At 37.9% G+C, this 72,089-nt stretch overlaps 2 long non-coding RNA genes across 2 annotated transcripts; one reads left to right on the top strand and one right to left on the bottom strand.

The window, feature by feature from the left end:
• Window positions 1-38,180: 38,180 nt before the first annotated feature.
• Window positions 38,181-47,100, top strand: LOC136840920 (uncharacterized). The gene is made up of 4 exons (XR_010853784.1): window positions 38,181-38,480; window positions 38,708-38,819; window positions 46,469-46,568; window positions 46,969-47,100. It is a non-coding gene; the product is annotated as an uncharacterized lncRNA (long non-coding RNA).
• Window positions 47,101-48,791: 1,691 nt separating this feature from the next.
• Window positions 48,792-58,763, bottom strand: LOC136840921 (uncharacterized). Its single transcript, XR_010853785.1, has 3 exons — window positions 58,621-58,763; window positions 56,827-56,920; window positions 48,792-49,191 (listed from the first exon to the last, which is right to left on the bottom strand). It is a non-coding gene; the product is annotated as an uncharacterized lncRNA (long non-coding RNA).
• Between the last annotated feature and the right edge of the window lie 13,326 nt (window positions 58,764-72,089).

The raw sequence follows: 72,089 nt of genomic DNA, 5'->3' as shown, positions 1-72,089 counted from the left end.
TTGTTTGATGGCATCGTTGAGGGTAGTAACCCCACGGCCCGAACCATTTTGGCACGGGCACGCTCGGACTTTTAGGCCCAGTCTGCCCAGGTTTGATTATTTCCTTCACTAGCCCGCGCCAGCGCCTCCTCCAGCGTTCAGGGGTTATCTCGCACGCCTTGGCAATAGTCTGGGTACGACCTCCCAATTTTTCCTGCTCCTCCGGCGGAGGGCCCTGTAGGCAATCAGGGCCTTCCTCCAAGGAACTTGCCCAACACCAGGGAGAGTTTACAGGCTGCACTCAGGGGCAGGCCTTAAAACTGTCTCGGCGCTGTCGAGCCACACTACGGCTCGGCCTCCGTCCACTTTTGGCATGCAGGCGAGAGCCTGGCTGAAGGCACTCATTCCCTGGGGGGCAGGTGGATTAACTAAGGCCACTACTGCAATTCTCTCTCTCTCTCTCTCTCTCTTCTCTTTGCAGCATTGCGAGTTCATGGGCACGCTGCTTGTCCCTTTCTTCCCTCTCGGCTTCTTCTCGTTTCTCCTGGGCCAGTCTTTCTGCTGCGTTCCTGTCTCCTGGGCTCCTTCCTTTCTCCTGAGCCAGCCTGTCTCTGCGTCTTCCTGTCTCTCTCCTGAGTTCCTGCCTCCTCTGCCTCTGCTTGAGCGGCTTCTTCTCGTCTCTCCTGAGCCTGTCTTTCTGCTTCTACTTGTCTCTCCTGAGCCTGTCTTTCTGCCTGTATGGCGTCCATCCCTCCCTGTACCCAGTCTCTTAGTTCTCTCCCGGAAAGGCCGAGTTCCTTCCCTGAGGACATGAAGAACTTGAAATCCTCGCTCTGCTGAGACCGTATCGACATTTTGCAGGGGGAGAGGACGCTGATAGTAACACACAGAATTAATTTCCAGAGCTGTGGGAATCTTGGACACTTTTTCAAAGGACGTATGATTGGTCTCCCGATTTTACCGACGCGTTGAAGCGGGCTGATTGGGGACGATGAATTAGCAATGATTGGTCTCCCGATTTACCGACGAAGCGGCTGATTGGGGACGATGAATTAGCGATGATTGGTCTCCCTATTTACCGACGAAGCGGGCTGATTGGGGACGATGAATTAGCAATGATTGGTCTCCCCGGTTTACCGACAAAGCGGGCTGATTGGGGACGATGAATTAGCAATGATTGATCTCCCTGGTTTACCGGCAGCGTGGGCTGATTGGGGACGATGAATTAGCAATGATTGGTCTCCTAGATTTACCGACGAAGTGGGCTGATTGGGGACGATGAATTAGCAATGATTGGTCTCCTATTTATCGACGGAGCGGGCTGATTGGGGACGATGAATTAGCAATGATTGGTAATCCTGATTTTACCGACGGAGCGGGCTGATTGGGGACGATGAATTAGCGATGATTGGTCTCCCTGATTTACCGACGGAGCGGGCTGATTGGGGACGATGAATTAGCAATGATTGGTCTCCGGTTTACCGACGAAGCGGGCTGATTGGGGACGATGAATTAGCAATGATTGGTCTCCCGATTTACCGACGAAGCGGGCTGATTGGGACGATGAGTTGATGATTGGTCTCCGATTTATGTGACGTGCGGGCTGATTGGGGACGATGAATTAGCGATGATTAGTCTCCTGATTTACGATGAAGCGGGCTGATTGGGGACGATGAATTAGCGATGATTGGTCTCCCGATTTACCGACGGAGCGGGCTGATTGGGGACGATGAATTAGCGATGATTGGTCTCCTGATTTACCGACGAAGCGGGCTGATTGGGGACGATGAATTAGCGATGATTGGTCTCTGATTTACCGACAAAACGGGCTGATTGGGGACGGTCGCGTTAGCAATGATTGGTCTCTGATTTACCGACGAAAACTTGATTGGGGACTGATGGGGACGATAAGTTAGCAATGATTGGTCTCCGATTTACCGACGAAGCGGGCTGATTGGGGACGATGAATTAGCAATGATTGGTCTCCTATTTACCGACGAAGCGGGCTGATTGGGGACGATAAGTTAAATGATTGGTCTCCCAAGGTAACGACAAACGGGCTTACTTGGGGACTAGATTGGGATATATATTTAGGTCTCCTGAATTACCGACGAAACGGGCTCATTTGGGGACTGAAGGGAAAATGAATTGGTCTCACCAACTGACCGACGACACGGATTTATTGGGGACAAGAATAGAATATATAGGTTTCTAGGAATTTCCGCACAGACGACGTCTGATCAGCGAGGGCGCTAGTTTTACTGACTTATGGGAGAAGTGTAATTCTCAAGGAGGCAATTAGGTGGGTGGCCATCCCACATTCACAACAGATAGGCAACACACGCAGCCGTAGTAACAGCACAAAACAAAACAAAAAAAAACCAGAACAATACAGAACATATAATGCCAGACCCCAATAATGCAAAACAATTTGGTAGAGCGAAGCAAATCAAACAAACAAATGTTTTCCTAACTGGGCCATGGAATGGACGGAAAAGGTCCGCCAAATGAATGAACGACGTAAATGAATGCTTGAGAAAACGGTTGTTGACCCTTTTCGTCCTGGGCGTATATATATACGCTTTCGCTCCTATTTCTAAAACGAGAGAGAGAGAGGGTAAAATGCGTCAGCAATGCTAATCTGACTTTCGAACATGTGGTTGACGTCGAGGTCTCGCGCCTATATCTAATGATTCGGTTTCGAAATCTCGTTTCTACAGGAGGAATATGCGCACTATTCCTTTAATGATTTATCACCTGTATAACCTAATTGAATGGCATGCAAGCCGCGTGCAAAGGCTTCCAAAGCTAAGTTTTTCGGCCATTTCTCTCTCGTTTTCCTCGGACATGCGCCCCTACTATAAAAAAAATTCCTAGGACTAGTCACGTTTTCTAAAGCGTCCTACGCTAAATAAACACAGTTTTACTTACGCAGAATTTCCTTGGCCTGTTGCGCTGGTTTTTTCAAAAGGTTCGTAATCTGTCTTTGTATCCAGCTTAGCTGAGCTAATTGCTGATTTCTAAAATTGCAACACAAACAACAAAGGGAAGAGGGGGGATGCAATCATTACGAGAATCCTGGTCAGGTCGCCATTTTTATATGTTTCTGGTGCAGGTGGATCTTATGACTCCACAATTATTACTTTACTCGAAAATGGCCTTGTAAGATACCCAGGACATATAAAACACAAACAAAAAAGAAGTACACGGAGCGGAGGGCTCTTCACTAGGGAAGTGTGAAACACGTGGATATAAAAATAGTTATATTTGATAGCACAAGGTCAAAGGGAAAATTAACTGAAAACACGGTAAATTACTGCCGTGAGAAGTCCTCCTGAAGGGGGAGCTTGGGAATGCCAGGAACACGGACCAAGGATAATTCTGCACAGGCGTCTTTCTGAAACGATATTTGGACCCACGTTACACATCTAATGCTGGAATTTGGGGATTGAATTACTCGGGGTGCACTGAAGGCGCCAAGGACTCCCCGAGGCGTTACTTGTGACTCAGAGGAAAGAAGCTGTGAACACGTGGGCCTGGCTTGAACCAAGGAATATCAGGGAACACAAAGTTATAGGCCCAGAGATTAATAAATGCAAAAGGGCTAAGTAATCGTGACTAGCAACTCGTTTTGGGTACATTACCACATTTGTAGGGGCGTAGGGATGACGACGTCTTCTGCCGAGAAACACGTGTGGGAGCGTGGATAAATGGTAGCCTCCCTCTCCAAGGTATTTCTTCAAATTGTAGATTGGGGCGGAAAAGGGCGCCCTTGGGATGATGAAAGGCCGCCGTTTAATGTCAGCTCGCGCTTGGAAGACTTGCAATCCCCCTTGCAGTCTTCTAAGGCCACGTGGAATGGAACACGGGGCACACAGGGCAGTGATGGGATCCACGTGGTGGCGAGCAGAAGAGGAGGGCAGGGCAACGGCCCTGAAGACTGACTTGTTCTCGGCTTAAACTAGACCGCGTGTGGGGAGAGTTGTCCTGGCCCTGACCTTTTATTGCTTCTGGACAGGGGTAGGGGCGATGTCCTGACCCAGGTCGCACCCGGATATCATAGAAAACGATTTTCTCTCCTGTACCAAAGAAAACAGTGCAAAGCCAGTTTACTGTCCCCAAACTATTATATTTTCTCTGAGCCCCTATTACCCTGACCTTCAAAGGTTCAAACCAACCCAAAGCAGGGGAAGGAGAAGAGTTTCAGCGTATTTTTATGCTATCTTTACAATATATATATATATATATATATATATATATATATATATATATATATATATATATATATATATATATATATATATATAATATATATATATATATATGCAGAAATATCATGTATATTATGTATATATTATAATCTCTTCCCTCCAAAGCGAGAAAAGGAGCGGAGTCAAAATAAGAAAAGAAAAACAAAAGTATTACATCCCTCTCCCACTGAAAAGAGATTGCGGAATAAAAATCACCAAATACAGTTTATCTCGTAAGACGAATATGAAAAATGTCTCCTTTCAGACTGGAAGGATAACGTCCAGAATAAAATAGTGAAAATAAATCCGAAGAGAAGAAAGAAAGTAACATGAGATTTCTGAGATTTTTATTCGTCAAATTTATCTTGTGTTTCTTTCTTTTATGCCTCAGTTGTTTGATGTAAAGATGTTCCCTATTCATTTGCATTTAGGGAGGTTTGCATGTCTTTACATTTATCACCATCGCTTTTGATGTGTGATGAAATATTTCTGTGCAGTGTAGATCTGGAAAGTTGAGAGAGAGAGAGAGAGAGAGAGAGAGAGAGAGAGAGAGAGAGAATTATGAAAAAATATTGGTTGTTAACAAGATGTGTCTAGCAACACGATTTCTTCACCAGAGATGATCGTTCAGCACCATAATATAGATATTTATTTAGATTTGTGCATCTTCTCTCTCTCTCTCTCTCTCTCTCTCTCTCTCTCTCTCTCTCTCTCTCTCTCTCTCTCTCTTGGAATTTACTTTAATGTTTAAAGGCTAACGTAACCTGTTTCACAAGATTTTGATGAAGTAAGTAAGAAATAAGAATTAGGTACATTCTCAAAAAACACAATAAAGTAAGAGTGAAAGGAAGAATAAAGAAAAAAGTTGTAGGTTGCACAAATTCTACACATTCTTCCTAATAAAAGATACTGAACCTCACAAGCAGAAACAAATAAACAATGTATTGAAAAACCAGATTCAAACAAACACAGACATGGATGGACATTCTAAGCTAAAATCCTTAAAGAAGCTCCCAACCTTCCATGAGACAAATAAAAACATACATTGAAGGAATGTTTGCTATTCACAGAACATCTCCAGTATGGATATTTCCACTCAGAAAATAATTTTTTAAAAATATTTCTTCTATTCCGAGAACCTCAGTAATGAAAGCTCTTTTCGTTCAGTCATCCTGTTTTAGATAATGTTATTTTCATAATGAGAGTCCTTCAAAATATTTCGGTTTGGGGCGGGGAGAGAAAATATGAAGTTGTGTCTAACATCATCCATCATAGTCAAGAAAACTGCATAAGAAAATATGAGACTGAGAGAGAGAGAGAGAGGTTAGTTTGGAGAGAGAAGCATGAGAGAGAGAGAGAGAGGTAGAGAGGGTGCATGAGAGAGACGAAAGGTTCTTTTTAACAATTTTCCTTTCATTAAATTTTGTTTTATAATCGTTCTTCCATTTTGAATTATTTCATCAGAGAGGAAATGAATAAATGTCCCAGATCTTGGCCTAAACTCTAAATTCCATTCCATTCCATCAGAGAGAAAATGTAAATCCCTTGAGGTGAGAAAGCTCTCTTCTTTAGGTCGGTGGCTCTTTTCATCCCTGACCTGCTCTCTAGAGAGGGTGTACGTAGGTGAAAGCCCTAAGGCAGCTTTTCAGGTCACCGGAATTATCTCGCAAACAAGCAGCCAGAAACATGACCTGAATTGATCCTCATTCTGTTATCTTTTTAAACAATCCTCTACTTTTTGTTAAATAAATTTTTTTAATATGTTTTAATTCAGAAAATGCGAAGTTCTGCATCCTTCGTGTGTTCTTACTTGCATTATCGATGTATTATAGTACTTATTTCTGACGATAAAACTTGTAGTTATATTACGGGGAAATCTATTAGTTTTTGTTTTAGATGAATTTAGTTTTCATCATTAAACAAAACAGTCCGTCTTCTAACTGATGAAATTGCCATTACCCTCTACCAGGCTTTTCCTTCATTGGAAAAGTTTTTGAAGTATATAATGCTACCATTGATATAAAATAATGCTGATAAAATAATTGTGAAATACCTGCATATGCTACCATTGATATAAAAAATAATGCTGATAAAGTAATTGTGAAATACCTGCATATTCTCGTTCTCATCCAAAACGAAGAAGTAAATCATTTCATAAATTTTAAATGTACAAAAGCATATCGACATAAAGACCGCAAAAGATAATTCTTGTAAGTAAACATCAATAAAATCTGTCTCATTTCTTTAGGCAATGAGAAAATGGGCAGAAAACCTTGCTTATATCGACTTCCTCCTATTGACTTACTGAATTAAATATTCTGTCAGCTTTAAGTGGAAATGCGTGGATTTCCATGTAATCCTTAATTAGGGTTACTCCTGAAAGTAAAATATTTAGAATAGGTAAGCAAAAAACCAGGCACACTAGAAACAATGTAGACAGCGCAACCTTCAAAGATGTCGTTAAGAAAAAGCAGCTGAATATATTGGATCTTTTTATAAGACAAAAAGCTACTATCTATTTACTCATTATGCAAAACAAACCAAGACAAATGACCATCAAAACAAAGTGAAATAAATTTTAAGGTATATTGTAATAATCATTCCAAAATATTTGCCCTTACAAAGGATTAAAACACATATGCATATGTAAAAGAAGCGCAGCCAGGCCGCAGTAATGAAATGCATGTAGGAAACCATAAATGAGAATGAAAGGAAATGAGAAGAGGCCTTTATGTGCCAGCAGAGCAAAGAGCCGGCGTAAAAATATGCGCATTTATGACACGCGCCTCAACCGCAAAGCTCCATAATAAGACGTTTGTTTGCTGGAAGCGTTGCGATATTGCGGATCTTTACGTTCAAACGCAATATTGACTCGGGGGTTTAATCTAATAAGCACTTCAGCAAGCTGGGTACGTTTTCAGTGAATCTCTCTCAACTCTCTCTCTCTCTCTCTCTCTCTCAGAATAAAAATGCATCTGCATTTGTTGTAAAATGGTAACTCTATTTGTTGTAAAAAGACTAAGCTCGATACCATCTGGAATTGTTTAAGAGTATATTTTACCAATCCATTCGTAAGGATTATCCCCATGGCCCAAGTCAGTCATAAAAAGTCCAATATTATACAACATTTATTATGTTTTATCTAGTTTTCTCGTTATTATCTATAATACACTGGGAAATTCGTATAACGGTTAGTTTCGAAGAAGTATTGTTATTTTTAAGGGGCTATTATTTTCAAGTACTAGTTATTATATTATACTTTTAAAATACAGGCCATTCAAATTTTTTACAAAACCTTTTCTTCTGTTTGGTTTAAATATTATTTTAAGTGCAATTTCGTTGGCTGATTTAACTGCCATTGAAATTTTCTATTTCACTTTTATGATACTCAATTGTTTCCTTATTTAGGTAAATTCGAATTGCACCTTACATACATATTACGGTGAAATTATGACCATGATAATTCGCATGAATGCCGTTACTTCAGAACAGATTATAAGCGTGTGGCGTTTTGTCCATTTTTAAAATACATGGTATATGTAGATAATTCCCTTATGCCTCGGAAAAGGACCATATATCCGGAAATTGACCTGCAAGTCGGACTGCCCGCTAATACCAAACATGAATTTTTGCCATCCATGCTTCATACTAATTAAATGACACAACAGAGAGCTTAGATAACCCCAAAAGACGTGACATTAAGAGGGATGATGATTAGTGAAAGGAAAATTTAAAAAAAGATGACACACAACTCTTACAGAGGAAATGTAAACAGCACCGAAATATTAAATCTTGAAAATAAGAAGTCATTCAAAGATACCAGTAAATATCGGAGGTATATCAAGATAAAAGGAAAAAAAAAAGATAGCAGAAATAATGAATAACCAAAATCGAAGCATCGGAAAAACAGAAGAGGATATCGAAGATAGAATGGAAGAGAGAACGAAGGAATGAAGGCTAAAACAAAACAAGTAAAAAATGCGCCGAAGAAACTTCGGCGCAATCGAGTTTTCTGTACAGCCGCTACAGCGTATAATCAAGGCCACCGAAAATAGATCTGTCTTTCGGTGATCTAGGTATAATGCTGTTTTAGCCACGTCCCATGAAACTTTAACCACGGCCTGGTGGCGCCCTATCCTATATCGTTGCCAAAAGCACGATTATGGCTAACTTTAACCTTAAATAAAATAAAAAAACTACCTAGGCTAAAGGGCTGCAATTTGGTATATTCGATGATTGAAGGGTAAATGATTAACATACCAATTTGCAGCCCTCTAGCCTCAGTAGTTTTTAAGATCTGAGGGCGGACTGAAAAAGTGCCGACAGAAAAAATGCGGACAGGATAAAGTGGGGCCGGACAGACAAAGCCGGCACAATAGTTTTCTTTTACAGAAAAATAAAAGGACACTGAACTCTCGCCCAAAACATAACACCAAATAACAGTTACAGTAGGATAAGAGAAGATGTAACGTAGGAAAAATAAGCTCATTCTCTCTTCTGAGCTTTCCTGGATGTCAATGAAGCTTTATCTGAATCTCGTTAATGATCATAGACGCAAAATAAGAACAAGAACCAAGCAAGGAAATTGCCTTCTGTATTTTTCCCCAAATCAATACATTTTTTATCAAGATAACTGAGACAAATAGGTAAGAAGCACGTACAGTTTTCATTTGACACTGACTTTAACTGCATGCCAACATTGCTGAAAGCAATTCTCAAGTACTGGTATGCCTCCTTGATTTTCCCTTTCCTGCACCAAGACAGGAGATTGCTGCAATGCACTGCTAAGGGATTGCTTGTATATATTCCCTCAGCGTGAAGATAAAGTCCAGCGCGGAACCTTTTAATGCGTTCACGGTGCAGCCATAAATATCGTTTCGATTCGCCATAACAAAGGTGGTCTTTACTGCATGACTTGGATGCAAGAGGGTTTATATTTCTCTCGCTGAATCAGCTGATACGGAGAAAGTATGAGAGATGAAATTAAATCCTAGTATCACAGTATCAAACAAAATCAAGATACAAGATTAGATTCTGAAGATTATATTAAGTGGATACACTTAGGTATATTCCACGCTGAAAGTCAAAATATTATGTGTTATTTTACCTGAAATATTGTTAAGTCATCTTGTTTATTGTAGGGCTGTAAGGTATATTTTTTTTTAACTCTTTGCGAGGAAGAAAATGTAGGTGAGTGTTTTCCCTGCACACTGTGGAAGTTAATTTGTATATAGAAAAACATGTTTTACTGATATTTTTATGAAAGAGAGTCACTGTGAATTAGCACTATCGATTATTTAGTTTTCGTCTCGCTTTTCCTAATTATTTTTTTAGACAATTAAAGTAAAATTAACATGAGTTAAATGTAGAATTCATATATAAAAGAAATAAAAGCCCAAACGAATACCTCAGTTGGTGCTTAAAAAAAATTATAGTTTCAATTAGAACTCACAGTGAAAATGCACTTGAAACTGATTATCGACATTGTTTGTTTGGAAACCTTTCAGTGAGAAAACTCGGGGCATGAGTAAGAAAAAATAAATTGCAGTTGTTGTGTAAGGTGAAGTAAATATACTTGGTGTAACCCTTTTCTACTCATATTAATGCCTTGGCATCGCCGAATATTTCTAATGGTGACGGACACTCGTAACTCGTTTATTCATAATTATTTTCACAAAAAATGTATAAAGCAACATTCCCGAAATAGAGGGTGACCATACATATTCGGTTTAAGGAACAGTGCAGACCTCCGAGGTCTCAGCACTGAAATAATTCCTCATTTAACGTTTATATAAAACTAAGTAAAATTATGGGTCCTTTGTGAAGTGTAGACTTTTAATTTACATTTAGTTTAATGTGATATATTTCCAATATATTTTCATATGTGCATATGGGTTTATAGTGGAATAAATTGATGTAATATATGCTAAACCAAATTTAATTTGATTTATTAGGGTGATTTGAATATATATACAAAACTCAAACGAGTATATATTTTGAACGTTTATGATTTTCAGATACATTACTGAGTGATTTTGAACGTTTATGATTTTTTGATACATTACTGAATGAAATAACCCGAGAGTAGCCTAATCTTATAATAAACAAAAGTAGGAGAAAAGAAAGATGAATTATGCTGGTTATAGAAAGGCCACCTGAGAATTTGCGAGAAATCTCTTAATGGATCACTGACCACTTCTGGGAAATCTGGGTAAAGTTTGAATCTCTTAGAATAAGTAACAAAGTGCTGCCGTCATTCTCTTATGTAAATGACAATGCAATTAAAGGACATGGGGCATTCCCTCAAAAGGAGGGTTGCATTAACCAGATTTCTCTCTTTTTTGTAGGGGGGGAGGGGGTGGTTGTGGCTATAGTCTTTCAATTTAGAAATAATATATAGGTCTCATTAGAGATGATACGCACAATTCCAGACATCGTTAGTGAATAATGCAATCCAGTCCCAATACCTGTTCTTTATTCCGACCCTGAAGCTGTTCATTCAAGCGTTAATCACCCTTTAAGAATATTTTATCCTTTCTTTAATGGAATTTTAATAAAAGCTTTGAAAATACTATAGTGTTTGAGTAGGCAACATCATGCACACACACAGCCAGAATTATAATTAAAAAGCTATAATTGATGATAGAATTTCATTCTTCACGTATTAACCCGAAAATGCAAACACACCATCTAATAAAAAAACTGTATGACATTGCAGCGCCATTAATATTAGAGAGAAATCTACCGCAAAATACAGAATATTAATATCACAAGTCCAAGAGAGCAGGAAAGGCGGTCACAACTTTTTGAGCAAACTTATAACGGAGTTTTGAAACAGATTTACAAACAGGGTCATAAATACAGGAAAAATTATGATGGTAAAAATGACCGTGTTAAGTTTGGGATGATTTTGAGTAAATACCTCAAGGTAAAATCTCTCTCTCTCTCTCTCTCTCTCTCTCTCTCTCTCTCTCTCTCTCTCTCTCTCTCTCTCTCTCTCTCTCTCTCTTCCAGGTTGTTCTTCTATTAAGAATGAGCCCAAGGCGAGGGGTTTCCAAAACTGGATTGGATTTTGTATCGCTGTTGTCAAATAACGGCAAATAGAAAGAAATCAGGGAACGGAAAATTATTTGCATTGATAACGTTTTTTTTTTTGGCAAAGTACAGTAATAGAGAGAGAAAAAAAGAATGAGATCTCTGAAGTGTGTGCTGCTTAAAGTGCTCTTTACCTGCCAAGATAAAAAGTATTGTGAAACATTTTTCTGATAATAATAATAATAATAATAATAATAATAATAATAATAATAATAATAATAATAATAATAATAATAATAATAATAATATAATAATAATGAGGAATTGGGGAAAGATCACGGCGACTTTGATGTCCTTAAAGAGCTTTAACTAAAAAAGTGTGATTATGCATTCACAGATAAGGATTTTAGGAGATTTGAGACAATTTACATTATATTTTATTAGATTCTTATTTCCCAACCTGGACACACACCTCCCATATAAAGTTTGCTCATTATAAATAAACATGTGCTAAGCTAAGAATGTTTATTGGCACAGAGCTCTAAGAAAATTTAATGCTCTTGCCCTCGTTTTCTTTTGTTTAACTTTATTTTTGTTTTCTTACTTTATAGCTACTGGCAGTTGTAAATAAAAGAATAAATTTCTAAGTCTTACTTTTAACAATAGTTTATTTCAAATTTTTAGCTATAACCATAAATTAAGTACATTAGGAACACTGCATAGAAAAAATTACCAAAGTTCCTTTTGCTTTAACGAAATAGCAAGGGTTGGAATACTTTTCAAACTTTAACCAAGATTATGATGCAGAATTTTTATATATATATATATATATAAGGAATATTATATAAATATATGCTATATATATATATAATATCCACATTCACGCCACCTTCAGAGAGCCACATATACCACGTGGTCCTATCTATATGAATATATATATATTCTATATATATATATATATATATATATCCTATATATATATATATATATATATATATATATATACAATTATATAGTATATGTATGCATATATATATATATATATATATATATATATATATATATATATATATATATATTCCCATTATAGATAGATAGATAGATATTATCAGTCACACATATATGTTATGTTCAAACACACACACATTATATATATATATATATATATATATATATATTATATATATATATATATATATATATATATATATTATATATATATGTGTACAGGTTATTAATTACAATAAAAGACAATCTTATACTTTTTTGTAAATTTTCTTTATCAAAAGTCTCACAGCAGCTTTTGGAAAGGAAAAAATTTTTAACGTAGCTAACTGATCTTAGAACATGTTGACTTCAGGTCGAGTGAATTTTGTACCTTTATTAAAGCTTCTCATACTTTGTTAACAATGAAACCACTTTCGACGAGGAAGAGGTGTGAGACAATAAATGGCAAATAGCAGTAATTTAATTTAAATTTTTGTATAATTTACATAAATAAAAGCTGCATAAATTTTTCATACGTAAGAGGTATCCTCAAAGGGCAATTAACCGGGATGAATGTCGGTTTTTATGCCTTCCATGCCTAAATACATCCGCATCGAGATGGTTGGGTAACAGTCAATTTTAAATAATGGATGTCACATTGGTACGATTTTACGACTTCGGAAACTGGGGTTTGTACTGTTTTCCATTGTTTAATTTTATTGTTGTTTGACAATGGCCGGAGAAATTGTTTCCCTCTCTCTCTCTCTCTCTCTCTTCTCTCTCTCTCTCTCTCTCGATCTCTCCATATCTCATGATGCTACGTCAGTTTTTGCCTAAGAATGTGAATTGTCAAATGTGAATTGTCAATCATTGTTTCTAGTGTACATCATATATTGCGATCGTCAATTACAGGCGTCACTAGTTTGGAGTTCATTTTGTCCTGATGAAGCACTCGCCACAGTTAAGTGCAAAATTTATTTCTTGTGAAATACTTAGCTCAGGTCGCTATCATTACGGTATTAAACTATGAGGTGATTACCAAATTCTAGTTGGCATATTCTTACGTTTATTCTGAGATATTCAACCTCGCACATAGTACCGTATATTGAGTATGAGAGTTGATTATTAAAGTCTTATCCCGGATTATCTGTCTATCTCTATGTTTTTCTATCTATCTGTCTATATATGTGTGTGTGTGTGTGTCTTTTTTTTTTGCGTGCGCGTGTGTGTGTAAGAAGTATATAAGGCTATTCCCGCTCATCAGTACATGTTTCTATGTTTCTGTCGAATTCAGGTACCTTTACATTTGTATTCTTTTTAATAGTCAAGTGTTTAGCGATATATCACCCTTGACATACTTAGCACAGGTGCCAGAATTTCTTCGTTTGATCCTTCATTTGTAACTTTGAGTTTGCAGCGACAGGCGTATCCAGAAAGTTTGAAGAAATCGGAAAGTTCAGAGGCCGCTGTGGTTTTCAGAAATCTGGTAAAAAAGTGACTAGTAGAGTCTTTTAACATATTTTTTCCCATAAACAATATATGTAAACGATTAATCACTTGGCTATGATGTTAATGATGGATCTATTCCAAGTCTAGTAAATGTATCTGAATTCAACAGATATACTGTATGTACTATATATGAACGGGAATAGGCTTATATCCTTCTTCACGGTCAAGTAGTTAATGTTGCCTCTCTCTGATAAACGGGTGCAAGTTCGAATCCTGCCACGGTTGTCAGAATTTCTTCATTTGGTTCTTTATTTGGATATTAGGCTTTGTAGTGACAAGCGTATCCTCAAAAGTGTGAAGAAATCGAGAGTTTAGGAAGTCATTGTGCTTATTGCAAATATATTTATCAAAATACTTATTTTGCTTATTCTTATCTACTTTTGTAATCTTTAAGCATTTACAAACAGAAAATAGGAAATATTGCAAAGGTTCACCAAATTCCCCTTTACAGTTTTCATAAGCTTAGGTCACATAGACGTACATGGTCACCTAGAGCCATAATCACACACATCACTTATCACAAGCGTCGCAATATACTGTGTTACAAGTGGCAATTAAAGGCCTTTTAATCTATACAGTTTACGTCTCTGAAAGTAATTTGTCAGTCTAGACAACATGAGCCCTTTTATGCCTGTTATTATTGCCATGTGAAAAGAAGTCAGCATTTAAAGCTCTGTTTTTATCTTTCTTTATTTCTCACTGTCGCGAATGAGACCTGAAAGAAGATGTGTTAGCTGCAGTTCAGTTTTGTTCTTGCTACTACTAACTCAACTGTATTGTTGTAGTCACGAATCTCTCTCTCTCTCTCTCTCTCTCTCTCTCTCTCTCTTAATCACGACTCCAGACAGCCTGCAGTTCTCTCTCTCTGTTCTCTCTCTCTCTCTCTCTCTCTCTCTCTCTCTCTCTCTCTCTCTCTCTCTCTCTCTTAATCACGACGCCAGATAGCCTGCAATTTCTCTCTCTCTCTCTCTCTCTCTCTCTCTCTCTCTCTCTCTCTCTCTCTTAATCACGATGCTAGACAGCCTGCAATTCTGCAATTCTCTCTCTCTCTCTCTCTCTCTCTCTCTCTCTCTCTCTCTCAATCTTCTCTCTCTCTGAATATTACTGATACGTCTATTTAAATTTGGTTTTTCAAGCCCACCTTCCTTTCGCCCTTTTCTATTAATTTCTTATGTGTTGTCGGTCTTATGATGGAAGAACTCCCTGGCACGACGACGAAGTAAACGTTACCATGAGGAAGTATGACCAGTGTATATGTAATTGATGTTCTTACGGTTTCTTTCTGAACAGACAAATTTATCAAATATTTATGATCTCTTCAATTTTTTTTCCTGAGTGAAATCGTATTGATTTTATTACCAGGGAGGACATGGCTTTTGACTTGAAGTAGAACCTTAGGATTACTTTTCATAAGGATCACACGGGGTCACTCCTCCCACAGGTTTTTTTTTCCCCCAAGGTATTTTCCCTGCATCCATTCCGGTGGTGTATTGCGAGAATGTTTTTGCTGTCGTTACTTCTTTTCCGTATTCTTATTACCGAATTCCTTCTTTGGAGTCATACGTCTCTCACACGGTATCCATCTTTGCTAAGGAGCAGACGACTGTAAACCCCTTTGACTGTATTCAAAGTATTGCAGTACGTCAAGGTTCGAAGGCCATAGCAAGAAAGGACTTTGGCATCAAAGCATATTTCCACATTTGTGTGTTTGGTGTAAATAGAAATACGGAAATAAGGACTGCTTATTTTCGTTGAGATTTAGATATAAGACTGTGGTTCCTGTTGATTCATGCTCTTAATAGAGGCTTCACCTATGTGTTGGAATAAGTGATGAGTTGGTGTGTTCGGAAAATATCAACTCCTCGAAACTCCAGAGTACATATTAGCAAATCGCTCGCCTAAGGAAGAAACTAAAGCTAAGCCATCTGCCTATGGAACCGTCGGGATATTTTCACAGCCCTTCTGTAGCATATCATAAACAAATTTTATATCCGTAGGTGCTATGCCTATTTGGCACACCTCAATTTTAAGTTGTTCAATAAATATCCTTTGATGATTTTAGAAAACAACGTTAAGGAACGTAAAAGAAACTTTGTATGTCTGTCTATTGTAGTGGTCTGACCTCATGTAGCAACTCTAGTTACCAATGGTGTTGAATTATTATTTATAATTAGTTCTCTTCGTTTACTTCTCTCCATCCCTCCTTCCCTTTCAGTTTTGCATTTGTCTGTTCTAGCGTGCCGATTTCTACGAGCACCAGTAAACACATTCCATCGCACTCGGGGGAATTTCGAATGTCTAGCCAGTAGCAATTATCGCACGTTTCCAGTACAATTCGGCTCTATAAGGTCTCGCGATACAGCAGCACTCAAGCTGGTCACTTAAAAGCAGGAATTCAGAGAGGGAGAGGGAGCAGGAAATACGTTACAGCTAGGAATTCAGAGAGGGAGAGGGAGCAGGAAATACGTTACAGCTGTGACCAGAGAAAGAGCTTAGGCAATGAAGCTCCTAAGAAATTTGCATTTGTACACTTTTCAATATTTATAAAAAAAAAAAATACGGAAAAAATATTTTAGAAGCCGTCATACATCCGTACTAATGAAACCGTAAGAGAATAACGATAATTTAATGACACATGAAGATGTTCATATTCAGTAGGCCTAGCCTCAGGAAAATACCTGAGATAATGTTGGAATCCGAAAGCCGAAGAGCCCCTTCTTCCCAAAGTAATGGTAATTAATTAGGAATGGTTTTGCCAAGACGATTTATCTTTAGAATCTTTTGTAAGAAGTGATTCACTGAAAAAGAACGTTTCTTGTAAGAAATGTTAAACTTGGTTCGCCAGATGTGAAAGAAGACAAATGGAACTGGTGCAAAATAAACGTCATTAGATAACTGTCTTCCATTAATCACGATTTGGTTGATCAACACGAAATGGGACGGAACGCCGTTAATCAAATTCGATGAAGGCATTTTCTTTTGTCGGTTTCCTATCTAATTGATAACCTCGTTTTCCAAAAATGACAACGAAAACTCTTCATTATCAGGGAAGGGAATGACAAGGATTAGAAGGGGAAGCTTTGTTCTTTCTAAGAAAGTGGAATAGTTCTTGTAAAAGAGAAAATATTACAGATAAAGAAAGTGAACTCTTTCACTGAATGAAGTTATTATTTTCATGCTATTGGTAAATATGCATAGGAAAGAAAATATGATAGAAAAGGGGGAATATTGTTATTTTAAAGTCCACCAATGATAAGAAACAGTTCCTCTTCAGAAGGAAGGCTAAACTCTTTACAAAATCGAAGAAATTTATGAAGGGTGAAAACTCCACTTCAATAGATGGTAAACGCTTACTTAGGATGAAGTAAACTCATTTTCAAATGAAGAGTGAGTACCGATGGTAGGTAGAATCATCCCTAAAGTTAAAGGTAAATTACTTCAGAGAAGTAAGGAAACCTGCGTCAAAGAGTTAATAAGAGCCTCTCAGTCTCAGATAGATAATAATTCATTATCAGAGCGAATGCAGACTGGCAGGATGTTTATTCACTCTCACCTTTAATTTGCCAGCTTTACTGTTAGGCTTGGGCTGTGTGGTTAACAGCATGTTTTTTTTTTTATTACAGCCAGATACTCCTTAGGAGACTGAACTCACACGAGAGATCTAATTTCTGCACCGTGTGCTTGGCAATAATATGCTTTAGAATTATGAGGTAAAATAATTTATTAAATTTCAGGAACTTTAAAGGTACAGGAGGATTCTGTTACTACCCATTTCCAGAATTATGTTGATTGTGACAAAAATAGAATGTTCTTAAACATGGAATCAATACCTTTCTCTAACATAGTCATCTAAGAAGGGGAAGAGAAAACACCGCAAACTAATGATGATACATACATACATATCACACACACACATATATATATATATATATATATATATATATATATATATATATATATATATATATATATATATATATATATATATATATATATATATATATATATATATATATATATATATATATATATATATATATATATATATATATATATATATATATATATATAGTATATATATATATATATATATATATATATATATATATATATATATATATATATATATATATATATATATATATATATATATATGTGTGTGTGTGTGGGTGGGTGGGTGGTGTGTGTGTGTGTGTGTGTACATATCTGAAAAGCTTATAGGTCACAGATATTTTATGAATTACAATACGCAGTAAATGTTTGATTAATAAGCGTGGCTAAAGGCATTGGGAAGAACCCTGAGAGAATGTTTAGCTGTTGTCTGGCGCCCATCCTGATTAGAGAACTGCATATGTGTCAGGTGCGTCAGATATTCTTGAGACGTGAGTACATCCCTGCCTAGCAACAAGATTTTGTGAGTTCGTTCGCTGCAAGTGTCTAGGCTCTGGTTAACTCGTTCGTATGTGTATTTTTTGGGGGCGGAGCCCCAGGTTGTGAAGGGATTAGTTATCAAACAAATTGTCATTCGAAGATCAACACCGAATATTATTAGAAGTCTTCGGTGAAGACTCTGTGGTTCGAGACCTGTCGATTAAGACTATGAGCATTGCTATTTGGAGGTAGGAAACATTTTAGATTTCCCAAATTGTAGATTGTTCTTTTCCTTCAACATATATCTCACTTGTATCTGACCATTGTTACATTGTGTGTACTTTATAAGTAACATGGGAGGAATTCCCATACTTTTATTTTTATGCATTTGTTTAACAAGAGTTTTATTTGACTTTTTCAGATGTTTCGTTGAGTAAAAGGTTAAAATGTACTCATTGGGAATATCCTGGACTTTGACTTACTGTGACATATTGTGGAGAAAGTATTCAGGGAGAATAATCAGTTGAACATGATGGACTGTAATATGTTTGATCATTTGGTGAACATTAGTATTCCATTTTATTTCATCTCTTGCTTCTTGCAATTCAGTTATGTTAGATTTTTTGTCAAATAAATGATTTTGGGTAACACTTATTTCGCTGTAGACCTGAGAGAGAGAGAGAGAGAGAGAGAGAGAGAGAGAGAGAGAGAGAGAGAGAGAGAGTGTGTGTGTATGTACAGAGAGTAGCCTTTTGATGTGGTCACTATCAAGCTACCAATGGATGGGACTTATATGTATATGTATATATATATATATATATATATATATATATATATATATATATATATATATATATATATATATATATATATATATATATATATATATATATATATATATATATATATATATATATATAAATTTATAAATATTTACGCTGTTCGCCCTCGAACATTTAGGGATAGTAGTATCAGCCTGATCAAGACAGGGAAATTGCTTTGTCCGCATTAGGAGCGTCTTCAGTTCAAACTTTAACGTCCGTTGAAAAGGATAGGTAGCATTTAGCCATTTTTCCCCTATAGGAAAATTCCCATATCAGCCTTAAAAATAGGTGGTCCTAAAGTCCTTTTTTCCTTTCTACCTGTCTCTCGTGGCGAATGTTTTTAACAGAGCATAGACGCCTAAGGCATGACTGTAGGCCTGTTTTGACCCAGGCCGGTCAGGGAACTTCAGAGAGACTGGAGCACTGGGAGAGACCACATGTCCGAAGGGGCCTCTTCTCCCTTTCTTTGTCTATTATTATATTAGTGAAGTGAAGAAGCAATTGCGAAGACTGTTGGCGGTGTTGGTGCGCATAACGTTCGTCCTAAGGTAAAGTCGCTTTTTGTTCAAAACTTCGCCCATTCTTTTATCTTTTTCTGTATTTCGCATTTCTTTGTTTTCTTCCTTCAGCCTACCCCTTAGGGTATATGTGTTTACGAAGTCTAGATTAAGCCTAATTATTATATTGTGAGCTTCAACCCGTTATTCCAGTAAAATACCTAGGATTTAGGTAAGCAAAATCAGGTTAAATCTCGATGCTTTGTATGCCTTGCGTCCGAATGTTTGGGAGAACCGTTGCGTTTAAAATCAAATTCATCTCAAATATTCTTTGTTAAGGTTAATAACCCTTAACTGGCGACCTTTGGCTAATTAATGACTGTCTTTGAGGTTAACTTTTGGCTTCAAGTGGCAGGTTACGTGTAATCTTGGTTTGCAGGGCCGTAAAAATTACGTAAATTGAATAATACATGATCAACCAAGACCCTCACACGTAACATTGGCGACCTTATGTAGAATCTAAAGTACATTTTAGAGAAAGAATCTGGAGAAAAGGAAATTAAAATTACATTAATTCCAAAGATAAAAGTCAGATATCGAACTCCATTTCATTCTTCCAAACAAGGAACGAGGCATAATAATAAGCAGTAAAGAGAATAGTTATAATAACAAGTGTAGCGAGAATTAGCGTAGGTAGGAAAGTGTGCGACTCGAGAGCAGAGCGTCATAATTTATAACGTCTAAGACAAGGACATTACCGTGTTCGGATCGTGAATCAAGTCGTTCAAGTAACGAATTCAAAGGCCGAATCGCGGAGCCCGTTTCATGTACACAGTAATTTAGAAATCGCGTCGGCAATTCCGATCGTTATTGTTTGCATATAGCGGGAATCATTCAAAACCGTGTCAGTGAAGTAGCAACGAACTGAAATAGTAATTTTACAATAAAGGTACCGTTCAACAACGTAAATTTACGCAGGCAGGCTAGCATTTCTCTTTTCATTCTTTTATTTAATGTCCGGGTGGGAATACGATAACAAAAGACAAAGTTGTTTGGTAATTTAGTTTTCCATCCGTAACGAAAACGCTATGCATGATTGGTATATTTAAAGTAAAATCTGGATACCTGCATTTGTTGCGTTGTTTTTTGAATTTGTTTGAAAAAGAAAATACCCGCCATCTTGGATTCCTCCGCCGTGTTTTGGGTTGTTTTGAAATTATTCGAACTGTTTGTGAGAGAACGTCCATTTTGTGTTCCTTCGCCGCCCGGCGTTGTTTTTGAAATTTAGGCCTAACGGGACCCTGGCCGCCATTTGAAGACCCTTGTTATTGTCATCCGCTGTTGTGACCAGACTCTGCCCGAGCCACTCTTGGGTCATATATTTTTTTTCCTTTCGTAGCGAACCCACCTCGCAATATCTTAGCTAGAAAAAAAAAACAAAAGACAATTTAGGCAGGGAAAGATAGGCCTTAGTTAGGAGTACCATAACAAGTTCCTACGAATACCTGCTATAAAAATCATATAAAGAGAATTTAAAATTTTACGATAAACTTTTGTGACGTCGACTCCCAGGAAAGTTAAGATAATAAAGCCATCCCTAAGGAAGTCAAGACGACGCATCTATCTGATTTTATTAAGATCCATGCCATTGTGCATTTACAAGATCTTTGCTTTACATGTTCTCAAGCAGCAAGAAATTAGCTGATTGAAAATCTCTCTCTCTCTCTCTCTCTCTCTCTCTCTCTCTCTCTCTCTCTCTCTCTCTCTCTCTGTCATTCATTCAAGTAAGCATTCCTAACCTAAGTGTACGTGACCCTCTTCAAAGAAAGAACGGCCGACACTAGGCTAATTAATTCGAATACAATAAACCAAACAAAAGAAACACCTCTTTCCCACAATAGATGAGGACAAGTTAAGAGTAATTACAATACAGTGATAAACTGTCGGTCACGAGTGAGGCCTGCTATCCAGACCGAAGCAAACAGTAGTTTTCACCCTCTGAAAAAAGAAGGGGCCAGCACTGGGGCCGGTACTGGGACCAGCCACTCACGAGGATCTTTAAAGAAAAAAAAAAAAAAAAAAACCCAAATTCACTTTATTCCACAGTGCCAATAATTTGCAGCACTGTCATCACTTGAATAGCTTACTTCTCTCTCTCTCTCTCTCTCTCTCTCTCTCTCTCTCTCTCTCTCTCTCTCTCTCTCTCTTCTCTCTTTTACCTTCCTTTCTCTCTCATTCGATTGTTGCACTCTGCAGGGGGTGTAGAGTGCCTTTCCTCCCATATAGCCTAGTTGGACTCCAGTAGGGGTCCCTAGGAAACACATTGGCACCATAAGTGCCACTAAGGAAAACAAAGGGAACACAGAAGAGAAAGTTCTTCTGGGACCTAACCTGCACCAGTGCCTAGGGATACTGAGTGCCACCAGTGTGACCTGTACACGGCACACCCAAACTACAGTGCCACCTTTTGAAAGGGTGCCACGTCATTATTGAAGAGACACTTCCTCGCTGCCCAAGTACGCCCAGTCGACCCGGTTAGACGCCCTTCCCCACCAGAACCATGGCAGCAGAGCATTATAAAACCTTCCTGGGGCTGGGGACGGCGGCAGGTCTCACCGGCTCGGAACTTACCACCTGGGTTAAGGAGCAAGTGGACGACTTGGCCAAGAGGGAGAAGGAAGAAAGACTTGAGCAGAGGAAGTATGAAGCCGAGCAGAGGATGTATGAAGCCGAGCAAAGGCAATATGAAGAGGAAAGAGAAGAAAGAAGGAGACAGCATGAGTTAGCCTGCAAGGAAACTGAGTTAGCCCTAAAGGAGAAGGAGCTCGAGCTTGAGAGAGCGAAAATGGAGAATGCCGAAGCTATGGCTAGCCATCAAGCCTCCAGTCCTACACCTGCTGCATCAAACGCTCCAATTTCGAGCATCAATTCCCTAGTCCCCAAGTGGACTGAGGACGAGCCAGAAGCATGGCTGGAGGAGATCGAGGCTCTTTTCGATAACTACAGCACCACGGAGACGGAGAGAGCCTTAATACTAGCCAAGCATATGGAGGGAAAAGCCAAGGCAGCGCTTCGCTCACTGGAGAAGAGCCAGAGAGGTAACATGGCGGAAGTTCGTAGAGTCATTACCAAGGCCCTACGAGATAACCCCAGAAAAATGGAGACAACGGTTCCGAGATCTTGCCAAGGAAGTCGGCTGGTCTTGGACAGAATGGGCATGTCACAAAACCCAGTCCGGTACGCGCTGGTTCGACTCCTTGGCCTGCACGACGTTTGAGGATCTTTTCAATCGGACCATGCTAGAAGACCTTTTCCAATGTGTGCCAGGGCCCCTTGCGGTATATCTTAACGATAAACAGCCCTCCACACTTATGGAAGCTTGTCGCATGGCTGATTCGTGGGAAACTTTCAATCAGTCGCATAGCACCTCTCAGAAGCGAATCATCCCTCCAGCCTACCTCTCGAACTCCACTCGCCCGAAGAATGGACTGCCTAGCAAGACCCTGTGCAACTATTGCAAGAAGGGGAGCCACGCTGAAGCTGAGTGCCGATACAAACTCGGCACTAATAAGCAGCCTAACCCTACCAGCCAGAACTCCGCTCCCGATTCATCCGCTCAGCCCTCTCCTCCAACAGTTACTGCAGGCCACCGAGCCCATCCAAAAGGCCCGTGCAAATCCTGTGGGGCTGCCAGCCACTACAATGCTGGATCTCCGGCCTGTCCACATCATGTCCCCACCACCAAATTTGTCAACCTAATCAGCACTTCATTTTCTGCGGCTGGACCGCACCGGATCCTTTACCCCGAGAGACTGGAAACCCAGTTCATCTCGGTGGCCCCTCTTCAGAGCACTAGCCTGCCCATGACCCTTCCGGTCACAGTAGACACTGCGGCAGATATTAGCCTGATCGCCAGGGCCCAAGTGCCAGCCGGTGCTGTGGTTGACGAAGAAACGCGGTGGGAAATGAAGTGGATAGAGGGCCACACCATTACCGTTCCTACTGTCCAACTCCAGGTTATGACACCTTGGGGCACGATACCCCACCGCCTTGGCGTGGTAGGTGGAATTCGGCCCGGAGTGGTCTTCTTGTTGGGTCGGGATCTTCTCTGCGGAAGCCCGTCACCAACGCCACTCCGCAGCCGCGTTACCTCCTCCACGGAGGCCCCATCTAACACTGTCAATAATGACAAACCTCCACCTTCCGCCCACCAAAGTGGTCCGCGGAAGGGGCACAACCCAAACTATTCCAGGCCTAGCCCTCTCCAATTGCGAAGGGCTGGCCCACCAAGAGGTCTTCCCCCTCCGCGAAGAGAGATTCAGGAGGAGCAGTACCGCTGCAGGACGTGCAAGCGGGCAGACCACTCCACAAATTGGGAGGGCTGCCCAACCAAGCAACGCCCAGCGGACGCCCCGAACAAAACTCTAGGAGAGGCTACGATCTCCTGCTGGGGCAGGAATCTCTGCCGCAGCCAAACCCAAGTCGTCCGAGAGGTATTGCACCTCCGGACCCCTTGTCAGGCATGCCTGACCCTCAACTGCTGCCAGTGACACTTGCGAGCACTGAGCAGTGCCAGACTCCGTCCGCCACGGACGTTGAGCTACCAGTGGAAAAGGCCCCCATGCCGGGTCTAAATCATGAGGCGAATCCTCCTCCGGGAGATTTAGGATTCCCCATGCAGTTGATCATCGCGACTGGAGAGCCTCCAGCACCCGAAGCTTCTTCTTTGCAAAATTTGACTCAGGATGAACCCTGGAGGATCGAAATGGTACCCCTTCCTTGGAAGACCAGGAACTGGCATCCTCGGACGCAGAAGTCGAGATCGCTCTTGCTCCGGTTGTCGCAGCAGCTGGAGTAGGGAGTCCTCCCGCAGCTTTTGCAGTTGCCCCTGACTTCGCGCCCGCTAGCCCTTCTGGCCTGTCCCCGGAGTCGGTGCTTTCATCACCTGCTAGGCCAGCAACTGATAGGCCTTGGAGGAACCCGAAGAAGAAGAAGAAGGGGCGGAAGAGAGCCCAGTAGTTGCCGAGCTATACGCTCCTCCTGGCACTAGTGCCCTCTCGGCACAGTGCCCTAACATCTAAGAGTGATCCTGGCCCCTTGCCCAGAGAAGGTAGCCAGTGTGATCTCTTCCTTTTATTTGTACCTAGCCTAGGCCGCCTTAAAGTACGGTACATCAATTTAGTAGCCTTGTTCTTTCCACTTACCACCGAGCCGCAGTAATCATGTAAGTAGCCTAACTAATTTCAGTAATCTTAACTATTGTGAAACGAGCCACGATGCTCGTGACACGCATGGCCTAAGACCTCAGTGAGGCACCCATTTATCATATGAGGCAACCCTCATGAATTAACTAGTAATTATTAATTGTATTAAACATAAACCAAGTTGTGATTTAGTTAGAACATTAACTCTTATGTTGGTGCTACGGTCGGGTTAGGATAGGTTAGGCTAGGGAATATCATAGAATGTACCACTAGGCTAGGTCTAAAACACATCATGATTGTAGGAGGTAGCCTATAATAACCGTAAGCACCTTCTAGTACTGCTAGAATTAGGTAAAGTAGTGATTATAGCTCATATCCTATCTAGGGTTAGGTAGTTCTGTAGCTAGGTAGGCTAACCAGGACTAATCTGCTCAGGGGAAGAAGAGTAACCTAATAGAGGCGAACAGCTTGCTTAGTACAGACCTTCACGCCCGAAAAGGGAGTGAAGGCCCTCTTAAAGGGGGGAGCTTTTATAAATATTTACGCTGTTCGCCCTCGAACATTTAGGGATAGTAGTATCAGCCTGATCAAGACAGGGAAATTGCTTTGTCCGCATTAGGAGCGTCTTCAGTTCAAACTTTAACGTCCGTTGAAAAGGATAGGTAGCATTTAGCCATTTTTCCCCTATAGGAAAATTCCCATATCAGCCTTAAAAATAGGTGGTCCTAAAGTCCTTTTTTCCTTTCTACCTGTCTCTCGTGGCGAATGTTTTTAACAGAGCGTAGACGCCTAAGGCATGACTGTAGGCCTGTTTTGACCCAGGCCGGTCAGGGAACTACAGAGAGACTGGAGCACTGGGAGAGACCACATGTCCGACGGGGCCTCTTCTCCCTTTCTTTGTCTATTATTATATTAGTGAAGTGAAGAAGCAATTGCGAAGACTCCGTTCGGCGGTGTTGGTGCGCACAACGTTCGTCCTAAGGTAAAGTCGCTTTTTGTTCAAAACTTCGCCCATTCTTTTCCTTTTATCTTTTTTCTGTATTTCGCATTTCTTTGTTTTCTTCCTTCAGCCACCCCTTAGGGTATATGTGTTTACGAAGTCTAGATTAAGCCTAATTATTATATTGTGAGCTTCAACCCCGTTACTCCAGTAAAATACCTAGGATTTAGAGTAAGCAAAATCAGGTTAAATCTCGATGCTTTGTATGCCTCGCGTCCGAATGTTTGGGAGAACCGTTGCGTTTAAAATCAAATTCATCTCAAATATTCTTTGTTAAGGTTAATAACCCTTAACTGGCGACCTTTGGCTAATTAACGACTGTCTTTGAGGTTAACTTTTGGCTTCAAGTGGCAGGTTACGTGTAATCTTGGTTTGCAGGTCCGTAAAAATTACGTAAATTGAATAATACATGATCAACCAAGACCCTCACACGTAACAATATATATATATATATATATATATATATATATATATATATATATATATATATATATATATATATATATATATATATATATATATATATATATATATATATATATATATATATATATATATATATATATATATATATATATATATATATATATATATATATATATATATATATATATATATATATATATATATATATATATATATATATATATATATATATATATATATATATATATATATATATATATATATATATATGATAAATATATATATATATATATATATATATATATATATATATATATATATATATATATATATATATATATATATATATATATATATGTATATATATATATATATATATATATATATATATATATATATATATATATATATATATATATATATCTATGGCGTAACCATTGTTTGTCCTTCCTTGATGATGACAAAACCGATTATTGGATTCGGAACGTCGCTCAAGGGTGTCTATGAACGAGCACCTACATTAGTATTGGTGCCGAGTCAAGCGCAACTCTCAAAAAAAAAAATCTGACGTTGAAGTCATCAGATAGGGACGTTTGTGTTCATTCTGCTTCATTTTGCTTTTGCAGTTTACTCTCTTATTTCTGTTTCACTGCTCTGTAGTAATTTGACTCTACTACTGTACAAAATAAAAAAAGTACAGAATCTGCTGCATAAGGCAGTTATAGGGATACCTCATTATTCTTGCATTAGGACAACGCATTAAATGGTAATGGTAATTCCCTTGAAGCTGGGCTGAAGAGTTCGCAAGTGTACGGAAAAGGTCCACCAGTATTGTCCTTCAAGTCCAGTCCCTGGGAAGACTTGAACAGGATGACAGCTTAACTATAACAGAGATATACAGTGAGGGTCTGCTTTTAAAATGCATTGATGACAGTGGATGAATCTAATATATTTTACGTAAAGAAAACATAAAAAAATTAAAGACTATTTAAAAAAATTAATGGATCAGTGAAGGCTTAAAAATATGATATTTTAAAAGTAAAAAAAGTAATTATAAACGGAAGAACTGTCTGTGAGTCCGGGAGCAGGGGGTTAAGAGAGAAAGAAAGATAATGGCATATTCAAATATAGTACTGAACATATTAAATCACCAGAAAATAAAAATAAATCGAAGCAAGCCAATAACTATTCTCTCTCTCTCTCTCTCTCTCTCTCTCTCTCTCTCTCTCTCTCTCTCTCTCTCTCTCTCTCTCTCTCTCTCCTGGGTTACAGCATTGTGAACTTTTGTTTGTTCTTTTTAAAACTCGCGTTATTATACACAGCGATGTCCTTATCATCAGTCTGATACCCCATATTTCCAAGAAGCGTATTGGTATTTTTCTTATTTTCAAAACATGTAGAATGCCAGTATTTCAATATCATGCTTAATTGACAACGAAAGACGAGGCTTCTCAGTGCTTATTTCCGTTATTTAGGTAGACTCTCAAGTAATTGCACTATTTTGGTTCACAGTTAATACAAATGAGAATTTATGTGTGTGAATTAGATAATGCATTTAGTGACAATATCCTTAGACCACGCTTTTTCTTTTCTTTATTTATCCCTTTTATTCTATTTCTTTGCGTTTCAGCATGGGCGAGTTAGCTCCTGTTGAGGCATTTTTTTTTTTTTTTTTTGTAGTCAATCACCCAGTCATCTTTTCTATCAGTTTTATGAAAAAAGAATTTCAGAAGAAAGTAGTTTCCCCTGTTGTGAAATCCTCGAAGAGATTTGTGTATCGACCCTCCTTTTCCAACTCTCCTGGGAAATGTACAGAGTTGTCAGGACGAGGAAGTACTTTTCCGTCGAATACATGTTTCTATTCTCGACAAATCTCGTGGCCTTCTACAGGCGAATCACATTAAACTTTTTTTACCTTTGAGACATTTTATTCCTCCTTTGTTGTAACTGGATGTGGATGTTGTTGTTGTTGTTGTTTTCTTGATAGCTTTTAATTTTAGGGCATTCAGCATGCATTCTTTACTTGATGTTCAAAATCATTTTTATTTTGAGTTTTCTATTTAGAATACCCATAAATCTCCTCTCTCCGCCTAGTTGGGTGGCCAGAATGATTTTAATTAAAGAATGTGGAAAGTTTGGTGCTTTGCGCGATTCGACAAAGACGTTGCCAGATGTACACAAAATTGGTAGGTCATTCGAGGTATAATTCAATACCTCTTAGACACTCATACGAAGGCACCCACATGTACGAACGCATTAGTGCACTAGATAAAGATACTACTGCGTAATGCTATACATAGCAAAGAAAATTATTACGTTCAGCAAGAGTTTAGCTCTCTCTCTCTCTCTCTCTCTCTCTCTCTCTCTCTCTGTGTGTGTGTGTGTGTGTGTGTGCGTTACCAAGCGAACTGATAAAAAAATAACTGAATATAAAGGCAGCAATTTGATATGTATTAAAGCGACGTACTTGAGAGAAAAGACGTTAAAGTAAATTGAAGACAAATAATAAAAATAAAAAGAAAAATTTGGGAACGTGTTTATGGAGTTGCTGTACATCATGGCAGTGTCTGAAACATTTCTTTCAATGTAACACCAAAATCACGCAGCCTTCTGAGTTGAAATTTCAGTTGTCGATAAAAAAACTTTTTGGATTGGTGGGTGAGAATGGACGCCAGTAGTCAATTGATGAAAAACACTGGCACTCTTTTCACGCGTTGTGAAAAAAATAAATAAACAGGCAAATTCGTATTTAAACCATGGTAACGTTAAACAGGGCATTGCATTATCATCATATACATTACCTTGATAAACTGCTTCCCAAACGTGTTTTTCGCACTTCTTTAATGATGCTTCTCTATTTTCTGTAATGATACGCACGCACACACACACACACACACACACACACACACACATATATATATATATATATATATATATATATATATATATATATATATATATATATATATATATATATATATATATATATACATATACACATACACATGTTACATACATTTGTGTACAAATATATATATATATATATATATATATATATATATATATATATATATATATATATATATATATATATAAACCCTCCTCACGTTTCTCTAACATTAAAACGTTCTCAGTCTCCGGAGCCTGATATTGGATAAACCATGGTATTCAGGCTCTGAATACTTGAATACGGGATGATACTGACGCGAGCCTTTTTTTTTTAATGGAAGATGATTTTGAGAATTTCAGGAGCGATATTGACCTTTATATATCCCCAGGTAATTCACTTTCAGTGCTCAGGTGAATATCAGTCTCAGTTTTGGTTGGTGGGAATTTATGGAATTTATTTGTTCATTACTTAGGTGTGATATATTTTTTTGTTATTTTTGCTCAGTGAAAATGTTAGTTTATTTCATCACTTGCAGAGCTTTCAGCGGTAAATGTATGTTTCTCTTATTTCAAAATTATGACTGAAAGTTGTTGATATATTTCATAATTTTTGAAAAAAACTGGTATTAATTAATGAACTGACAATTTATTAACCTTCTCAGTCCTTTATTTCATTACATTTTTTTTTATTTTGAAGTGAAATTTCGATGATTTTTGAGGCTGAATAAAATAAGCAAAATAACGTCCTTAAATTATTATCATATTCCGGGTAGAATTCATGCAGTTCGTAACGAGCTGTTATTTGAAGGTAAGAGCTATTTACCTAGAGTACTTCGTATTTTGATATTGGTTTACCATATGGAAAATATGCCCATCGTCTGAAGACATTTTTATTAAAGTTACCTCTGAATCAATTCCCGTTTTTTCTATGTAATCATCCTTCGTCTCCTTAAAAATGCGTTCGCACGGCATATGTTGGTTTGACATCATTGCGCGAACCTCGGAAAACAAAGCAAATAATGAGGATGAATTCCAATTATCTTATTTTGCTTTTGAATTGTTCTATAGGAATGTCTATGTATATAATAATAATAATAATAATAATAATAATAATAATAATAATAATAATAATAATAATAATAATAATAAGTCCAAGCAACGAGGTTATCCACACCGAAAACCGTTTTTGGAGCTGACGGTTCTTACATTCTATTCCCACTGAAACCACATTTCATTTTTCACTGGATTATTCGCCCTCTTAGAGATGTCCTTATAATATACTTCAATTTACGCTTCCCCAAAAGTAGTTTGCTCACACTTTACCATTACAACGTGACTCGATCCTTGTTTACTTTGTGGAGCAAAGCAAACACCGATGTTCCCATGAGGCTCCTAGGTGTCATCATACCAGGTCCCAGAGGTCATTTATTTCCTTTGCTGCAAAGCTGTGGAACGCCTTTTTCACAAACTGTTACGGATTTTGATGCTTGTAAGCTCAAGGGAGGTCATAAGGCGGCTTCAAAGCACCGTGCGCAGTTTAGGTTCTCTCAACAGTAATTTTTTCTTACATATACAGTATGTATTCTTTCATAATTTATTTATATTTTTTATACAAATTTTCATCAGCATACTTGATTTTATTTTCCTTATCTTGTTTTCACACGTAGGAATTGTTATCTTCGGAAGCTCTTTTAGCAATTAAATGTCATTTTGATTTACTCAGTATGAGTGAATGGTTTTGTCGAAGAATGATAATTATAATGTTCGCCAATTTGCCTGAATTCCGCAAATAAAGCGTCTTCTTAGTGTCAGATCCGATGCTAAATTCCATCTGTCTGCCTATTGATCTGCCTGTCTGTATGTCACTGGATCTCCATGTCTGTCTTGTCTGTCTGTCTTTTCCTTTGCTTCACAGAGGCTGCTGAACTCCCAGTGTTACCTGAGAGGTTTATAATGATTTCTGCCCAGCGTAGAGACCGCTCGAGTTTTTCTTAAAAACAACGTAAAAAAGATGTCCCAGTAATTTATGAAACATTATGATGTTAATATTCGTTTATTTCTGATAGCGACTCATTTTTCATGTTTTATCGATGACATTAACAGCATCATGTGATAAAGATCACAGTTCTGATAATAATAATAATAATAATAATAATAATAATAATAATAATAATAATAATAATAATAATAACATAGTCAATACATATATCTTTCTGCTCACGTGTCATTGGGAAAAGGTCGTAAGAGGGGCCTGAGTGGGGGGAGGGGCGCAGAGGCCAGCCCCCTCCCCGAGAATACTGCCACATCTTTGACTCTCTGGTTATTACTTGGTCATACTGATGGCGGCGACGACGCGATATCATCCGGAGTTAATTATTGGATGCAGATTCATTCTTGGGCGTCTGGGGATCCTTTAGCTCAAGTTCTGGGGTTGTCCCTCCTTTATGCTTTTACTCAGTTGCCGTTCAGTATGTATTCATATTGTCCCTTTATTTTTGGATGTTGTAGCATAACTGCATTATTCAATTTCCTTTACTGTATTAATCTGATTATTTATTTCAATAAATACACTAATTAGTAATTATACTCACTTCTCACCACTCAAGTAAGTAGACGCATACTGAACACTCATAATATTTATAATCGTATTTACAATATGATGTGAATCAGAAATTTATATACATGCATACATACATACAGTACATATACAAAACACACACACACACATATATATATGTATATGTATATATATATATATATATATATATATATATATATATATATATATATATATATATATATATATATATATATATATATATATATATACCTTATGGGTGAAACGTATATAACTCAGTAATATGTATATGTATATATATATACATATACATATACATATACTTATTATAATAAAATTCCCCTTACATACATTATATACTTACATATAAAGGATATATATATATATATATATATATATATATATATATATATATATATATATATATATATATAAATGTGTATGTACATATATATATATATATATATATATATATATATATATATATATATATATATATATATATATATATATATATATATATATATATATATATATATGTATATATATACAGTATTATCAATTAGTTAATTATATAAATTTCTCCACAATGTAAACAATTTATCTTTTTAAATCACTTTAATGCAAACAATACACTGCTTTATTCATGTCCTGAAGGCCCCTTCGAGGTTGAAAATCATAGGAAAACAGAGATTATTTAAATGGTGAAAGCAATGCTAATGATTATGTCCGTCAACTTTTGCTTCGTCCCCTTCTGTCGCAATAGAGCCTCCTCTACTCTAAGTACCATAACGGGGATATTTGGGTACATTTCCTGCTACCTTTTGATATGGACCTTTGATTGTTCACTTATATACCATATAATATCCCTTTCTATCTTTCTTTCTTTATTATTTCCTTCCCAGAGATTTATAGACAGGCAAGACAGGCGATACATTTTAAACTACTTCGATTCAGCAGCCTGTAAATACATCTTATGCATGCTGTTTGTTCATTATGCAACTTTACCCTGAGCGGCTTATAAAATTTTGTAGGTCTTGTTTTTTAAATATGGTATAAACTTAAAAGAGAACATGTATGCATTACTTGAATGCACAAAATCTTACTCTATAAAAATAGAGTAAGATTTTGTGCATTCAGGTTATGAGCAATAAAGATGAACTTTAGTTTGAGCATATTCTGAGAGTTTATAGAATCTCATTCACAATTGTTCTTAAGTCAAATAGTGAAGAGAAATACATTTGAAATTATTCAGAAGAATGCAGTTCGTATCTCGTTTAAATAGTTAAAAATGTATATCAAATAATGTTAATAATTTGACAGTGTGTACCAGTCTAAAGAATGCATTGTTCCTAAGGTGTCAAAATGCTGCGTACATACTCATAAACGGCAATGGCAAGTCGTATGATGCACCTTCAGGAAGTGAAAAAGATTTTGTGATGGGTTTATTAAAAAATTCTGTTTTGCCTACTTGATTACAGTAATTTTCATCACCTTGCTGGATTCGATTCACATTTCACTTACCCCAACTGGAAGTCACTACAGGCTCGCCTTCACGTGTCTGAAAGATTTTATGTCAAATTATGTGAGGTCTGAAGGAATATGTTCGCATTTTTTCATTTTAATGTTTTTTTTTATTTATTTGAGACATTCTTTGGTCAAATGGAAGCCTGTAGCACATCTGCTGGAAGGTAAAAAGCAGCTGCCACTATTATTCCAACAGTACCAGTAACCTGATGTCTAGACTAACCCCTTTTAGATCGTCCTATCCTCTACCTCCCTACACCTCTGAATTACATATTGTTTTCACCAACCCATTTTCACCAGATCAATATAAGCTATCTTGAAGAACAAATCTATTTTTTGAATGTCAGATCCAAAGATAATATAATAAGTTTTGGTAGTTTATGTATAAAGCAGTCAAAACTCTTTAAATTAGGAGAGTTCATTATATCTAAAGCTCTTCTTAAAATTCAGAATCGATGCTTAACTTTCCGTTTTATCGCCGCTTATAATCAAATTTATTGCTGTCCCTCTGTATTGTATATAATATATATACGAAATACACAACACACACACACATCCACATATATATATATATATATATATATATATATATATATATATATATATATATATATATATATATATATATATATATATATATATATATATATATATATATATATATATATATATATATATATATATATATATATATATATATATATATATATATATTTTTTTTTTTTTTTTATGGTAAGCCCGGACTGAACCATCCGGCACATAGTCCCATTAAGCAGTTAATTCTGTTTTGGTGTTCGATACCACATACTTTTCTAGGAAATTATCGTAATTCAAGAGATAATCAATTAGCTGAATCGTGGGAATTTCAAAAGTTTAATTACAAATGATTTTTATTTATGTATATTTTGCAAGTAGGCTTCTATGGATCTCCTTTCAATACTTTTTTTTTTATATAACAACGGAATTGGCACCACGTGTTAATCTGCTGGTAATGGTTCTTCGCTATTTATTACAACTGAATTAATGGCATATATAAATCTGCTAAGAAATAATTGAAGCAATCAGAAATCACATGGTTATTTAAAGGTACTGAAATAATGAAAAGACAAAAATGAAGTTCTAACGCCCTTTGGATTAATATGCACTGATTATTTAAGTGTAATAAAAGGAAGAACAATTGCAGAAGAAAGTGGCCATGCAAGGGACTGAAACTAGGACTGGTATGGGTACACATAAGTCTTTTCCTGGAGGTCGACGGAGGAAATAGTCTGCCACCCCGACCGCTTTAAAGCTTTATGTATCAGCAAAATGAAGGGTATTTTTTGGAGTTCTGAAGATGAGACACTCGTGTTGCCTTAGGGTACAAAAAATGCAAATGCAAAGTTTTAATGACAAGTTGTCAGTCTCCAACTACTCTCGGTGAGTTATTTGCAACAAAAACATCGAAACTTGAAGGAGCGAAAATGTGTCTAGCGGGCAATTGCTGAAATGTGCAGTGATGAAATGGAGTACCTTTACTCTGGAATGTATAACTACGGTAGGAATATGAATTTTGTTCACAGTTATTTTATATTTCCTCAGAGCAGAAAACCCTTTTGTCCATAATTCATTTCCGAAGTAGAGTAATTAGTGTATTTATTCAAAGGTTTTGTCAGTCAGAGACTAAAAAAAGCTTGCTTACATGACACGAATCGAACTCCGTTACAACCAGTGAATTTTGCTAGCGTAAATGTCAGTGACTCAACTAGTTAAACCTGTTAGAAATGATGAGGAAGGTTTGAACTGAATTCCCTTAGTCCAAGGGTCTGCACCAACCCACATCCCCATCAACATCTACCAATAGTTAATATGAGCCACCAACCACATATAGAGATCATTGGACCATATTTCATGAATATTTATAATTTTGCATCAAGTTATGTCCTTATTGGTGGTGAATATTATACTTTAGCTTGTAATATTTTGATATGAAAGTGAGAATTATATAAAATATTTTTATCTGTATCTAAAAATTAAAACAATAGATGTTTTAGTTCGGGTCTTCTGTGAGACAATTGCTAATTATTATTTTCATTTGCACTGATGTAAATATATTCCGCACTAACAATTATAGGCCACTGAGTTGTAATGAATCTCTAATTATTTTATTTCCTGAGATCAAATTAATAAGATTCTTATAAATCTTTGTGTTGGTGTTATTATTATCATCAATATTTGGCATGCTGAATACCACATTAGGAATAGAAAATGATATACTACGAATTATTTTTAGATTATCGGCAAAAACTTTCAAAGGACTCCTTATACAGTAGTCTCGTTGGTCACCGAAATACATAGGTTTCCTTTCAGATCGAAAAGGTTTGTTCATGATTATTGCAAGAAGGCTTTCCAGTCCAGATAGTGGTTTTAACACCTATTTTGCTCTTTTGGGATGACTCTTCTTCAGAATTCTAGTCCTCATTTTTTACATTTTATCGTTTCCTTTTGCTAAGTAGATATATCGATTAATTTATTTTTCGTACGTATTTCTGTACTAACTTTTCTTGAAGACAATGTTCATGTGCATTTGATACTTGCGTTGGCATTGAATCCTTACGAACAAATTTGAAAAACTGCTCTAGTCCCACCAGCCAATGGTAGAATCGCTCTCAAAACCTTCATTTCACTAGCTATAGCATAAAAAGCCTCAACCAATGAGGGAAGGCGATAGAACAGATATCTTCGTGGTGGAGGTCTCTGATTGGCAAAGCCAAATTTTTGTTGAATTCTTGAGCAGTTCTAAGTCAGCCATAGTGGTGTACAAACGATTTTTGAAGCTGGTCGTTATTTGTATTTGCTTCCATGGTTATAGCATGCAATATTTTGTAAGTAACTGTTATTTTTCTTGTCTTATTGGTGTAAAGCATATTTGTTTAATATCCGGTGGTATTTATCCGGCTATAGGTTAATTAGTATAGGCATTTTTTATAGATTGGGCAAGAATCCCAGTACTCGTAAGGGACCACTGATGGTCTCGCGAACTACTCTTTAGGGCTCCAAATGGTTTTAGCTGGAAAGTTGTCAGTATTTCAAGGTACCCGTTCGTTTTGAGATATTCCATTTGTGGTTGGGTAGAAGCTTTGTTAGGGATAGTCTTTGCATGTTCGATGTGCATTAGCGTCGTGAGCACGCGGTCACTGAAGCCTTTTGATCACAGACTCTGGGTAAGGTGACAAAGAAGAAGGCAGGTCGATTTTAGGGCCCAGCAAGTACTCGCTCAGCAAACTCCTCTTATTAATGCACGTGAATTTCATGCACTTACGTTCACAAGAGGCCTTTTTTATTTATGGTGTTTAAATTTCCATCCTCTGCCATTTATAAACTCTTTTGGCAGCCTGAAGTTGCAGCAGCCACGCTTGTCAGTGAGTTGGCACACGAGAATAACAATAGTTTTTATATTTATCGTGAGAGATTCTGTACTTAAAGGAACTCTCTCTCTCTCTCTCTCTCTCTCTCTCTCTCTCTCTCTCTCTCTCTCTCTCTCTCTCTCTCTCTCTCTCTTTAAATAGTTTTAACTTCTGATCTACAGCTTTTTGTTTTCCTGTAGGTAGTAGTAGTTGCTATTCATAGAATTTTGACCACCGGTCGATTCTACAAAACCAAAGCTGTATTCTGTGAAATTACAAGATGCGATTAAAAAAAAAAACTTTGAGAGCTGTCTAATTTAGTGTTCTATGGTGAAAATGGGGAGGGTTAGTTTTCCGTGCGTTACGTAACGAATTTTCAGTGTCAGGTAATGAGAAAAGGGGTTCTATATAAGAAACCATATTAAAATGGAGTTTGCATAAACATCCCCATCTTTTTATGTAATGCCTTTTCCATTCACTTTCAGTAAAAAAGCAGGATCGAATGAGGGGAGAGAAGTTGTGCCTTGAAATTTGTTGACTTGGAATTTGGACTAATCTCGGTGCCCTTAATAGGTTTTCTAAATTTTCTCATTTGGGTGAATGTCGTATACGGCATTCCGGTTGGGGTTGGTATGAGTAACAATTCAGAAAGAAAAGTGTTGGGTCATCTCAACTAGCATTAAGCTGTTTCATCCTAATTTGAGGTTAACATCAACCGCAGTAGTTTTCGTCTGTTTCTGATTTTCCTTAAGGTTGCTGGAGGATCATCATAGTTAGAAAGTTGGTTCCCAATATTTACACGAGTTTATGTCCATTAAACGCAAGCTCTTAATTGGCCTAACAATTCCAAAAGGCGGTTTTGATTAAACTTTGTTTTTATCGACCAATTGTTCTTATCGACCAATTGTTCTTATCGACCTGTCAGACTGGTAGGATTTTGTGAAGTTGTAAAGCAAATAACCCCCATGAATACTCAAGTATTTAGCTAGGTGTGTGACTAAGCTAAAAAGAACTCTCTCTCTCTCTCTCTCTCTCTCTCTCTCTCTCTCTCTCTCTCTCTCTCTCTCTCTCTCTCTCTCTCTCTCTCTCTCTCTCTCTCGTGTGTGTGTGTTTGGTTTTAAGCCATTAATTAGGCTGGCTGCTTGTAACCATCGAAAGTTTATGATGAGGACGTAACGAAATTTTGAATATTCTTTGGTGTCCCTCGTAGGTTGAAGTTAATTTTAAGCCATTGTGTGATGTGATTGTCGTCCGAAATATACATGAAGCTATTTTATTATTTTATTCAAGTTATATGCTAGCATTTCTGGAGTTCAAAGGCACATGTGCTTTTTGCGATAACAGTTAACTGACATGGGAAGCTCTCTGTGGTCTATTGTATGGCGTAGGCATTTCCTTTACCGAATCTTAGAAAAGCTTTAACATTTGCGTACATGAGTAGAGTATACTGTAGAGGACGTCGACATTATTAGGTTCTGACCCCTTTTCTATTTACTGAAATAGCTTCAAGAAAATTATTTTTGAATTTCCCCTCAGTTGGTTCAGCTAGAATGATTTTTTTCTTGATTACAGTCATCAGGTCTGAGACAGAAATCAACACAAATACCGCAGTTTTGCTGACAGTATTTCATCTTGCAAGGCGTCGTCATTTGTGATGGTTTTAGGTGAGTCCTCTGTTTCAATTTCTTTCATTCGGAGTCAAGAAGGTTGCCTAAAGGTGTGATGCAGGTTCCTGTTTATATATATTCTATAAATTTAAATTTTTGTTGTCTATAATTTGATAGTACAGTAAACTCACATAACCTAAGCGCATAGTAACTGTATTCCTGATTTTTTTTGGTGTTCTGGGTTTTTGGTGTTGTCAGAGTTGTCAGTATTTCAGTTTCTAATTAGAATTATTTCATCATTAGGTAATGCAGTCCTTAATACAAGCCCATCACAACTCTTGGATCATCTGTCAAAGCGCGTGGAGAGGACTCGAAAATTCCTCACGAAGTCAAGTGGTTTATCGCAGTATCGTAAGTTCCCTTTTATAATTTATTTGTTTTTCCATTATTCTTTTAATAATATATGTGCTGTTTTACTGATTGTCTTTCTAACGCTCATAATCAAAACTCATTTTGTGTATTTTGCTCTTGATTTGCTTTGTTGAATAGTTTGTGTTGTGGGGGGCAGATGGCGACCATAAATTTGTAGTTTTGTATTTCGTTTTACTCATTTTTAATTTTAATATTTTCCTTTTTAGGTTTCAAATACGTCAACGAAAGTCGTGTCACTCGCGCTGGCATATCGTTCCAGGCCTGCGTTGATGAATCACTCAGTAGTCAGTTAAGAAGCTTCCCTAAAAACAATATACAGTAAGTGTTCCTATGATTATATATACTTAAATGCTTTCCTTTTGGTTTCCCATTAAGGAGTCTGCAGTAATTTGAATGTGCATACAACGGGTAATTTGTTTTGGGATGAAGTTAAGGATTTGATGTCTCAGTCCTTATGCTTTGTAGAAATTAAAATTTTCTTACCATTATAGCTATCTGAGGCTTAAGTTTGGCCACATGTATGCCGCTCTCTTTAGTTTGTAGCACTCGGAGCCTTTATTTGTCCATATATCAACGAGTGTTCTATAATGGAAAGATTTTCGCTTGTTCACTTAGTGTTGCTAAAAGTAGTACGAATCTTAGTAGATCGTTCATCACTCAGGAACTCCAAATTTTTCTGCCCTTGATTGGGATTAGTTTTAATAACATTTTAGAACAGTGCAACCATAAAACCTTTATTACTAATAGGAATGGGATAGCGGGTAAATTTCACTACTCTGTTGGCAATGCATATGTGAAGATTTGCACTAATCCTGATTTTTTATTTGGTTTATCTGTCCGTTTGGATTGCTGTGATAATTATACCAAAAAGTGGTCTTCATTGTTGACAACAAATGATCAGATTTTGTGAGAGATGGCAATGAAAATTTTGAGGAGAAGGACCTTTTATGGAGTTGCCTAGAGACGATGAATAGCTCTGAGCAGTACGGGATACTAAAAAAATCTAGGACTATATTAACACTGAAATGCCAAGGGTGTAACACAGTCTCCTTGGTTAAGATACTTTACAGTAATAATCAGTGCTTAGCCTTAGCGGAGGTTTGTGGTCTTTGGGTGCAACTTATTTGCAACTTGTTTGCAAGCCCATTAATGGGACGTTCCACTTTCTCAATATGTCCATCAGCATCGAAAAAGAAACTACCCTTGTCACCTCCGGCATGGAGGCTGAATGCTGGAGACGGTTTTTCTGCGGCTGTTTGTTAGTCTGATGATGCTAAACGTTGAAGGGATATTTAGGAAAATTTGACCAAACTTTTAACAAGTTGAGATTTTGGTAAAGATAGGAATGTAACTTTGGAGGTAGACTGCGTAGCCTTTGAAAAGTTTTGAGATCCTCGAATGCTTTATTATTGGTTTTTGAATATATCCAAAAGCTTTTGCCTGATTACTTGTCGGTCTGAAAATATTAGATTAGATTTTTCTTGTTGTGTTCGAGCGGTTGACATGCTTAAAGTACAATTTTCTCTAGAAAATGCTGAAATTTGCACAAATAACTGTTTTATCCTTTTAATTCTGTGGTAGAATCTGAGGCCATTTTGAATACAGTACTTGAGCGTTATTTTCAGAGTTGTCTGTATGTTGGGATGACACCTGATGCATGTGGCCAAATTTACCTAATGAATTGTCATCAGATAAGTCTAGCCTTGGCCTTCCGTTAGCACATACAAACTGACAGAGAAGCTTCGTAACTCCACGCTTTTAGTCGCTTTATTTTGACCCTCTCCCCTCCCCAGTCTCGTTGACCCATTGTGTTGTGGGTGCTGGGTGGATGGTTGGTGGGGGGCGGTTCTCGGAGAGTGCTTATGCAGAACTCGATACGTAACCAGTAGTAGCTCTAAACTCAGTTAGCTAGGCTTACCTTTTAACTGTTCCTTTTTAGTCTTCTGTAAAAGAAAACTATTGTGCCGGCTTTGTCTGCCCGTCCGCCCTCAGACCTTAAAAACTGCTGAGGCTAGAGGACTGCAAATTGTTATGTTGATCATCCACCCTCCAGTCATCCAGTATACCTAAATGCAGTCCTCTAGCCTCATTAGTTTTTATTTTATATAAGGTTAAAGTTAGCCATAATCGCACTTCTGGCACCTGTATAGGTACCAACAACAGAGGCCACCACCGAACCGTGGCTGAGTTTCATGGGCCGTGGCTGAGGCCACCACGGGACCGTGGCTGAAATTTTCATACAGCATTATGCGCTGTACAGAAAACTCGATTGCACCGAAGAACTTAGGCGCACTTTCCTTGTTTCTTCCTTGACCTGACAGGATCGATTTTTGGAGGACGTTGTGTACGCGACTTTGAATAGTCATTTTCCAGCCGTTTCAATCTATACCCTCATCAAAAGAGGGAATAGATTTTCTCTCTCTCTCTCTCTCTCTCTCTCTCTCTCTCTCTCTCTCTCTCTCTCTCTCTCTCTCGTCTGTTCCAGTACAATAGTGCGGACTTTGGTTTGTTTTATTAAGGGTTTTAAAATCCAGTAGGATGCTGTTCAAGATTCAGAATTTCTTTCCGGGAACCACTGAATAGGATTATTTCAGGCATGGAACGATTTTCATGCAGTGTTTCTAATATATATTATATATATATATATATATATATATATATATATATATATATATATATATATATATATATATATATATATATATATATATATATATATGTGTGTGTGTGTGTGTATGTGTGTATGTAAATTTAGCTATTAAAACTCATGTCAGCAGCACGAATATCCAAACAGAGTAAAGTTTAGAGATATTTTTATGAAATTTAGGTATGTCATTTACAATGAATTCTTATATCTTTTGTAATGATGGTTGATTATTACTTTTGTTCCACTGGAAGAGCGAGTGAAAGTTTTCAAAAATACACACCAAAACCATTTATTGGCTCGTGAGATTGTGAAGGAATAATAATAATAATAATAATAATAATAATAATAATAATAATAATAATAATAATAATAATAATAATAATAATAATAATAATAATAATAATGAAAAGTTAAATCGAGATTGTGATTCACTTTTCACGAAAATGAATAACGGCAGTTTCCAACTTTAAATCGTAATCAGATTCACTAAACAGACAACTTAATCCTTCCGTGTTAGATATATATGTCATGATAAACAACATATATTTGTTGACCTTAATTTTGAAATAGTCAAAATATTTTAATTACTTTTCAAACTGGCACAGCGATCGCTCAGCTCCCGTTTTTTTTTTTTTTTTTTACGACAACTCTTTGATATTGGCTTTCTCGTGAAAAAAAAACTCAAGAAAATTAATAAACTGGCTACAATAGGGTATGTAAAACCATGTATGCAGGTGACAGATTCTGATGACGTGGTGTGGTAGGGCTAAGCTCGCTCTGTGTGTGTGTGTGTGTGAGAGAGAGAGAGAGAGAGAGAGAGAGAGAGAGAGAGAGAGAGAGAGAGAGAGAGAGAGAGAGAGAGAGAGAGAGAGAGGGGAAATCTCGCAGTGGCTGACGTATTCTGGGACATTTTGGTATCCAGTATGGTCGGTTGAAGGTCCTCTTTTGATCGTAAAGTTGCAAATTTTTAAATTACGATTTTTCATCAGATACAATTTCCTTAAGCAGAATATCCATTGAAACAGAGTATCATGTTGTTTTATGTTTCATTTTCTTACTGGTTGAAAATGGTGTGAAGTAAACATGATATTTTTTCTGACAGATCTGTGAATTTTCAGATTTTTTATTCAGGGACTTCATTGTAACTTTGTTGCTTGTGTCTGTCAAGTTTCAGCCACGTCACTGGCCGTTTTAACGTAACTCGTCCGTCTTGACAATCGCGAATTTTAGCTTGTCATGTCCAAACAAGGAGCCCATTTGACGCCTACCTGTTGTAAGGCTGTTAGCAAGACATGTGTTAAAGATCTCTCTCTCTCTCGTCCATTTTCGGATATAATGAAACTTATGTTTATTGGTATTTTCGTTAAGAACAGCTGTTGCACGTTTTTTAATCGATGGAAAACGTCTCTAGTGATGAATAATGTAGGTTCTTAAATACCAGGCGGTTGTCGTCTCCGTTCAGATAAGTTAACGTTGCCATGCCATTCAGAAAACCGTTTATCTAATCGCCTGCGTTGTGTTCACTGGTGTAAATCGTTTATATTAGTAATGTTTGAGTCGCACTGATATATTCCACTTCCACAAGACTGGTAAGGTGGTTTGAAGTTCTAAGTAACCTCGCGTTCAACCACTCATTCTTCAAGGTTGGCGCCGACGCCAGTGTTCAGATAATGTCAGTCAAGTCACCGACGGTGTACTGTAGATGCTTATGGCCTCTGGGAATTCCCGCCCAATTGAAGTACGGGACGAAGGGCCACACCATACTGTCGCAGTGGGGCCTATTCTATTCTGGGGAGGCTGGGTAAGAATTCTTCTTCTTCGTTTTAACGTGCTTTTTCCCATGTTTATATTATGGGGTAAGCACGATGCCTTCTTTGAAGGACTTTGATTTGGCGTTGGGGTAGGCCGTAGCCTCGATCGGCTGCCCTGGGAGGCTGGTTAAGAATAATGTGCATTAATGTATACAAGTATGTTTGAGCACATGTATGTGGAAGCTGAGTGTATGCATGTGCATGAAAACATGCATAGGTAATCAGTAGGCACACGCTACAAAAATACACAAACCATTAAAACGTTAAAAGGTGTTAAAAATATTAGTAGCGCACTTTTTTCCTCAAAGTGGAGACCTTAACCTACGGTTATCCATCGATTTCATCGAGGTTGAGACCGGCCATTGGTTATGTTTTATTAGTGAATATTTTTTGTATTACATGTTCGTACTGATCTAAATTCAGTGCTTTTGACAGGGTTGTTTGCATGCATTACTGAATACTTTCGAGGTTCTGAGAAGATTTGCTTTTGAATTTTGTGTACTTAAGAGAGACTGTCAACAAAGTTAGTGTTTCACTATGGTTGAATTTCGGAAGCAACGTTTTTCCTTTTTTTCAAATTCTTTCTTTGTTTTTTGCATCTTGCATATCTAGCCTTAGAACCCTTTGCTAGACCGAAAATAAGTCTGTGTTCTGAAGTTTGCAAATGGTGGCATGTTATTTAGGACTTTCGTCCGTGCTGCTTGCCTCCGTACAGCCATAAGGCGTCCCCAGTATATAGAGCGATCTTTCAGTAAAGTTAACTTAATTTTTAAGATTTGACGTTGTTTTCTCTCGACAGGTTAATTAAAAGTTGAATTGGTTCTTTTTCTCTCTCTTGTCTTGTACGCTTATTGCCTTTACGTGGACATTAGCCTACTTTGTGATCTTTTGGGCCTTTTTAATGGGTCTTGCACTACTTATCCGTCTTCTATAACCGCTTTTGAATGTGTTTGACAGCGCTCATTTGGTCCTTCAAACTGGTCTCCTCTGGTGTATATTTTTTTCCAAGATTTTGCAGATTGTTTAAATCATGTTTTTAATGTATAACTTTTACAAAAACGAATGATAGTTGCTGTTAAAATTTTAGTCTTCAGCTTTTTGCGAGGCTTTATTTTTGCACTTCCTACAGTAGATATAATTGCCAAGATACAGAAAGCTTGTTCAATGTTGGAACACGTTTCATTCAGTTTGAAGCTGATTAAATACTTGTCAAGAACTTAGCAATTTGCCAAAAAACTTATTCTCAGCCACTAATTCAACCCTCCATCTTGACGTAGTGTTCGAATCCGATTGAGTTCGGTTACTTCCACGGCCTTGCTAAGAGTTTAGCCAGAACGATATACAGTGCAGGAACTTTTATTAGAGATTTTACCGGAAGCAGTATTACCCTGTCACTGGAACCACATTAAGAAAAAGACTAGGAATCTTCTTGCCAGGAATGTTTTGCGGAGACATTCGTTTTAACCTTGTGTTAATTTGCTGGATCTTTCTCTTGAATATGATTATATGTACGTATGCCTCTCTCTCTTAGAGAGAGAGAGAGAGAGAGAGAGAGAGAGAGAGAGAGAGAGAGAGAGAGAGAGACTGAGACTGACTGACTGACTGACTGACTGGAGTGATCACTCGTTCACCATTTGTGTACAATCATTCTCTCTCGTGCATAAGATTAATTAAGAATTTGATTCAGTGAGTTATTTTTCCAATTATCGCTCCCGATTATGGTCTAATGTAGGTTAAAAGTTCTTTAGAAATCTGATAAGTTTTGGTTCTAAGTATTTCTTGAAGGTTCCCGACTTTCATGTAAAAAGTTCCTTCATTATGCAGGTACTGGTAACGACAGTAAAATAATCTTAAACGTACCTCACAAGCACTTACAAGGTACCAAGTGATACCCATTGTCCCGCATGTTTCACGTGCCTTTTCACAGAGTGATCATACTTTATTTTCCTGACGAGTTTTATTGCATTATCGATCTTATCGATGACATTGTAGTAATACCAAAGAGTAGGTCTTGTCTCATAATTAGATGTAGAGTTAATAAGAATTTGTTTCGGAAGTAGCATCTCATTTGTAGATTGTGAGGAAAGTCCCTCGTTAAATTACATGATACCAATAATAATTTCACAAATTGTGGGTCACTCCCCCAAGCACAGAAAACGCACGGCACTTACTGGATTCATGACCCCGATACCACTCCCGTATCTGATCAGATATAACAGGAAGTGTTCATGTTTTTTTAGACAGGCAGTTAAAGTATTTTGAATGGTTTTTTAATAGAGTAATTTCAATCCCTAATTATTCCTCAATTACACACTGTAAGCACGTATTTGGTATGGCTAAGTATTTTTTATGGCTAATGTAGTTTCCCTAGTTTTCGCCTATTGGTTAGTAAAGGTCACAAAATCGAAACGTGCGTGCACAAGCATCTGTCGTTGTGACTTTAGAATGTGATGCTCCCGTATAGTTTACTTTTAACTTAATTTATACCTTCGTCAGCCACTATTATTATTATTATCAGTTGCCCTTCACACCGGGCTGTTAAGGTTTGTTGCAAATTTCATTAACGCTTGGTAATTTACAAGGCAGGGTTACAATGCCACGTCCAAATCTTAATATAAAAAGGCAATAGCAAACGCTGAATTTCCAGATGCTGTTCACCGGGATTTGCAAAAGCCGATTCATTATTCAACAGTATTTTTGATGAATTATCATGGTTAGTTTTAAGAGAATCGTTGATCCATTGCTTCTCTTGCCAGTCTGTCTGTCTTGCGAATTTCTGGGGTCTTCTGATTCTGGTTGGTGATCGCAATCAAAGTTCAGTATAGGTCAAATCGATTTGATGGTTATGGATTGTAGTTGTGCTCAAGTTTCAAACATTACACCAAAAAAAAAAAAAAAAAAAATACTAACTTGACAAATAGGAACTGACAACCTCCTTCCTGCAGTTCGTTTAACTGCGGCTGTCGTACCCTATTCTCTCTGCCTACCTTCTGACAAAACTTACATGGCCTCCTGGTTGCAAAACTATTCTGGTGCAAGAGGCATTCTAGGCTTTTCAGTAATGAGTTGAAGAGGCATTTGTATCAAATGTTACTAAGGTTCAGAACGCAGAGGAGTAGACAAGAAATGGTAACAGTCTTTCTGTCAATGGGGTTTTTAATGTGATTTTAGTAATGGTACAGTATATAGATAACTGAATGCTTTTCTTCCGAAGTTATTTTCATAAATAATTTATGGCAGCATTTGTCTTCTCGCTATTAAAAAAAGGAATTGAAATAAGGGCAAATGAGGTCATGGTATCCATTCTTGATGTTTTGTTAGCAGTGCACTAGTAAAGGCTCAACGTTTGCCATTCCTTCCCTCTGTCGATGATATCAGCAGTGTCCGTCAAGCCCTTAGTTTTGTCTAATTTTGTTAATCACTTGTTGTATATCATGATCCTCTCATTTTAGAGAATCATGGGGATTGGATGAACTGTTGTATATATATTATCCTCTCTTATTTTACAGAGAATTATGGGGATTGGATGAACGAGAGAGAAACTGAGGAAATGCAGAGGAAGAGGATCGTCATAACAGCAGGGCATCTGTAATCATTATTAATCAGCTGGTAATCTAGGGAATTTTTTTAAATGTTTTTGTCCTCCTTTACAAACATTTTTGTATTTTTTTATTTTTTTAAGACATATCAGCAGCCTTTTTTTTGCTGCGTCCTTGGCTGTCAATAAGACATACCTATCAGCAAATTTTTGTTTATAAATTTTAAAGGACTGCAGTTTTGATTTTGTATGAAAAATGCCTTGTAAATTAGGGAAAGCTGTTTGAATTTTGTGGAAAGTAAACTAAACTTTTTTATCTAGTAATTACAAGTTAAAGTTTCTATAAATAAAATAAAATATTTTAAATAGCCTCACTACAAAATATAATTTTAACATTTTATCCTTTACTGACCAACTGGTTTTACAGTTAAGTATTTTTGGAGATGGACGTTTTTGCACTGCTTCTTACAGGGTCCTTGGCTGCATCCTCCTCCACTGTCTGGAGAAAGGAAACACCCGACAAACCAAGGAGGGCCTGCTTCTTACAGGGTCCTTGGCTGCATTCTCCTCCACTGTCCGGAGAAGTTAACACCGAACAGGGCCTGTTTCTTACGGGCTGCATCCTCTGCTACTGTGTGGGGAAAGGTAACACCTGACAGACCGAACAGGGCGTGCTTTTTACGACGTCCTTGGCTGGATCATCCTCTACTGCTGGCAGACCAAGCTGGGCCTACTTCTTTAAGGGGTCCCTGCCTGCAACCTCCGATGGGCCTCCTTCGTACTGGGCCCAGGGCTGTATCCTCCTATACTGCTGACAGACCAAGCAGGGTCTGCTTCCTACGGAGTCCTTAGCTGCATCCTCCTCTACTGCCAACAGACCGAGCAGGGCCTGCTTCTTACAGGATCCTTGGCTGCATCCTCCTCTACTGCTGACAGACCGAGCAGGGCCAGCTTCTTACGGGGTCCTTAGCTGCATCCTCCTCTACTGCCGACGGGTCTGCTTCCTACGGAGTCCTTAGCTGCATCCTCCTCTACGGCCAACAGACCTGCTTCCTACGGAGTCCTTAGCTGCATCCTCTTCAACTGCCGGTAGACCAAGCAGGGCCTGCTTTCTTATGGGGTTCTTGGCATCCTCTTCTACTGCCGACAGGTCTGCTTCCTACGGAGTCCTTGGCTGCATCCTCCTCTACTGCCAACAGACCAAGCAGGGCCTGCTTCTTACAGGGTCCTTGGCTGCATCCTCCTCTACTGCCGATAGACCAAACAGGGCGTGCTTCTTGGCTGTATCCTCCTCCACTGCCTGACAGACCAAGCAGGGCCTGCTTCTTACAGGAGTCCTTGGCTGCATCCTCCTCTACTGCTGACAGACCTGAGCAGGGCCTGCATTCTTACTGGGGTCCTTTGGCTGCATCCTCCTCCTCTACTGCTGACAGCTGAGCAGGGCCTGCTTCTTACAGGAGTCCTTGGCTGCATCCTCCTCTACTGCTGACAGACCAAGATGGCCTGCTTCTTATGGGGTCCTTGGCTGCATCCTCTCTAATGCCAACAGACCGAGCAGGGCCTGCTTCTTACGGGGTCCTTGGCTGCATTTCTCCTCCACTGTCTGGAGAAGTTAACACCCAACAGACCGAACAGGGCCTGTTTCTTACGGGGTCCTTAGCTGCATCCTCTTCTACTGTGTGGGGAAAGGTAACACCTGACAGACCAAACAAGGCGTGCTTTTTATGACGTCCTTGGCTGGATCATCCTCTACTGCTGTCAGACCAAGCTGGGCCTGCTTCTTTAAGGGGTCCATGCCTGCAACCTCCTCTACTGCCGATGGGCCTGCTTCTTACTGGGCCCAGGGCTGTATACTGCTGACAGACCGATCAGAGCCAGCTTCTTACGGGGTCCTTGGCTGTATCCTCCTATCTCCTATACTGCTGACAGACCGATCAGAGCCAGCTTCTTACGGGGTCCTTGGCTGTATCCTCCTCTACTGCTGACAGACCGAACACTGGGTCTGCTTCTTTACGGGGTCCTTGGCTGCATCCTCCTCTCTACTGCTGACAGACCAGACCAAGCAGGGTCTGCTTCCTCTCTACGGAGTCCTTGGCTGCATCCTCCTTTACTGCCGACAGACCCAAGCAGGGCCTGCTTCTTACGGGGTCCTTGGCGATGGGCATCCTCCTCTACTGCTGACAGACCAAACAGGGGCTGCTTCTTCCTTGGCTGCATCCTCCTCCACTGCTGACAGAGACCAAGCCGGGCCTCCTCTACTGCTGACAGACTGAGCAGGGGTCCTTACGGGGTGCATCCTCCTCTACTGCTGACAGACCAAGCAGGGCCTGCTTCTTACAGGGTCCTTGGCTGCATCCTCCTTTACTGCCGACAGACCAAGCAGGGCCTGTAAGGGGTCCTTGGCTGCATCCTCCTCTACTGCCGACAGACCAAGTCCTTGGCTGCATCCTCCTCAACTGCTGACAGACCAAGCCAGGGCCTGCTTCCTCCTTACGGGGTCCTTGGCTGCATCCTCCTCTACTGCCGACAGACCAAGCAGGGCCTGCTTCTTGGGGTCCTTGGCTGCATCCTCCTCTACTGCCGATTGACCATGCAGGGCCTGCTTCTTACGGGTCCTTGGCTGCATCCTTCTCTACTGTCCGGAGAAAGGTAACACTCCCATCCCTGACCACCAGTCGACACCGACTTGCACTCCTGAAAATATGGCGATCGATTGATTACCTGTAAAATGTGGCTATTTCCTTTCTATAGAGTAAAATATTACTATTACATTACTACTATAAAGAATACATTACATCTTGACATCTGACATCTGATCAAATCATACGACTCCACAATTTATGATGCACAAGTAATGACAATAATGACGCGCATCTCGGATTCTAATGGGATTTATGGTAATATGACAAGCAAACGCTGTACCATATAAAGTAGATTTACAACAATAAAACATTGGAACACCAAAGAGAAATGAGATTTACCACTTATTAACATAATACCACCTATTTATAAAATAAGTACACTTATCACTTGCCTTTAAGCACTACTGTTATTTGACTTATGAAATGTTAAAACTAATAATAGCCGCTGCCACACTAATCTATATGCACGTCCCCATTTCCGCAAAAGTTTTAAGAGATTTTGGCGTACCTGGCAAAAAGAAACGAGATTCCAAAATAGTCAAGACCCCCTGCAACATTACACGTAGGGCCCCGTCACAATAACTGACTCGAGGCCACACTTTTAAAATGTTGCCCAGGAACCAGCATTCTCTCTTCCATAATTCTAAGGTCTTTGTGTGGGAGATATTTTTTTTATTACTCGACCAGGCCGCAAGCCTTATATTTTCGCTATATTCGACAGGGTATTTCCTTCTCTTCATTTTTTAACTTACGGTTACATATACAAGATCTTAATGCATCAAAATGACTGCTGTATACTTCAAGACATTTTGAAGTTGACCCAACTTCATTCGCCTTTGACGGTTTTTTTATTTGCACAATGTCAAAGGCTAAACGCTAACAATAATGATCATGTTTTGTAAGGGAGAGAAAGGGTGTTGTTTCATCCTTGAAAAGGGCAAGCTTTTTCTTTCATAATTCCATTATTCGACAAGCTATTTCCATTTCGTAATCCCATTATTCGACAAGCTATTTCCATATTATAATTCCATTACCTCAAATAATGCTAAGTGAAAATAAAATACAAAAACTAATATTTCAGTTACATATTTGACCAAACTCCATTCGCCCCTGACAGTCGTATAATCTATATGACTAGTAAGAGTGAAGCGCCAGAAAATTACTTGGAAATATAAAATTACTTTGGTTTATTTCATGGGGAAATCTGTGCCTAACGCACATTTTCGCCTATTGGCATTCGAAATAGCTACTAAATGTGGACCGTTAATCAGCACAAAAAAAAAAATAATCTTTAAAAAAACAAGCTAGATCCTAGCCTCTCTCTCGAAAACTAAACTGACCCCCCAAAAAGCAGTCCGGTAAACCAAAGTGGTGCCATATATTGGACAACACTAGATTCGAAATCCCAAGACTCACGGACAAACTGAAAACTATCCTTTTGTCATATTTGACCTCCTCCAATAAAACTAGTGCTTTACCTCTAGTAGGTGGTCTAGGTATTTTGGTGTCTTATTCCTTATCGTTAAATACGTCAAAACGCGTTCAAGGCAGTTTTAATCAACTAGTTTTATTTAATGTATATTTTTACAATAAGTACACATATCCTTTGCCATTATAGTCGTTAATACAAATACTACAATTGGTTACCTGATAAATATTACTAAAGAGCTACTATATTATCGTTGCATATTATAACAAGCTTTCAGTACTTACAGAAATTACCTTTGGACTTTGCTTCTGTGCGTGCTACACCCACAACAGACCTACGCACGTCCACAAGCGAGACAGAAAATTATGCAAAGAAAATTATACAAATAAACGCCTAAAACGTGCAGTAGGTAGTGAGAGGCAATGATTCTACTTGTCGTAGAACATGCAAGTACAGAGAGGAGAAAAACTCGTACTGTCGTCTGTTAGTCTTAATGCTACTATCCCATTAGTCTATACAGAAATACTGTAATCATTCATAACAATATTTAAAGAGTAATTTCTTTTCAGTCAAGAAAAACTCCAAATCGCCCTTACTAACTACAGTTACGCATCTTTTAATTCCGACCTCTAAAGCTCTATGACCTGCTCTATGAGCAAAAGGCCGGGGTGGCATTAAGCCAGCTTAATCAAAAACCTCCATATACATGTGTTGCTGATCGCACAAACAAACAACTTTTCAATAGGAATAGGCCTAAGTTACATCTAACATTCAATAATGCCTGTCAGCCATCTCTGCAAAATGTCTACCATATATTCATTCTCTCCAACTTATGAATATTCATAACTGCTCTTCCTTAACACAGCTCTTAACTGTTATTTCATTTTACCAACACCCGTTAGCATTTTATCATTTGATTATTCCACCTCCCTTTCTCCCACTCATGATCCCACACCATTTATATAGATCCACAATAACATTTATACCAAACGCCAGAGAAGCTTCAATGATTTTTGGCAGTCTTGCGGAATAGGTCACAATGAAGCCCAAAAGCCTACCCAAACTTAGTCGCGTGCTATACGATTCTGACGCATCCCTGTTAAACCTCACATGTTATGAAGGTTAAACGGTGCTTCGTAAATGATTCAGTCAAGGGTGAATTTGGATGAATGGAACGAGATGGGCGAAAGCTGAATAAATGACGTGTGAAGAATGAAAGACTTCATTTACTCAATTTATACTTTATCCTGCACAGTGGGACTGGAAATTGGATCTGGGCTTTCTCTACTTAAATGAATCAACATGATCTCTTAAAGTTGGGTAGACGAACTAGTAGGGTCATAAATTGAGACCACATGCCCCCGTTGAAATACACAAAGAACCTGTGGAAAAGATATTGTTCATTTCCGACAGAAAATTAAATGAACAGGAATCGAGAAAAAGGAATGCGAATGTGGACAATAAACCTGCACGAAGGCTCTGTAAATCGCAAATGGCTTTTATTCAACAACAAACGAAAAGCTCTATTTCCTCTTCTCAGTTAAGTGTAAAATATAGAAGCCAGGGCTTAGATCATTCAAAAAAGCACATATCTAGAAACCAATCATAGCATTTATAAAAAGAAGTCAAAAATTTTCAACAACCCTTGTAAAAATGTCTTCAATTCAAAAGTAAAAGAAATGACACTGACATCACACATGCTAAGGAAAAAACTGCACTTAGGGGGCCACCACTATTGTTAAGCCCTTTTGAATATATTCCATCCTCCTGCGTGATAAACAAGCAGACCGAATTCCCTTCTTCACCGACGAAGAAATTTGTAACTGCTATGGTTTACTGAAGGCCTGAAGCATCAGCTGATGAAGAAACCGTGAGAAGCACAAATCGTCAATGGAGTCTTGAATGAAACCATTGACAGTTGGGTAGCAGGCTTGACGAGACACCAACCACCCGCTGATATAAGAACACTAGAGAAAAATAATGGCCTTCTACAACAAGCCTTGGACCTCGTTCTCTAGAACGATACTATCCTTTCGCCCGCATTTACAGAATTATGTCACGCTACTCCTCACACAACACGGATTATACAACTCAACTAACGACTGCCAATAGCAAGTCCAAAACCTGGACAAATGTGGATGGGTTGGGTTTACGTTCGTCCTTAAGGACATGCGGAAAACATAAAATAGAACAGATCCCCAAAATAAAAATAAGTTCAAGATGAAATGAAATTCAGAACGCGACAACTTACAAGTTGGTAATTACTTGGAAAAATCACCGGGGAAAGAGAAATACAGCAAGTTATGTACAAATGAAAATGTTATTTGTGGAATCGTTAGGAAAAAACAGATTAGCAGAGATGCTGTTTTGAATAAATGCGAATACCTGTTTTACGCAGGAGATAAGGTGTATAGAAGCTGAACAAAGAGTTCACTGAGATAAGTAAAAGTATCGTAGAATGGTGGCCAAACAAGACAAAACCAAGTAAGTAAACTGGTTATGAATAAAATGGCTTATGTAACTGAAGTTGTACGATTCCATAAAACAATGAAAATTAAAATGTTAAGAAATTAGGTAATATAACTGTTCTCGTTATATTTACCAAAACAAGTAGAGCCAGAAGAAAAGCAAAAACTTTTAAAAAGGTTACCAGATGAAGTGACAAATGCCAGTCTGAGCGAATACTGGTAGTAGTAGTTCTAAATAGCAACATCGGAACTGTGATAGTTGGTTTCGAAGTTTTAGAGAGACGATTTATAACGGCAGACAACAATCAAGACGACGTAGCTTAAGAAGCCCAAAGAAAAGTTATTATTCAAGAATGGGGAATTGGAACAGATTGACTTCTGTCAAGTACATATGGCGCAAAGAAAGAATTCCACTGTTATACCAAGTGAGACATCTTTCATACACTTACACTGCTACTAGGTGAATTGAAGAAAAAGAGGCCAAAATAACAACAGCATGGTAAACGTAAAATAAGGCCAAAAAACAGTATCAAGGAAAAGAATCAGTAAATATAGGATTACAGAGTACAGTGTGTTACGATGAAGACGGAATGTTGAGAGAGAGAGAGAGAGAGAGAGAGAGAGAGAGAGAGAGAGAGAGAGAGAGAGAGAATCAGTCAACATAAGGTAGTTAAAGAGACGGGCGCATTCCAACTCCGGCAAGAAGACGGGAACCACGTAAACAAGAAGAGGAGATAGGAAAAACTCAACACGGCTGAACAAAAAGCAAGAGTATTCAGGGTAATGAAATGATTGAGCAAAGATGGAAAGGATGTGTTATGAGCAAGGTTATGAGAAACATGAATATGGAGATTAGTAAAAAAAAAAAAAAAAAAATACACACACACTTAACGATTGAGGCCGTATTTTGAATATCATCTGAATGAACGAAAATGAAATCTGAACTGGAAGATACTTTTATGGTAAGAGGGACTGATGAATTATATACTAAATATAAAAATTACCTGGTCAAAAAGCTGGAGTAGTTCAAGACAAAAATTCCAAGAACCTTCTGAAATAACAAGTGAATTACTATTGGCAGTTGGAGAGCCTGTCACTGATAAGCTAACTTAACATACGAAAAACTGATATAGAAAGTGGTTAAAACCAGAAGAGTGGACAAAAAGGGTTTGACAATAATTTACAAAGGAAAACGGATGCACTAATATTTTCAAAAATATGCAGGAAAGTCATAGTTTGGGCATTCTGTGAAAATACCGGAGGAGGTGCAAAGGGAAAGGCTAATACAAATTGGAGAAACTATTACCAGAGGTATCAGTGACAGACGCTGCATGAAATGTACCATGCAAAGAGGAAGCGTCACGCTTTTTCAGATTTACAAAACTTGCGAAGGCATTGAATACCAAGATACTTTTAGATATTCATTATGAAAACATGGGGAGACAAAAAACCGAGGTCATCATGTTACTGTACCACAATACAGAAATGAAGGCAAAGGAAGGTGTATCCAAAAAATTTGTGAGAAATGTCGGTGCCCTAGAAGGGTCAGCCTCGAGGCCTCTGCCATTTATCATAGTAATGGAGGAAGCCACAGAAGAGTGATGAAAGTTAGATCCCAATGATGTGTGGTGTGTGAAAAAAAAACTGCAATTCTACTTGGAAATTCAGAATCCTACGGGCCCAAGGGCTCCAGTAAGAAAAGTACTGTAGTATAGAAAATAAACTGAGAAGCAAAGAAGTAACAACGGAATGAGCGATCAAACAAATATCTTTTTAAAAGGAGGAAAAGCAAAACTATGGATGCTGCTGAAAAGGTCAACTTAGTATCATGAAGCAATGTAACAAATTTCGTCGCAAGGGATGTTCAGGGTTTCAAAGTTTACATTAAGAGATTTCTGATGTCCGTGATATATGAAAGAAGCCAATGAGGATGAGAAAAAGGTGGGATGCCATGTTGTGATGGAAGGCCAGATCTTTGAAGCAGTTAAGAAATTCTGGGACCTTTAGGACACTTTGAACGGTGAAGCAGGCATTGAGAGAGCAGTAAGAAAAGATATAGTAGAAGCCTACAGGTAGTGAATAGAGATTGCTAAACCACTGGGAAATACAAATAAATATACATACCCTATAAGTAGAGCCAAGACTTGCGAGTAAAATATAGCCTATGCTACTCACCCTACATAGCAGCATTGAGGGTGATAAAAAGGAACATGAAGCTGAAAAGGTGTCCCTTTGCAATTCTAAAGTTCTATGCCTAAGTACCATGGAAATATTGTACTGTAATAAATATGAGGATGAGACCGAAAGATTTGACGTCCAAAGACTGGAAAATTAACTGATATTGAAAGAATAAGATGGTTTGGACATGAGATAGTAAGTGGGGAACAGAGAGTCAGAAATATATTTGACATAAGAGTAGTAGGAGGAAGACTTGTACAAAGGCCCAGAAAACTATGAAAAAGGGGCATTGATCGGATGGAAATTCAACCTGACAGTTCACAAGACAGGAGTGGAGAGAGTGAGTTCATTTCACGCTTAACCATATCAAGAAAAGAGCTGAAGTGAAAACGTTAATAATGATGGTTATTAGTTCAGCTGATTTGGAGAAAGGAAATCACCTTTTGTTTGAGAGGCTAAGAACTTGGCGTTAGAAATACAAATAAAAAAGAGTTTCTCTCCAAGAATGTTCATTCGTTTACTCAAACTTTGCTTATTTTATATATTTCAGATGGTCAAAACACTGAACATCAAACACTTTCCAAGCCAATCGGCTCATTTGTTGATCATTTGACGCCATAGGCAAGTACAATATTCATAAAATAAGAAACGGAAAGAAATGACGACAGCCTTTACATTTTAAAGAAGTAAGAGTTGCGCGTAAAATATTCAAATAAGAGTTGCGTTTGAAAGATATTCAAATGATAAAGTTGCCTGTGAAAGATATTCAGTGATAAGGCTCTTGGGTAATTGAATTTTATCTTAAGAAGCACTTGTTCAGCCCGTTCCTTTCTAGCAAAAATCAGCCAGTCACACAACGGGGTAAACCAGTCACTCCCTTACACCTTTCAACTCTTCAAACTTATGCCTTTACAATTCCAGATTAACATTTATCCTATTCTACAGTAATTTTCAAGAATATATTCAAAATACTTTCCTTTCTGGCAATCTACTTCATTTATCCTCTTTATTCTTGGACCTGTTTGTTGGACATTGCTTATCTGTGGTTGACTTTTTCGAAAATATGCGTAATTCTTTTTCCATACAGTGGCTATTATAATGGGCAAACCAAAGCCAACACTTCGCCCTTATTTCATAAGCTTTTAGCACTTTTCACTTGAAAATACCTTCCTTGGAATCTCTCCCTTTCATGAATGCTTTCATCCTGTCCTGACTGAATTTTCTACTTTTTGAAAGCTTTAACTACGAGGGGCCACTAGAAAAACAGCCAATACCTAGGTAAACACGCCTTCCATCTTTGCTCACTTTGATTGTTTAGTCCAATAATTTGCTATAAAGAATGTTAGTCAGCAGAGTTGCTCGTCAACTATAAATTAGTCATTTTGATACTGTGTTGACGTTTAACATCAAAGTCTATAGGTCACTTCAATCCCTTTTACTTTTCTATACATATCAACAGCTACTACATCCAAACAGGAACTTCAACCCATGGTGCGTTAATCACCTAAAGCCACAAATTTAATAGATCATACGTATGTTAGAGGGGACAAGGTTAAATATACAAAAACAGCAGTGCTAACAACAGGAATCAAGACATGTATGATGGTCTTACTTTAATGTTATGATCTTGTTATGCATCAACGTTTGTCCAACGACGGGAGCTTGATAATACAACCTTCCAAAAGAGATTGGCTCTCGGTAGATATCTGAAAAAAAAAAAATCTATGTCATTCGTAAACCACTGAGCTGATCAAGCTCTCCCTAAATTAGATTTTTTTAATTTAAAATGGTTACCTAGCAACGGGATTGTGTGTGTGTGTGTGTGTGTGTGTGTGTGTGTGTGTGTGTGTTCTTGTGTGTGTGTGTGTAGCTGAGAGAGAGAGAGATCTAGAGAGAGAGAGAGAGAGAGAGAGAGAGAGAGAGAGAGAGAGAGAGAGGTTGGAATGGGGAGACATTGAATTACATCTGCAAAATTATGCACACTGAAGGAAGAGAGAAACATCCGTTAACAGCTCGGCATCAATTTCACAATTAATTACTTAAAGAATATTTAAAGCAAAATTAAAATGAGAACCTGTAGCTTCCAAAGCATGCTGACCCCAAAGCTCCAAGGGACATTATCATTCCCACTATTGATTTTATTCCTAGCATTTACTTGTAAACACTTTCAGTATATATCAAGAATTCGACTCAAAAGATGCAGTATTGTTATTGTCATTATCATTAATAATTTTGAAAAACTATGCCTCTGTTGACCTGAACAATATATCATGTGCTTGGTGGCTTGTCATCCAAAGAAAATCTTAGTGAGAACCAGAAGGGCAACATTCAGTGGAACCCCATACCATCCTCATTTCTATAAAATCAGTCATTGATATTATGATTCATTTATTGAGGTTTATCCCAAAGTCTCAACTGGAAAGTGATATCTGCAGTTTGTAGGAAACTAGCATACCGTAATACCTGGAGTGAAAAATTGCTAAAATAAACAAAAATTTTCTTTCCTATAAAAGAGCAATTCAGTCTTCGACACCATAAGTGCAGAAACACTCAAATTAGTACGATGCTGTCAATACCTAAATGAATTAAAGGTCAATATCAACGTGAAAAAACCAGACAAAGTTATAACAAAACTCTTATTAAAGCATATATTTAGCATAAAAATGCAAACTCCTTCTCTAAGTTCATACTTTAGTAAGTGGGTAATTCGAAGATCCATAGTCTCTAAGCATTTTAAAATGCATGATTCGCTTAAGTCATAAAAATACGTGCCGTGACATATCTTAATTTTGATTGTGTAAACGTTTCACTGCGATTGTGAAATATCTCAAAATAAGCAAGCAACATTTGTCAACTGTTGCATGATTGCCGGCATACACCAGTACGCCGAAAATAATTTATTAAACATTCTTGAAAACTTCACAGGCTTGAATAAAATCATTAAGATTGCAAAAAAATTGCCCTTGTCATACAGTTTTAGGGTCGCATTAGATTGAAAATATGCCCTCCTTACGATAATGACGTAAATATGGAGACGACGTGAGGGGACTGCAGGACATATTTTTCGTGGCACAAATTTTCTAAGGTATATATCCCTCGTATCCCATGACAGACCGATTATACCCATGCTTGAGAATCTGAGCAGTAGGTTTGCAATGTACAGACTGAGTTAAAACCCCATGTTGGTAAGAGATTACTTAACTGAGAAAACTAATGCAGTAGTCAATCATGTTCATTTCCTGTAGCTTTCAACATTTGGCCGCAGTCGTTTGCAATCTTCAGCGACCATTCAAAGCGAATGTTCGCAAAGCCCTACACTGAATCCTGCAGCAATATATCAAACACTCCACACTTGGGGAACCAAGAGTTTGTTGACGGAAGCAGAATAAACACTCTCGGCACATACCTCTACTTAGTCCAAGAAACGGTAAACCACAAGAGCTCTTGAAGGTTGGTCCTGGAAAACACAAAGAATAGCATAACAGTAAGTTATACAAAATATTTTCTGTTAGCTGGTGCAAAACCTTATCAATCACAAAAAGCGAACTTACAGAAGTTACAGGTGCAAAAACGTCTCCTTTTGATCTACAAAACGTTTCTTAAAAAAAAAAAAATGTAACAGTGTTGCTTGGCATTATCACCAAAGCATGGTGATCAAGGCTTATCAAGATAAACTTTTCAAGTCCAGGCAGCGGTACAAGTGATGGCTACTAACTGATGGAAAATACAAAAATCGTAATTGGCAAACCAATGGATGAGCGATACTGTATATATATGGTATAACAAAATCTGTGCTGTAAGGGTAGCTGCTAATCTCGACCACATATACAAACTGACTGACACAGTCAAACCAAATGATTCTCTCTTATCAGTTACTTCTCTTATCTTTTACTGGAATTCTCTGGACCTGTGCTTAGCATAAGCAGTTGGCTCAATGGATACTGGTTTTTGAGGATTTTCTTCCATCTATTAGTTATATGCCCAGACTAGTTTGACAGTAAGATTTTGAGGACTTATTGCACTACACCAAAAATATATCTGGTTTAGGCCTAGTTATTACAAAAATTAAATATTTCAGCGGTACTCAGATCGTTATCATTGAAGGAGCTATTCCAGCATAAAGGCAACAATCCTCAAAAATCAACTGCTAGCGATAACAATTAAATCCAGTTCGAGGAATACCACTCAGGGTTAAATTTACGGCCAGGCAATCACACTCGGACCCAACATCAACCATAATCCTACAGTATACGTAACCTAGTTATGTTATCAAGAAACAATTTTCCTGAATAATGCAATTTACACAGTTATTAAGGATAAAAACATAAAATGCCTAATAGGGTCTTAAGGTAAAAGCCTATAAATTTCAAAATCTCACATTCAGTAACTTATAAAAGACAAGAACTGGGGTTAAAGGACCCTCCTTGTGTTAGGAAAAAAAAAAATTGCTATAAAAACAAAGGACCTGCTCAAAAGACAGTTGAAAGTAAAGATCAGCAGAGAGTTAGGAAGAGACAGAATAGAATAGTATATAGAATTTAGGCCAAAGGACAAGCATGGGCCCTGCAAGGTCATTCAGCGCTGAAACAGAAATTGACAGCAAAAAGGTTTGAAAGGTGTAACAGGAGGAAAACCTCTCAGTTGTACTCTGACTCATTTGTTGAGAGAGGGTGGAAAAGTAAAATGAAAGGGCGAGAATATGAACATAGGTACAGTAAAAGCAATGAAAAGGGTTGAAGCTAAGGGACGAAGGGATGCTGCAAAGAAGCTATTGGAATGCCTACAGTGCACAACTGTATATGAGGTGCACTGACGGCACTAACCCCCTACAGGAAGGAAGAGAGATATCTGCAGGGTAAGAAAACTTCTAGAAAATTCTTGATTTTAAAAACAACTTTCAATACCACTCAACTATTTGAATAACTGAACATGCATGCCTCCAACCTTTCGTTCAGCCCCAGCCTCTCTCACCCCGTTAATTAAGCAGAGCCCGGAAGCTTCCATCAGGCTTAAACCAACCAACCAGCACTGTCCGTTGGTCTCTTCGTGGATTGGCCTGAACTAATTGTTTTGGAACTACACAGACATGGGCTGAGGCTGTTGGATCTATGTAAGCATCATGAGTGAAGAATCTGACCCATAAATATTAAACAGGAATAGGTAGAAAAAGGAAGGACGGTAAATTTTTACAACAGTTTCAAGTCCGTTTTTCTTCAGTAGTTATGTATTTTATTATGTATTTTAATGTGTTTTTAATGATTATCATAGTAATACATGTGGGAAAGGAGTTGCTTTTAAGTCATTATATATCCCTACTACATCCAACAACATTGTGGGCCTTTTGGGAATGCGGGGTTTTAGGTGGGGTATATCACCATCGACACAAAATGGTATTTTAATTAATAAAAATAAAACAGTAAAAGCCGGCTGCAGTGAAAGCCTAAGACAATTATGTTATTTGACGTGCTGAACAAGAATTTAAAATAACATTTTGGCGGTCCTGTAACTAAAATGTAATTGATCCTTGAAAACTGCACATCTATAGTGTGGGTTACAGCTCAAGGGTAAATTACAGCTAAGCAGCAGCCTACCGGCAAAATGTTACCTAAATTCATGTAATGCAAGCAAAACACAGAAAAACGTCAATTGCCACAGTCTAGCTCAACTGGACATTATTCCCCAGCGACCGGGGTGAAGAAACTTAACAGGTATACAAATGACTTGGGTTATGTAACCACTAAGAGCCATGTGTTCAGCGGGGGTAGGTTATGGCAACAGAAAGTATGAGTTGGTAAAGTGCGTGGACTTACGTAGAGGCTATGGCGGTAAATAATGGTTACCCAAAATAAAACTTCCATATAAAAACACAAAGGTATATCTATTTAAAAGCTCCGCATATTTTACCTTTTCAACTGGTTTTTCTACACTTTCGAAAGGGTTCTAATACTGGCGGTGCATCTGTTTGTTGTTGGCCAAATGGAATGTCTCTTCCGTGTTTAGTACTGGCCCGGGGTACCCATACGTTAACAAGTTATTGCACTTGCCGGATGGGATATGAACCGTTCGAAACAGAATACCGTAACTGTCTTGTGAAGATCATTATGGAAACCCCTTGTTGGATGGACTTCAGGTTAATTAACTCGAGGCCAAAAATTTTAAATTCATAATTAGCAACCAAAAAACTGTAGAAAAAGTTAATATTACAACCTGATTGGTTTAGTAACCCAAAAAACACCCGCCAACTAAATCGGGTGAAGAGAAAGGCGAATAAATGGATGCGTGAAAAGTGCCTTTGAAACGGCTCCCCGCTGTTCATTTATTCGGCCTTTTTTTAGGCTTGTTTTTTTGTTCCAAATGGCATATGTAACTGCTGACAACAGTAAGGTGACCAAACCTTTTCCCAAGTTATTTACCCCACCCAGAACCCCGGATTCCCAACAGGTCCCCCTTATCAGCTAGCAGTTTCTCAAAAGTGTTTTAATCCACCCAAAACCCAGGCAACAGGTCCCTCTTACTATGGCTACATTTGTAAGGTAAATTACAGCTCATTTTGGCCGCCAAAATATTACCTTGCATTCTTGTTCAGCAGGTAAAGTTCTACAGAAAAACGTCAACTGAAGCTAGCTCCTGCGGACCAGATCTACCAATAAAACAAGGTAAAACAATTCTTAGCAAACCCATCAGAGACATAGGTAGGCAACATTTAGCCACCTATAGAGCCTAACATCCCTAACCTAACCTAGCCTAGTGTAGCCTACCTAACCTAGTAAATGTTTTGGGCCCACCACAGATAGGCAAACTGGTTACAAATGACATCATCCTAACCTAACCTGTAGATCAGCTGGCTGCCGTTGGTGAGCTAGAGGCTATGGCAGTTGATGCTTTTCTATAGAACTTTACCTGCTGAACAAGAATTTAAAGTAATATTTTGGCAGTCAAATGTAATTAAGCTGTAAATTACCTTAGAACTGTAGCCAGCGGTAAAGAGGACTCGTTGGGAATCGGGTTTTGGGTGGGTAAAACTCTTTCGAGAATAGCTAACAGTAAGGGGGATCCATTGGAAATTCGGGGTTTTGGGTCGGGTAAATAACTTGGGAAAAGGTTTTAAATTACTTTACTGTTGTGTCATTTGTAATGTGAAAAACAAGCGTAAAAAGAAAGGTGGATAAATGGATAGCTGGGAGCTGATCCAAGGCACTTTTCATTCATTATTAGTACTGCTGATTCTAAGCCTTAACCATGCGCTAGCTTTTGGTTCACCAATTAGCAGCTACAAGTTTTCTGCTCTTAGCGAGGATGCCCTTTGTTGGCCGACTCGGCTGAGCTTCAGACTGTCATTCGGTGGGCCGGAGTTCAATTCCCTCGACCGGCTGATGAAGAGTTAGAAATTTATTTCTGGTGATAGAAATTCATCTCTCGCTATATGGTTCGGATTCCACAATAAGCTGGTCCCGTTGCAAGTAACCATATTCTTAGCCACGTAAAATAAATCTAATCCTTCGGGCCAGCCCTAGGAAAGCTGTTAATCAACTCAGTGGTCTGGTAAAACTAAGGTATACTTACTTTTTGCTCTTAGCGAGAGCTATGAGACTCTGGCAATTGACGAAGTTGACGTTTTCCTATGTTATTTTACTTGCTGAACAAGAATATTACCTTCTGCCGGAGCATACGAGCTTGCCAGGAATCTTAAAAAGTGCAGATAAGGCGCGCAGTGCCGTTCTGACACGGCCACCTATAGAGGCCACCCAAGTTGAAAGCGGAAATGGTAATGTTTTGTTTCCCGTTTACAAAAGATTTGAATAGTGTGCAGTGGAGGTAGACTATGGCAATTGGCATTTTTCTATGTTATTTTACTTGCTTTACAAGAGTTTAAGGTAATACTTTGTTGGTCAGCTGCTGCTAAACTGTAATTTACCCTTGAGCTGTACGCGACCGCTGGTGCACACGTACAGTTTGCAAGGGTCAATTACATTTTAATTACAGCCGACCACCAAAATATTTTAAATTCATGTTCAGCAGGTAAAATAACATAGGGTCAATGTCCAGAACAACTCCGCGGTGAGATATAAGAAAATAGGTCACACTATAATTTTCACAATATAAAATAATAAAACTTTGTCTCTGAACACTTTTGAGGAGATTCACCATATCCAAGATATTAATGATTATCTAATCGGCATCCTTGAAAATTTTCTAAGTCGTTTGTTTACATCCAGTAGCAAAAATGTTTGATCTTACTGGAATTAGTTCAGAAAATGAGGTTTTTACTGTAATGTTTCTCAGAAAGAGTGTAATGTTTCTCAGAAAAACTAAATCGAATGATTTTCGTTTTTGACTTATAAGGTTAGACAATACCTGTCCCCAACCCCCTCCATAGCTAATATGGCAAAATTGTGGTGTTCCTCATCATAAGAAGTGGTCTAAAACTTTAAATATGAAAAATATTACATTTTACTTTTAATTTTTACTTTATCATGCAAGTTCTTCTGGACATTCACCTAACATAGAAAACATAAATTGCCATCAGCTCACCGTGAACAGCCAGCTTAGAATTACCACCTAACCTTCACTAACCTACCAAACCTAGTAGACCATGTTACTTGGCCAGGGCTCCGTCCCCCCACATAGGCAAACTGGTTTCAAAGGTCACCATCCTAACCTAACCTACCCTAACATAAGTAGGGCACGTTACTTGGCCAGGGAGCTCCAACCTCCAGATAGGCCAACCAGTTACAAAGGACACCATCCTAACCTAACCTCTAACCGGTATTATTTTAGAAAGAGGAACCATCAAAATTGAAAATATGTTTTCTAGGTGATTTTGATGTGTTTTGCTAAATATCACCTTCATTTTCCTCGAAATTAACGGTTTTATGTTTTGAGCAAAGGTCACTTGAAAAATCATCCTTACAAATTATATTATGCCATCAAATGACCTCTTGCCAGAAAAATCTGCCAAGAATCTTTAAATATATGCGGATAAAGATGGTTCCTGGCTCCTACTGACAGCACACATAAACACGACATATTGGTTTTGGTGTTCTTGATCGATTGCCGTGGTGGCTGGAAACTTAGGTGCTCCGAACAAAGTCTAAAACCGTGAACGAGGAAAATGAAGGTGATATTCGTGCAAAACACATCAAAATCACCTATAAAAACAAATTCATGTCATTTTTGGCTGGTGGTTTTCATAAATTTACCTTAACCTAGTGGGCCGTGTGACTTAGGGGGCGATATTTTAACTGGTTATGAAGGACACCAAACATAACCTAACCAAGGACAATAATCCAACTGGTTTGTTGTTGTTGTTTAAGATTCAACTGCTGGCAATACTAACAGCCAACTGGTTACAAAGAACACCATCCTAACATAACCTAACCTAGTAGGCCGTATTTACTTGGCCGGGGGTTCCACCCTCCAGATAGGCCAACTGATTACAAAGGACACCATCCTAACCTAAAACTTAACACAACCTTGTAGGATGACTAGCTAATAAACCATTTATTTTCTATGCTTCCTGCTGTCACTTTAAAAGAAAATTATAAATTTACCTTAGTTAGAAGGGCAAAAACGTTTTGGTGCTTTTATGCAGAACAAGATGGTTGTGGCTCCTTTACAGTGTTGTTGTCGTCATCACAAAATTATTCCCTCGGTGGTGATGTGTTTTCAGTGTTGCTTAAAGATGCAGGTAACACTCCACGTTGCCTTAAAAAATCGATGCTTTGCGATTCATTTTCATTAAAATTATGAATTAACCGAAATTCATCAAAGTTACAGGAGGAACACAGATTGGACATACCTTCATGATTAAAGACTTAAACCAAAAGAAGAGAGAAAAATGTCTGACACCTGTAAAATTTTCCCCTGGTCACGTGACTCTTACACAGTGTTACCAGATCTCATTTGCCATTTGATGCTAAACTCTATATGAAATTATACTAAATCTATCAAAATTATGCTAGTGGGATGACAAAATTATCCTAGAATTATGTTAAATGAGTCGTTATGCCTAATATTATGCTAGGCAATGAAATTTCCCTCAAATTATACTAATGGCATCAAATGATGTTGGCGAATTTCCCCCAAAAAATGTTCAGAGACAAAATCTAATTTTTTATGCCAAATTCATCTATAATACTAGAATTACTATAGAATCAGATGGAACTGTTGTAAAATACTACCGGAAGGACAACTGCTAATAAAATATTTCAAAAGTAAAGAGAAAGCTCCATAATCCGAGAGAGTAAATTATTGATTCAATAGGATATATTTTTTTTGTGGGGTACTGTGCCTTTGCTTTACTTGAATGAAAACTAATTTGCAAACCTAAAAAAAAAAACTCTCTCGCCTACCCCAACCTCCCATCTTAAATTTGACCAAAACTGTAGTCTGCTTTCCATAAGTCGAAAACATGAAACGAAATGGAGACGGAGAATAAGCAATCTCATTATAACAGCATCGAAGGCGGTATCCTAACTAGCCTCAGCTGAAGCCAGATATGTGAAGGGGTTTCTTCCATACTGTGCTTGTGATATGGAGGATGGTTGCACAACCTATGCATTGGAATTGGAAATGACTCGAGTTTTGCCGTCAGATTAACTGCATGGAGGAGAAGTCTTGACATGAAGCACTCCACTCTATCGAGGTTACGTACGTTTATAAATTTTACCACACCAATACGAATTTGTCGGTACTCAACTATTATGAGATCTTTAAGTTTTTTCCGGTCTACAAGGTTTTCTGCACCCATACTAGTGTCCTAGGGTTCCTGCAAACTAGCCACAAAGGTTGTGTAAATGTGGACATTAAGCTTTATGTTTCGGGTGAGAAATAGGCGACTTTTTTGAAAAATTGAGGAGTTATTTTTGCATTTTTGTTTATTGACAAGTTGCTCAGTTACATAATTATTATGCAATTTACCCGAGATGCAAGTCTCGGAAATACACATTAGTTATTGCTTTGAAAATAAGTTTTCATGTTTAAAATAGTGCAACTCATAACAATGGATTCAATTAACCATAAACGAAATGAGTAAAGCCAAATTTTACTGTTGATGATACATTTACTAACATTTTGGTATATGATTAACATTTTGGTCACTATATGAAAAAAAATAGACAAGTCATCATTTTTCGAAAGACTTCACTACACTAAGTTGTGAAAAGTTCAGAGGACCTCGAGAACCGGACTATGTAGAAACCAGAAAATCTCGAGGAAATCATATGAACGTTTGAAGAAACTCCTCCTCCTTATTTGCCTTGCCTTATATTCATAAGATATTGCTAGATATGTCAATAATGACTGCTTGATAGTGCCACAGGCACCACACTGCGGGAGACACAACGTTAAAATTCCATTGCAGTTCCAAGTACATGTCGATAAACACTTACAGTTGCGGAACTGCAAAAATATTGTCTATTTTTTAATAACCTCTTAAAACACAGCTTTCCTTGTGCAAGGTATTCAAGTGAAAATATTTTCTTCAAAAGTTCTTCTTAAATAATCCGCCAAGCTTAAAACGGACTTTTGGATCTGCAGAATTAAGGACGTCATCGTTCGTTGTAATAACACATGCGCCCAGTAGGGAAAAGCCTTCATGAGCTAGAATATGAAAAGACCATCAAACATTTCAGACAATGTTCTTTATTTCACCCGTCCGCCGACTGTGCAGTGAGGTATAATCCAGCTTTCATACTGGCACGAAGGTCAGAGAAACCAGCAGATTTCAAAACTTGAGCCCTCTGAGTGGGTCCTGTATCCACCACAAACCGGATAATCGGGTGAACAATACTAGCCACACCCATGGTCGAAGTATCTATTTTGACCATGACCACACCTCTTGTTCGATCAACTGAAGGCTGACTGGATAGCCTTTGGCATTGTGTGTGGAAAAATCACTCTGATCCCCCTCTTTCAAGAAATATTACTCAATAAATCGTGCAGTATTGCTCTTAAATCACTCTAATGTCTCAAGAAAAATACTCCCGAAATCACTACTTTCTGCTAATTCCGAGAAGCATTCCTAGTATTCAAGATGGCCGTAAATCTTATTTTCTCTATTGGAAACCGTCGGCCACTTCTTTGGACCTCTCGAACTTTCCGACTAAATAGCTTCATATATCATTAAAATTAGGAAGAGAGTATATTTTAATGAAATAATTGTCAAAATAAATATTTTGCATACTGTGTGTACAACCTAAGGCATTTATTTTCAATCAGGAATTACATAATTCTTATGCTGGGGAAGTTAAGACAATCTCTCTCTCCCACTAATATAATCATTACTCTCGTTTATTTGTTGGTGCCCTCATCTCTGCCCCTAATTACTCCATCTGGGGCCTCTACTTGTGAGTTACAGTTTATAGTTTTACTGAAGAAATTATCCTTAAGTACCACAACTTGCTGTTTTGCCTGGAAAAGTCCTTCATTACTCCTTAAATGCGTCTGTTACTGAGTCTTCCCACCACTCTAGTTCTTGAGAGAACTTACTGAACTTGCCTCTGCATTCCCCATATCTTTGTCACATTAATCTATACTCATCCTCGTTCCGATGTGCAGTTATGCTTCGGGCGGTGTATTGCTGTAGGAAGTCTTGAATATTCATTTCTTGTTCTCAGTCCTCATAAACGGTGAGACATCTGATCGTGTATTCAATACTAGCTTTGAAAGGTAGCTAAAGATGAGCTACCCTGATTCAAATGATGACTAGCGCTTCCTCACTCAAATAAGCAACTGTTGCATTAACCTAAAGCTCTGACATAGAGGTGTTTGATCAGCCCAGGCTGTTTACCTTTGCACAAACACTGTTTTGAAAGCTGTCCTCAGCAGAAGAGGGTGGTCACAAATACGACGAATAAAACGGGACTAAAAAAAAAAAAAGCTACTCCTTTTACCTGTATTACCTCCACTTGCTGAACATCCATAAGAACTATCATTGTCTCCTGCCATCAAAAGAAGAAACTCATGCAATCAAAGCTTTCCTTTCCTTTAGAACGGTAGGTCAAAAACTCAATACGCCCTCAAAAATCAAAATTACAATAAAAAAAAAAAAACTATGGGTCGGGCACAATAGCTAGTTGGGATGAGTATGGAAATATTGAAGGACAAACCATGACAATTTTCCTTCAGTTCATTTAACAAGCGTTGAATTTCGTCAGCACATATCTAAACAAAATATAAACATTCAAATCTCATGACCCAGAAAAGGATTATTTTTACTATCATTCTTTATTAGTGTTGGAGGCTGCAGGACTGTGGAGTAGAGTGGCGGTCTTTTCTTTCCTAAAACTCTAGTACATAAAAAAAAAAACTACTAAAAATTTCACTTATTTCATCTTACTGAAGCATATTTTATTTGATAATTATCGGCAGTTCAGGAAACTTATATTAGGAGACTTTCTTTCATTGAAAATTTTTGTTCTTAAAATTAATGAATGCTTTTCCAAAGTATTTCTATGATAATTTGCTGGAATTAACCAAATATATCCATAATTTAAATTTTAAATAGTGTACGTTGTGTTTCGAAAAAACATTCAAAATAAATGGTAACTAAATTTTCCTTTATTATTCTAACCAGAATCCAGTTTCGTATTGATTTACAGATTTCTTACACTACCCTCCCAAGTCAAAATTAATGGAGTGCCAGTGGTACCTGGAACTTCCACTGAACCGGTTCACTTAATGAACCCTTTGGGATCCCCGTGCAAAAGTCCTAGATGCAGTCTTAGTGTATACCTAAAAGCTACAACCCTTAAAACGTCATCAACATTCAGATTCCTTATGAATATTTTGGCCATTGAAATACACTAGCCTCGTTCTCAAGTTGCATTTGGCTAAGTAATCTCATTCTTCTTGGGCTACCACATGGAGCATGATTACATGTGTTCATTAAAAATGAACATCTCTACCAAATAGGAGCACACATTTTTGCTTCCTGGCATATCTAACTCCACACCATGCTTTGCTTGTTCCACACCAACTTTCTAACCAAGTGGTTTCAAGGAATTCGGCTTCCTACCCTATCTGTATTTCTATTCCATTTACATAGACCATTTTTCTCACCCACAGGTAAAAACAAGGTCTAGAGAGAATAGAAGACACTTCCTGGCCTCTAGTACGAGCAAGAACCCATAACAGCAGCAAGAAGGCAACCTTTACAAGGCACCCGAACAACATGCACTGAGTATTCTGAGCTTTCGGCAAAAACCTTAAGCAGTCTGTGCATCAAGAACCAAAACATGTAATGACAATGGCTAAAACATCCCAACAAACAACAAAAGTGGTTTTGCAAATTGATCAACAGGATATGATTCATGGGCATCATTTAACATTAGTTATCGAATACACCAAAATCTACTATTCTACGTAGCTTATACTGTGACCATCCCTTACCTTTTATATCCCGTCCCAGATCTCCCAGGCCAGTTCTAAACACGGCGAAGGGGCATTTCATTTGGCCGACAACAAACACATCCTGAACACCTAAACCAGTGTTAAATGGAGAAAATAATCCAAAAGACGTATTGAATGCACATGTATTTCCTTGCCATTTGGCTGTGTTGCCTTTACTGAAATTTCCCCCTCGCAAATTGATCAAAGTCCTCAGAATCCTACTATTCTAAAAGACCAACAACGATGACATCAGAATAAGAGTATTTCTTGTATAAAAACTTCTTGGTGACCCCAACAAAGTCTAATTCAACAAGCACTAGTTATCTAAAAATTATTTGAAATCGCATTATAGGGACAAGAACAAAATTAACTAATATGCGTTGTCGAACTCAGTCCTTTCGACGTTCTGACTGAAAACCTTCTGAGCAGCTTTCAGCCAATCAGGAGAGTCCACACAACTCCCTTCAAACTGAGAAGGTGGAAACGACTTCTGATTGGCTGAGAGAGAAAACAAACAAATCGTAATATGCATCAACACTTGAAGAAGGGGTTACGTTGTTTTAATGGCGGCATTAAATTTTTTTACGATTGAAGCAAATTTTGAAAAAAAAACTCTTTCTCACAGAAGTTTAATATTTAATTTTTTTATAGAAACACTTGTATTTTCGATAATTTAATCTTATGAAAATTTATGTTTCAAATGATCTAACAGTCATCATAATAGACAGAGAGAGATAGCAATTTTTTTTAATGACCACGCAAGCAATCCTTCCTGTGACCGAGAACTTAGCAAAACCCTAAACATTGCAATGTATAAGACAGAACATTTTTACCTTTGACTTAAAAAAATACGAACAATGTTACAGAATCGAGAAGCATAAAGTGAGAAAACACGGCAAAAAGTTAACAAAACAAATCGAATTGGAAGAGCATTCAGAAAGGAAAGTCGTTATGTTAGAAGCAATACATGACCAATTCCTTTCCAAACAAAAAACAGCACAAAAAGAAGGCATTCATAGGAAAAGTTTAACAAACCAATACCTTTCCCTCTCAACAGACAACGTAGCACCACACGTGCACAATGTATGAATCAGTGCAGAACAAATAGTTCGTTATGCACTCACAATTAGGCTACGCAAGCTTTTATTATAGTAACGAGTTATCAAGCCTTGGAGTTGCAAGTGTTTTTCCATTGAATAGTTATGTCAGGTGTAAGTTCAAAAGGTTTATGGGAAAACACTACTGATACGAAGAAACGGGAGCCTCCCTCATATACCTCTGTACTGACACAAGTTGGGTGTAACGTTTTTAAGCCTAGCAATTTCGTTCTCTTATTTTCGATCACAATCATTTCCTCCCCAAAAACCTCATGGCACCTAAATAATAAAGCGATAAAAGTGAAGACCGTTCTCTAATGAGAGAGAGAGAGAGAGAGAGAGAGAGAGAGAGAGAGAGAGAGAGAGAGAGAGAGAGAGAGAGAATAGTACCATTGCATGAACAAATACAATAAACCTATATTGGGAGATTCAGAGATTTTTGTAGGAGAGGTCAATGGAAATGGCAACTCAATCAGCTCTTTATATAGTCCGTGATGAAAAATCTTGGGAGAGAGAGAGAGAGAGAGAGAGAGAGAGAGAGAGAGAGAGAGAGCGTGGGTGTGAGGGCCTTGAAGGACGGAGAATATTAATGTCCAAATGTTTACTGCAAGTTCTGGCTAATTACAAGGTTATGATCCAAAGCGTGAGCGGAATAGTGAGGGAATAATTCCAAAATGTTTACTGGACATGGTCCACTAGTCAAGTATGATAATCAGATGTTTTCCAGAATTTCTGAACTCTTTTTTAAACATTCCTGAATCTATAAAGGAATTCAACATAAACTCTGCTACGTTTTATGACATTTCCACACAGAACAAAGAACTTCAGGTTTGTAAATCTAGAGATTTCAATTTCAGGTCAATGAAAAATCCCCTAGCAAGGATAACAATTAGCTTGGCTAAACTGTTTTCTACGTGTCAAAAGCAGTAGAATTGAAGGAAACAGATATGAAGACGTTTATTGAGTTTCTAAATCCAACTGAGGCAGCTGAATGACAGTAATCAATCCAATGTTGCAAATGATCAAGCTCCTCAATAATACGTGAAATGTTTTCTAAGGTCATACGAGAGCAAGGATAAATCCAACATTACTCAAGGTTCTACTCAAAAAGGCAGCGCTCAGTTATATTATTTTCTTTGGCTGTAAGTTCCTTAAAAGGCAAAGTGAATTCAATATCAGCAGGAAATTGGCACTTTTTAGCTACAAATCCCCTCGAGTATAAACCACTCCTAGGGTATAGTTAATTCAATATTAAATGGTATTTGTGGCTTAAATTATATATATATATATATATATATATATATATATATATATATATATATATATATATATATATATATATATATATATATATATATATATATATATATATATATATATATATATA

The sequence above is a fragment of the Macrobrachium rosenbergii genome, chromosome 8 (genome assembly GCF_040412425.1).
Source record: "Macrobrachium rosenbergii isolate ZJJX-2024 chromosome 8, ASM4041242v1, whole genome shotgun sequence".
Taxonomy (NCBI): Eukaryota; Metazoa; Arthropoda; class Malacostraca; order Decapoda; family Palaemonidae; genus Macrobrachium; species Macrobrachium rosenbergii.
The sequence above is the reverse complement of the archived record's forward strand: the minus strand, read 5'-3'. Positions and strand labels throughout refer to the sequence as shown.